Source organism: Botryllus schlosseri, chromosome 2 (assembly GCF_051294905.1).
Source record: "Botryllus schlosseri isolate E-star chromosome 2, Bs_hap1, whole genome shotgun sequence".
NCBI classification, from domain to species: Eukaryota; Metazoa; Chordata; class Ascidiacea; order Stolidobranchia; family Styelidae; genus Botryllus; species Botryllus schlosseri.
The window spans coordinates 37,559,699-37,631,787 of record NC_137237.1 but is presented as its reverse complement, the minus strand read 5'-3'; the positions used below and the strand labels follow the sequence as shown (position 1 = coordinate 37,631,787).

At 39.9% G+C, this 72,089-nt stretch overlaps 1 protein-coding gene and 1 long non-coding RNA gene across 5 annotated transcripts; both read left to right on the top strand.

Annotated features, from left to right (window-relative positions):
- Nucleotides 1-31,780: 31,780 nt before the first annotated feature.
- Nucleotides 31,781-37,169, top strand: LOC145434602 (uncharacterized). 3 transcript variants are annotated; one of them, XR_013913486.1, is made up of 4 exons: nucleotides 31,781-32,353; nucleotides 33,779-33,875; nucleotides 34,116-34,266; nucleotides 35,915-37,169. It is a non-coding gene; the product is annotated as an uncharacterized LOC145434602 (long non-coding RNA). The 3 variants fall into 3 exon arrangements; XR_013913485.1 differs by lacking the exon at nucleotides 31,781-32,353 and having other exon boundaries at nucleotides 33,511-33,875; nucleotides 35,915-36,094; nucleotides 36,987-37,169; XR_013913484.1 differs by lacking the exon at nucleotides 31,781-32,353 and having other exon boundaries at nucleotides 33,516-33,875.
- A 27,813-nt stretch (nucleotides 37,170-64,982) lies between these two features.
- On the top strand, nucleotides 64,983-71,196 carry LOC145434563 (uncharacterized). Of its 2 annotated transcripts, none has more exons than XM_080311909.1 (9): nucleotides 64,983-66,430; nucleotides 67,124-67,219; nucleotides 67,730-68,009; nucleotides 68,266-68,374; nucleotides 68,718-68,915; nucleotides 68,986-69,192; nucleotides 69,250-69,379; nucleotides 69,452-69,522; nucleotides 70,540-71,196. In XM_080311909.1, the coding sequence occupies exons 1-9, from the start codon at nucleotides 66,328-66,330 to the stop codon at nucleotides 70,798-70,800; spliced, it is 1,455 nt and encodes a 484-aa protein (XP_080168035.1). In that variant the 5' UTR covers nucleotides 64,983-66,327; the 3' UTR covers nucleotides 70,801-71,196. The 2 variants fall into 2 exon arrangements, with proteins under 2 accessions (XP_080168035.1, XP_080168036.1); XM_080311910.1 differs by having other exon boundaries at nucleotides 66,270-67,056.
- The last annotated feature ends 893 nt before the right edge of the window (nucleotides 71,197-72,089 follow it).

Sequence of the window (72,089 nt, the reverse complement as noted above, 5' to 3'; positions counted from 1 at the left end):
TTCGGATGTTTCAAGTAATACATTGAATCGGCTGGCTTTCACTCTTTGTCTGGTTGATGCAGAATTGAATACAACGTATTGATGTCACTTTGTGAATTACGAAATATTCATTTTGAGTTGGAAATGGTCTTGAACCATATTTAAAATACAGTTTTTAATTACTGATGCAGCACACTTATGCTGAGCCAGAATTGGACCAGAACAGTAGCCCACTTGTAGTACATCTGAACAAAATATTGTTGCGTATACGCATATATATATTCATTTTCTTATTGTATATCAATTTTCAATAGGTTTGCGCTGATCAATTTTTTTTGCAGGAACATTGCGAGTGATGCTCCAAAAGGTTGAAAACCACGTTTCTTACACAGTTATTCAGCAACATAATAAAGCGCCTTTAATATTTATATACTTTGTTTTTTATAGATGGCATGCAATTGGACATGAAGAGTGGGTTATATCTTCCTCCCACAGGTGTCGACGAAGTTTAATTGCGAAAGTAATAGAACATTGTAAGCATAGACTATACGAGTCTTATTATCCGACAAGATTGCGTTACTATGTTTCTTCTGAGTTCACCATTTCTGATTGCATCTACATTGATTTCCACCAGATCATAGGCATTTGTACAGTACCGGTATCGCAACCGAAACTCCGTCAATATGGTGATTACCAAGGCGAATATTTTTCTGATCTGTAAAACGGAAGATTTTGCACTGAAAAATTAATTTATACATTTTTTGACATTATAAAATAACATTCCACAAAATTTTGAACGCAAGTTTCTATTTGAATAGTATATTCATATTGTATATTGAAGTTCCGTACCTCCAAGAAACTGTTCAAGTATTTAAATTAGCATTGTAACACATAATGTTGGAATTGTAGTACTTTTCAAAATGGTTGGCTGGAACTGTCCGTCCTTACGAAGCAGCTTGGCATGAATAAGAAGAACGTTCCACAGAAGTAGGGGAGATGTGGTACCACCGATGGATAAAAAATTGCAAAATGATATCTGGACCTCAGATCTTCAGCCGAGAATAGCAGATCTTTTGCTGGCTCAACACTTTGATCCAAGCTCTACCTATCGCGGACATTTACATGAATATCAACCTTCTCAAAAAATATTTATGAACGTTTAAAATTATGTTCTCGAACGTATTATCGCCCTCCCCCCTCCGGTGAGTCCAAAGGCACACGGCCGTTGAACCTAAGAGACATACGCTCAAAAACTCGAATTTTTCATATTGTTTTGTTGTGTACTATAATCTAAGCTACAGCAAACCAATGAAGAATGTTTCGTCACCCTCTTCAAGAATAAAATATATTATAGCAACTTAAATGTTGGAGTCAAATCACGTTTCGATTTCCGCCCAAACTTACAAAATTAATGGCACAAACGTATTCCCCGTAAATCGACATTTTGACTTTCAAATACCTCGTTATAGCGATAAAACACCACAGGTAACTTTGATTTGCGGCGTCTCTATATCTGTAGGCGTGTTTCTGTTATTAAGTGATTAGTTGGTCCAACTATTTTGCTTGATTTGGCTATGGTAACATAGGCCCCCACACAATAAATTTTGTATTTGAATTGAAAATAGTCAACTCAAGGATGGTATTGAATTAAGAAATATGTGGCATTGTATACCCTGATACAAGCCCTACACTTCTCATTGAAAACTATGGCTGGTTTGTTAGTGTAAAAGGTGATGTAGAAAAAATGTCTACGTCGATCCAAATTTATTTTACACCCCCAAAACATAAAACATCTGTCACAGACCCCATGACTCACACAGGTCGAAGGTTTTTTGCATGTGAGGAAAGATTCTGCGAGCATGCAATTGTAGACAAATTCGCGTACTGTAATCACGGGATTATCACGGTGAATTTTCGGCGCCACTGTCTCATCGGTACCACATCTCCCCCACTTGTTCGCTGGCAACATTAAGGTTCAGTGTATACTGCTGGAGTGCTAGTAATACACCTGTTGATTCATACTGACAATGTTGTCAACGTCGCACTTTTTAGATTGTAACCCAAGTCTTACTTTTATTAACATCTCGCTATCCACCCATACGTTGAGAAACACTGTGATATAAGAACCAATGTGCACCACGTGCTCAAGTTTCAGATTCAGAAATGAGATATCAGCGCGATCTTGGAAAAACTTACTTTTAACTTAATTCGTTTTCGAGGTGTGTTGATCATCCCGCCATGTAAACTTTTTTTCATTTTATTCCATAGTTAATGTGTTACACTGAGTAGACGAAGGGAAATCTACAAAAGCGAACCCGTAAAGTAGACTGCAAGGTGTATAATGTCAAATGATAAGTTGACCGACACTGCAACCACTACGAAACCAACGAAATGCAGTTCGCAAATTTGTATACAATTTCGACAATTTTTTGACCTAACGATACAAAATTGTCCAAATTTTGACCTTTTCGCAATGTCAAAAAATAATCGCCCTACAGATTACTGATTACACAAATACAGTCGACTCCGCTCACTTTTGGTGGAATCAAGCGGAGAAGCGGCTTTGACCGAGTAAAGCGGAAAACTAATTGGTCGCTTCATGGTCTTGCGTAATTAGAATGATGCACAATTTATTCAAAATACAGTACTGTTGCGTAGTAACATAATTGCACATGCCCTATACTGCACGCATCGCTTTACACGCATACTTTGGGTTAGTTGTATTGTACGGTATTTTCGGTAACTAACATTCAACAAATACTGCACTATGTATTACTCTGTAACATCATCATCATCATCATCATCATCATCATCATCATCATCATCATTGGTTTATCAGCAATTTTTATGAGTTCGATACACCACAAAAATGCAATACAATGAAAAGACAGGAAGATGTCGAAGGGACTTGGAGTAGTCTATGGAATCAGACACCCACCTTGGTCTAGGCCAGGGGTTCCCAACCTTTTTCGACCGATCGCCCCCTTTTCAAGTTCAACACCGATCATCGCCCCCCCAAATTTTGTGATCCGAAAAAACTGTAATCACCGGTGGGTTGACTAAAAAAAAAAGGTCAAATTTTCAGCTCGATGTCAAATTTTACACTTATTCAACCAATTTTTCGTGGGTTGACTAAAAAAAGAAAGGTCATTTCCCCGACTTGACTCCAATATAGCCGTTTTAACGCGTCATCGCCTCCTTCGCTATTTTCGCCCCCTGTCGCCCCCTTTGTCCATTTTCGCCCCCCTATCGCCCCCTTCGTCATTTTCGCCCCCCTAGACCGCCAAATCGCCCACGTTGGGAACCACTGGTCTAGGCGATGTAAAGAGGAAGCATGCACACTGAATAGAAGTAAAGAAGATAGTATAGAAAAAGAAGCGACAAGAAATAGGGCGGCATGTCAGGGGAAGCGAGATCATTAGGTCAGTCGTGGTTCGGTAATCTTGGGGATGGACTGTATTTATTTAGAAGTAATTGCTTGTATTTTGACTTGAATGTGGACATGCTCGTCGACTGTCGGTTAGCCGGCCGGATACTGTTCCACACATCAGGTCCGGCATATTTGATAGAGCGATGATCTTTTCGGTCGATCATATGATACTTGGACGACGCAGACGCGCGTGTGTTGTACTTGTGCGCTTTTCATTCAGAGGTAAAGAAGTCATTGAAATATTCGGGGCAACGAACGCCGTGAAACTGATACCTAAACTTGGGATTTCTTGTTTCCGTATATCTTCTATGTTTACGACGCCGAATCTCTTCAGCAGCGACTTGTTGGATGGTCAGCCAGGCCCCTTTGCGGCCCTAGCTATGATTCGGAGTACTTTATGATGTAGTTTTTGCAGCGGCTTGAGGGCAGTTTTACTGGCAGTAAGACATGCATTCAGGGTGTAAATAGCACTTTTGATATCCGTGCCGACGCACACATATAACTATATAACTTTCAAGGAACGTCTCTACTTTGTTCCTCGTTTAATTTAGTCAGCAATTTCGCTTTTTCTGCTAAACATTTGTGTACCGATATGTTCTACAAGATGCATGCAATTGCATCCAATCAAAAGTGAATATATGAAGTACGAGTTCATTGACGATTTTTACTGCATGGATCGTCATTGTTTGACTGAAATCTCTCACCTTGAGTTAATAGGATAGAAGTATTGTTTATTGTGCCATGAATTGACGATGGAAATTGCAACCATGTATCCGAATAAACCGGAGTTCTTACGCGTAACGTTTAGTTTTTGCCGAATAAAGCGGTATCCGCATTGAGCGGAGTCGACTGTGTATATCACTGGTTCCCAAAAGTTTTCGACTCATTGCCCCTTTATCAAGCTCGACATAAATTTTCGCCCCTCCCCAACATTAACGGATCCGTAAAAGAGGACATATAAACGGGAAATTTATTCACGTAACTCTGATCGCTGGTGAATCGACTAAAAAAGGGTCATTTTTCGGAGACGGTGCTCAGAAAACTGGTTTCCGCGACTAGTCTACTTTCCGTTGGATTGTCCTTTTTGTAGGCACTTTTCGCGTCATAAAAACAATAAGACGTCTTCACGTGCATTTTTTCGGCCGTGCAGCTTCACTATATCTTAGTGGATGTTCTGATATTTTCACATCTCCCCCCATTTCCACCAATTGCCCCTTTTGGTACTTTCGCCCCTTTGTTTCTAAAAATCGCCCCCACTGGGAGTGATATCGCCCACTTTTGGAACCACTGGTATATATGTTGCGAGTTGCAATGATAGTATGTGCGGCTGCATATCAAGTGGAGGTAAAATTAGTGACACATCACTTATTTTGCAAGTAATTCCTAAATTAATGATAGTGAGACGGAGGTCGAGTCGGAAAAGTGCAATAGTGAGGAAATGATAGCCAGAAATTTCGCAATTGCATTATTTCGATTTCGATTACGTGTTATGGCGAGTTACATCGATACCACAGAGATAGCCAAACTTAGGTAGGGTAACTCGTTAAAATCATGCGTTGCAGATCGAACGCGGATCGAATGGATTCCAAGGAATTGACCGCGGCAAATAGTATTTTCACGCCCACATCTTCAATATAGAGCACGTTATATCTAGATAACAGCTCCCCTTTCCTTTAATTATAAAATGCATATATTATGCATACATAATAGTATAATAGATGTTATTTACGGGGTGATTACGAAGTATAATTGTTTGTTTGTCTCAATTTACCAAGTATTGACGTAGATATAAATGTTGCAAAATTGCGGGAAAGTATTTGACAATTGACCTCATCACAATCAACGTATTATAAAGTTTATCGACTCTGCCACGCAGCAGTTGGAAACAATTTACTGATTACTTGCTTTGCAGTTATTATGATGTATAATTATTATGTTCGTAAATTTCAGCCCTCAATTTGGATTGAATTCGGAGGAAGATATCAAAGAAAGATGGATTGTGAAAAACAGTCTGCAACACCTTCTATATGGACCATTTCTGCAGAAATAGGAATGTACCTGTTATTAATTTTACAGATGGTATATTACAACGATGCCAGTTATTTTGATTGACATGGGAATGGGACCTCAGGCCAATTAAACAATAAATTATGTCTCTGATATTTGTAGTGTTCTATTTCACATTGATCAATCATAATTGGTTTGAGGACACTTTCGCTATTGGATGCTAGCGAGTCAAATTATTCACCATTTTCGGTAAATGTCATGTAAAAGCATGGTGGTTTAAGCCTTAATAAACGCTCAACTTAATAAGCTTAAACTTTTTTTCTCGCTATTTGCAAACGTCAAAATCGCTGCTGCGGAAATCTTCATACCATAATATTGAAGATGCTTGCGTACACCGAAAATTTTCTCGCTTACACAGTTTGATCACACCTGACATAGGATATGACATAACTACATATTAACTCTTTTTTTCTGTCTAATGATATTCCGTATAAAACATTTAGCGTTTGGAATTCGACACAGCAGCAATTGAGGGCAGGAAAATAAAAAGAGAAACGGTGGTTCAGATTACATGAATTCTAGTTCATAGACATTGTAATGCACTCATCGAACGGTAATGGCGTCGCGTTTAGATGTACTAATGGCCGGAAATATGTCAACTTCATATCAAATTAGAGAAATGGAATGCGGACTGAGATTACCGAAATGAAGATCAACAAAGCGCTGCGGTGACAAAATACCGCATCTAGGTTTATGAAGGCGATTAGTCGAAAGCATTATCCCTTGTGCGTAAATAATATGGTGGTATAAAGGTCTAAACCAGTGGTTATTACCCATTATTGACCTGCGCTAATCTGCACGCTTTCGCGGAACCCGACATTTTCGATAGTAGTCATAAACACTATATCACCGGCTACAATGTAGGCCTAGCCTACTCATCCAACTACGCATCTATAATACCATACTATAGATCAGTGCTTTTCAACCCGTTACATGGCACGTTCCTGTGCTGATGAAAATAATTGCGGTGCTAATGAAAAACATGTTGCAGATGAGACATGGAATAATTTGAATAAACCTAATAGAAAATTCAAGTACAATGGCTCCTTAACTTTTGTAGTTGCGACGCAATTGTAAACACTTGTTTGATTTACGACGCACCTGTAATTGTAGCTTTTACAATTACTTTGTCTCGCACCAGCCGTAGTGAATTAACATTTGGTCGCTGCAATTATTACGTAATCAACAGTTTGATTCGAAAGCTGGTGTAGTGTGTATGTATGTATAGGCGGAGGGGGCGCTTCTCGGCAAACTGAGGCCTTTTGCACCATGCCTGTTTATTCATGGTGTGGTGACAGGCACACAGCGCATCAGCAAGTCTCATCCTGCCGCACGCGAAAAAAATTTGACTACAACTGAATTTCTCGTCCCTGCCTGGCAATCTGAGTAGGCGGTAGTACAAATGTGACGCGAATAGAGGAATATAATTCAAACCCATTTGAAATCGCGTGCGTCAGACACGTGTCGTGGAGGTGTATTGCGTACAATTGTTGTGTGCACGCTCACGATGTCATTGATGCCCGTAAAATCGCAGCATACTAGTATTACAAACGCAATATTTTTGATGCGTGAGGCTTGGGTCGCGAGATGCCACTAAAATTGGATTTGCAATTTGCTTGGACTGAGTCTTCATCAGAAACCTGAATTTGCTATCCATCTATGAGCGACACCATGAAGTGTTCTGACATAGTCTTACACGACCACTTATTTTATTCACACAACATTGGCGCTTATCGCCTGTAGGGTCATTTGCGCCCAGTACATTAATTCAGTAATGTCAGATGTCTTTAACTGTCATTTCGTCATATCACGGACGACTTTCATGCACGCGCTCTTGCATCATCAGTATCTCTCGATTTTCATGCACCCGCATCTTTTGCTGCCATCTTTCCAGAGTTCAACTCTCTCTTTCTCTTGGATTTTCAAGGCGCTGTATTTACTGCGGGATCGGCTATCAGGAGCTCAGATAAACCTCCGACACATAGACACATGGCAGAGCCGAGACTCGAACCAGCAACTCTTGGTGTCGTGACGACCACGTGCGTCATTGCGGTATTCGCGTGACGAGCCCATACTGTTTACAAGAATTATATCCAGTAAAATAAACATTACTACGTTGCGGGATCAGTTGTTTTTAGACTGCAGTACTTTTCAATGAAGTAAATTTCAATGTGTTCTAAGGTAGATTTGAGAATCCCTGGTATACACGATTTTTGCGCTACGATTTCTTTTGGTTCAATTATACCTACTTTGGAGGCGCTGAATACGAATCTGGCATTATTTTTGTTCTACCACGTTACGTTTCGAAGATAATATCAATTTTGATTTTACTACATTTCGGGGTAGACAAGTAGATTTATCGTACTTGCAGTACTTAGTGAAGATGATATCTTTCCAGAGTACTTCCACTTCTAGCTGAACAGTATTTTGGAATTTGCAATTTGCATTTTGAAAAGTAGAAAGTAGTTCAAGGAAAAGACTGCACCACTCTCATGAGTTGCATGATCACTAGAACTGCGTGACATAGCCCATAAAGCACGGTAACTGAACATTTTTTTCGAAGATTCTAACAACGGGTAGTGTCATTATAGACCTTTTGCGTTAGCCGAGAAGACACATCTTGCGATTTCGTATGTAGCCACCGCCGAGTAAACTGTTGAGAGTACGCGACCACCATCCCCTCAACCGAGTATACTTAGATATCTACTGAATTTTAGTAGTTTAGTAATTTTGACATGTCTTGGAAATTACTACTTCTACTAGTAATTGAGTAGAAATGTGAGGCGTTACTTGTGCTACTTGAGTAGCAACGCCGATCACTTCCACCAACTCTGGTTCATAGTAAGATATCACGGCAAATCAGAAACCGCCAAAAATGTAAAGCTATTTATATTTAGAAGGGGCGTTTAATTATGCAAAACACAAAGCCTCGAAACCATTTAAAAACATCACTTGAAATTAACCAATGGTCATCTCTGGCTCTGTTCCAGCATAGAAAACATGGTATTTGGTGTAGGCCACAGATTGTATTATGTGGAGACGGATCGACCGTCCTAGAACCGATGTATATTTTTTCTATTGTGAAGTAACACGCACTTGAACTGTTAGTAAGCAATCTCCATTCATCTGGTTGTCTATAATAGACAATCCAAAAGAAGCCATTTATATCATAGCAATAAACCAAAAGAAAAACATTTCAGGAACAGCTTTCCTCGATTCTGATAAAATCCGACAGTACATGGTCACTGGAGATGGATTAGTATGATAAGTACATGCGGATATTAATGATGATAAATTCTTTTAAGTTAGCAGGATAAGCACTTTCTTTTTCGGAAAACAGGCAACATGTGTCTTTTAATGCTTCAAAACAAGCTTAAAGAGTCACATATTTGGGTCATGTGCCGGAGTGAGCAATTATCTTCTACATAATGTACGAACAATATAATCGTTACTGTTCGCAAACTTTAACGTTTTACGAAAGAGCAGTGTGGTGTCACAGAATGCATTGACCGATGAAGTCTGCAAGACGGATGTATATAGATAACGTAGGAAACTAAATTAAGCATGGAAATAGGCCTACTAATCACAATCTTCAAACGAAGAGTGGTATATAAAGATTATAACTGCTACCAACTAAAAATGGTTGCGTCCTCATATACTTTGATGGGTTGAAAAGACATCCTGATTGAGAGAAGATAGAGAACGAAGGATTCAAGCTCACCTAAGACTCACTCATTCTGTTCTACAAAAACCCATTTACTGAATCTGGTCTTGATCGAAAACTACTGTCGCACCGGTTCCGAAAATATAAATTTAAATAAGATCAGGCACTGATCCACCCAGAATCCGCCCTCCACTCCCAGTCTGAAATATCGGCATTGTCCGAACAATTTGCGAGCTGCAACGGGTCATTGTAACGGTTATTGTTTCGCGGTTATCCGATTGTTCTTAACAATGCACATTTCAGATGTTGATGGTGATTTTTCGTCAAAGTCTGGAGCCTGACCATATTTCAATTTATATTTTTGGAATCAGTGCGGCAGCAGCTTTCGATCAAGACCAAATTAAGTAAATTATGCGCTATGGAAGATATCTTTTGGATTGCCAGAAATCTTACAGTCGCTTACGCAAAACAATTATGGATCCAGCCCTAGCGAAGCAGAACGAAGCTGCAAAATCGGTCGTTGCCATTCCATGTTTACATTCGATAATGCGACACTTTGGCATGTAACAATTGGGCTAGCGACAAATGTGCATGTTGGATAAATTACGGGCTAGGGGAGGATTACGGATAGATTTATGGTTGGGTTTGGTTCGGGGTTAGAATAAATATAAGGATTAATTTCAGGGCTATGTTTCGGGTTAAGGTCATTTTTGGGGTTATAAAGTCACATGCTGAAGTGACGCATATTGAAGTGTCCCATGCCGAACAGTCGATTTACATTGTGTTTTTCATACGTCGGGCAACCGTCAATACGACTATACACTGAAATGCGGCCGTAGACTAGACATACTGAAGTAATCAAAATGCGGCCGTGAATTGCAAAAAGGTTGGCAACCCCATAGTTGCTGAAGAGCAGGGGCGGCCAACCCTTGGCCCGCGGGCCAGATGTGACCTGTGAGAAGGTTTCGAGTGGCCTGCGAGGAAATTCTCAAAATTAGTTATATTGTAAAACAATAAATTACCCAGGTAATTTATTGTGAACATCCAAGTCCAACTGAAAATTTGATTAGCCTGAACGCGAACTTTGGGATGTTGTTTACTAAAATATCTGTTCCGATGTATTGGTGTAGACACGAGCAACCCGCATTTTTCTTTGATCTTCGTATATGACCACAAAGTTAAATATGTCGTGTCAGATTTATTTGACTTGATTTTTTAGCACTTCGTGTGATTTATTGTCACACTCGATTTCTTGCTTTTAGTATTGGTGCCTCCTCCTGAAAATTAAAAATACGACTAATTTCCGGAATTGAGTCTAACTATATTCGAAAATATGAGAAAATGTGTCATCCAACATGCGACTTCGCATCAGCACTCGCTGAAAGATCGACGGAGATGAAACTTTTGCACAAATGGATTGGCGCATGTTCACTGAAATCTTTGATATCGATATGTGCAAGCGCCGATTAATCATGTCCTGGCCAAATGAGCCTAGAAGTATACGAAGTCGAACCACAACATTATTCTTGACCGAATTCATTCATTTTCTCAGATAAATAAATAAATTAAATTAATTTCGCGTGTTGCGCGGCTAGGACATGTACACATAGTTTTCATGACATAATCGCTATCGATTTTGATGCGTAGTGATATAAGTCCTCTTTTCACCGTTACTCGCTCCTATCGGACGATAAAAAGTGGCCATCGACATTCAAGTGGCCCGTGCAATGGTTCGTAAATCTCATGTGGCCCTTTCGACGAAAAGGTTGGCCACCCCTGCTCTAGTAACTATGGCACATAGACACTTGTCTGACCAACCGTCGAGCTATTTCAAAATACCTTTAGATGAGCGAAAACACCAATGTAACCTCACTGCCATAGCTGTGTTTCAAAAAGCCAAGGTCGATGTTGAGACGATAGTTATACTCCTACTTCGCCGTAGAACGTCCTCCATTGCCCAGTCTACTAGCAGTGCATGAAATGGAGGTAAAAAACGTCAACATACCATTGACTAGCACAGTGGTTCTCAACCTTTTCGTCTTCGCGGACCCCTTTCGGATAGTCACGTACCCCGCGGACCCCCACGAAGTTTTAGTTCAGATTTAGCCAATTATCGTACAATCGTCATCCGTCTGGTGCAAATGACAACTGTTGGATTAGTGGTAAACAGCAACAAAATGGCTTTTCTTGAAGATAAGATCATACTATTCAAAGCATGGGTTGACTTCTATTATTTCAAAGCGAATTCTGCAACTGCATTTCTTGGAATACGTGGTCGTGTCTTGAAAATCCGCTCCTTAGATTTGATATAAACGAGTGCCGAAAATCCATTTCCACAATCATAGGTGGTGGCGAATAACGCGTAACGCTTCCGACGACACGTTTGGGTATATGATCGCAACAAATATGCCACCAAAATTGACAAACAAATTTTTAATGAACATAAGACGTCAAGCCTGGTCATTTCTATCTAGCAGCATATCTTGAAGTTATTAGGGAAAAATGGTTATATATATCACAGGAGAAAATGGATTTTTGTAAACATTTCAAAGTCACCGTGATCAACCTTACTCATCCATTTTTTCCACAATCCCCAACAATACATGTCTAAACAGCAAAATTTATGTATCAGTAGACTATTGACAATTAGCAACCGAAATGAGTCTGCACAGTAAGATATTTCGTCTCAGATGGCCATTCTGTTGATGTGAGCTTTGGAGTTTTACTAGTAATGAAGCGAAACTGTATCGTTATTTTCCGAATTTGAAAAATACAAATTAGGTTATCAAAATGTTTGTATCAGTAGGCTATTGACAATTTAGCATAAAAAATAAGTCTTGACAGTAGGATATTTCCTCTCAGATGGCCATTCCGTTAATGTGAGCTCTAAGTTTTACTATTAATGAAGCAAAGCTGCCTCGCGATTTTCCGAATTAAAAAAAAATACAATTTAGGTTATCAACTAATTTGAGGCTTCGCGGACCCCCGGTTGAGAACCACTGGACTAGCACATTCATATTGAAATAAACCTGAATATTAGGAGTGTTCAAAAAAAAATTCAAATTTCATAGGCTTAATTGTCAATTCGTCAGGTTACCTAAAAAAACGTTGCACACCAAATTTGACTCAATTCCAACCAGAAGAAGCCGAGGTCAGTCAAATTGAAATTTCGGTCATTTTTGAAATATTAGTATTTACGGTGACCAATTTCGTCACACCGATATGACCAAAAATCGTGTTCCAGGTATGCCTGAAGAGGTAGGGATGTATTTTCCACTTGTTTTGTTCTTCTCAAGGGCCTATGGTGGGGTTTGGATGAAGACATCGCCGATAAACGAAAAAAATATATGACACGGATTAGCTGGAAATTCGTTCACTTTATTGAAATAGCCACGTTACAAGGATAGTGAGACGTCAGACGCACACGACTCACAGTGGCATTTCTTCACGGCTAGCATAAATTTCCTCTACAGTTGGCATTTACAATGAGGGGCTCGTATTACCAGGACGGGGATATTAGGCGCCATTCGTATAGGCGCCTATGGACAAGGGAAAATTCGACATATATATATATTATATATATGTCCAACAAGATTTCGCATGTCAACGTGGGTTATGGTAAAATGAAATAGAAAATCTGGCTCGAATCGAATCCATTCCCCACGTTTTAATGTTATTTTATTGAATAAAAGTAAAAGCGGGACATTAGTCGATCGAGACGAAATTCAAAGTCATTTGCACAATGAAAAGCATCTTGCGTAACGAAAAAGATTAGTAACTACGAATTCTATAAATGACGTGGCACCGCCACAGTAAAATTGCTTCCAGTAGCGCAAATAGAGTAGGTAGCTGGAGCAATGGCATATTCATTCGCCGGATAGAGAAGCCAAGAACACCTGTTCAATCCAAGGGATTGATAAACTTTCATGCTTGAATAGTAAAATTCACGAGCCTAATTTCTGTCATATGGTCGAAATCAAAAGACTGGTCATCTGTAAAATCGACTCATGAACCTTCATCACGTGGCCGATAATTCTAGTAGGACGGACCACTTTTGTCTTAGACTGGACTACCCTGAGCACCCTATGATTAAGTGCTCTGCCTTTATACGCCAAGCAAAGTGATAGATCCTTTCGTCTTGCATCAAGTCCTGCAATAATCGGACTACAGTTACTACTTTTCAACCTCGTCTCGTATGCAAAATGTGACAGACCGAAATACATTGCCATGAGTGTATTCATGTAAAATGAAATAATTCAGTATAATGTACAGTTGGAGTTGAATTTAAAACAAATCGTGTTTTAAAATGCAGCTGTTTAAACATGTTTTAAACAATGATTTAAACCAGACACACCGACACGCTTTTACTCTGCGGCCACCTTCGAAAGTTTTGAAAAATAAGTTGCGCTCAATTTTTTCAAATAAGAAACGTTGATTTCAAACGTTTACATGGTAACCAGCAGTCTGAATGATAAAATGATATAAATACAACACATAATGAAAAGAATAGTACGTTACTTATACCTATAACATATTTAGTTAATGTGATGGTTGAACTTGTTTTTTCTCTGTATATGTCTTAATTGCTGGTTCGGTGATGGAAAGAGCCAGTAGCGTGTCATATTGAATATACGATGAACTGCGCTGCTTTGTCTCAGAAGTAACAAGGCTAAACACCCACATTCAAAACGATATGTTGATGACATGACAATTTTAACAAGCTTAGGGTGCAATTAGCTTAATATTGTAAAATAATAAAAGTAAGTTCAATATCAAGACATCGCTTATTGCTGTTTTATAGTATTATTATATTATTTAATAGCTAAATTAATATTTAATTATTAAATATAGTTCTTTTGTTATAGTGGAATAGACGTAAAGATCATAAATATTTTCATAGCCCACAAGAAAAAGGCTCATGGGTCAAAGGTTGAGAACCCCTGCTTTAAACAAATAAATTTACAAAAATGATGAGTGATTTTTTTCGACCATATAACATGATCATGACATATTAATGCACTAAAATTAGCAGTGGTTCGAGATAAGGAACCCCTATTCAAGCGGTATATGAAATGTTCTGTCACCCAGGTTAGCAGTAAAGCCAAAATCACTCGGGCAAAATTTTCGAAACACTTGCGTGATGTCATGGACTCATTTGAACGTAGTCATCATCCTGACACAGTTTACGAAGTACTATGTTTGATTTTGCAAACGCGACCGTGATCCAAGATGACGTGTGTAATGCACGACTACAAACCAATTGCTACTTTCGAAGCGCGGTCTGTCGTTCATGTACGCTAACATTTCTTAAAACCATGTTTTGAACAATACCCGCGTGCCATACACCAGTATTTTATAGCCCTTTATCAATTAAACGAACCCATCTGTATAGTTAGGGACGGAGACAAGGTCGTTACCGCGAATCAAATTAATTATTTTTGAATTGCTGCATTTGCCACCTTCCCAGTAGCAGTGCCAGTAGTGGTAGCTGTCTCTGTTGCAGCACAAATGAATCGTTTTCTGACGAATTTCGCCACGCCACCTCTGCAGCGTTGCACCTCCTTCTTGATGTCGGTCGATGCGTAGTAGTACAGAAACGGATTGAGACATTCGGTCACGCGAAGCACTGCGTGCGGCACGACGACCAATGCCAAGAACATGTTCGGCCCATGATTAAATTTGATGAGTAGGAAAATTTGGGCGCCATAATTGATACCGTAACCTAGCAGAAAAGTAATGATTATGGCTTTTAGTTGAAAAAGCGCTTTGTTTTCTTTTTTCTTTGACGAGTTGCTGATAGCCTGGGCAATGGAGGACGTTCTACGGCGAAGTAGGAATATAACTATCGCTACACAGATGCAAACAACTAAAACTATTGGTATTAATATCCCTATTGTCATCGATATTGCAGTAGCTACATTCAACCATGCCAACTTCTTGCTCCCGAAAGTACACGTGTTACTATCTTCATTACTAATGTGTTGCAATTGCAATAAAACTGGACAAATTAGGACAGAAAATGAAATAAGCCATGATCCCAGAATCAGTTTGCGGCACGACTGCACAGACAAACCATCACCACGAGAATCGAACGCATACACTAAACTGCGAAACCGAATTACGCTCAACAGTAGTATATACTGTTCCGTAACCATTGAGGTTGCTATGTCACAGGGAATTATCGTGTAACAAAATATCCATGGTAATTCGTAGTTATACCAGTGCAGAGATGAATATATATATAAAGGACTATTTAATGACGACACAAGATCAGAAAAACAAAGTCCTGTCACGATCAACGAAAAGTTACTAGCTTTGATTCTCCGTAGGATAATGATCATTGCGATATTCGAAATCAATCCAACGACTGTCAGCATTCCAAATATACTCCATACTACAGCAAGCGCAGACGGGCTGATATCGAATGATGGTGTCTGTAGGCTCGACATTGTCGTGATGTTTTGAGGAAACGATGTTGAGCTCGTCATCATTCATCCACAAAGCCGAAGCAGGAATCTAATCTATAATAGGAATATGACGTTGTAGGCTATATTTTGGTCCTTGATGTTTTGCGTCGTATGCATCGACTCTAACAAATACATACATACACACGAACTGTGCATATGCATACCGCAGATTTGTGCAAAATACCCATTTAGTTAGTTGTCGGACAACATTAACTAACGGTTTATCGAGTCGCTCTAGTTTTAGTTCTAGTTGCTGATTTTGAAAAGTGAGTAGTTCCGGTTCTAGTTGCGGATATTGAAAAGTGAGTAGTTCTAGTTCTAGTTGTAGTTGCAGCTTTTGAAATTCAGTAGTTTTCTAGTTCCACATTTAAATAAAATTTTGGTTCACGAACAACTAAATGCACGTGTCATCGTTTTACGTGAATCTAGATACCGCGTGTTCTGTTGAATGATGTCTGTGCAGCCATTGCTAGCTCCGAGCCATCGTTAGTAACAGTGGCGTAGCCACTAGCCTATGGGTGGGTTTTTGGGGTCAAAATATCACTCCTTTCAAAGTTGAAACCTCATCCACTTGAAATGTCGATTCTATGTCTGATATTTCCGATAAAATAAAAATTAATGTGTTGCCCAGAAGAATGGATTTCGGTTCGGCACGGCTCTAAACATTTAATGACTTTAAGGCCACTACGCCAGAGGTAGGCAATTATTTTTCTGAGAATGAGAAGCAGGAAATACGTTGGTGAGATAAGTCAAAAGTGGGCACTTCTGCAGGGTATTGATTTCTAATCATTTTTAAATTGAACGCACCATAGGGCAATTAGGAAGTTAGAGGTAATGTATGAAAATGATATCAATCCCACGTAATTATTCAACACAATGGTAAACAACTAATATTGTTAACTCTTTTTAATCACAACAAACCCCAGACACGTCTTTCTATTATGACACATAAATGCATGGGATATTACAAGGGCCGTAACTGCCGCATCCAAAACCCCCAAATAGGGAGGCCCGAACTGGATGAGGTCCAAAATTAATTTGTAAATTAACATAAATTAATATTACCATATATTTTTAGATATTTACAGAACTTTTAAAAAATCTTTTTCGCGCTTCACGCGATTCACTGTTACTAAATGTCACGATATTGATATGGGTACCTCTCATCCAAGGAAAAACCGCACCATCTAGAGCAGTGGTTCGCAACCGGTCAGTAATTCCCCACTGATGGGGAATTCAATGGTTTGTGATGGGGAATTGACACATTTGTTAAAAATTATATACAGCACATTATACAAATTTACGAAGACACATGCGCGATTACCGTTACCAGTTAACTGTTCTGGAATGTATGTATCGGAAATTACATCGCGTGTTGTTCACAAAAACACATTTTCAAATCCAGATAACAGTGTTGGGATTAAGTCACTACCTTTGAGTCACGAGTCATCTCGAGTCATTTCACATTTTGACTCGAGTCATGTCAAATAGATGGATTTTCGACGGTGACTCGAGTCAAGTCAAGTCACTCATTTTTTGGAGGTGACTCGAGAAAAGTCAAGTCAAGCCACGAGTCAAGTCACAATTCAAGTGAAATTGAATTTTAGAGGTGTGAGGGATGATTCGAAGTCATTCCATTTTGCCAGCTGTGTGAAAGACAGATTAATTGGCCATTTATCTTGAATCAAATAATGAATGTATAGTTAGAAATCCATATACATGCAAAAAGGCATTGCATCGCTCACGCACACATAGAACTGCTAATAAAATAGATGAGTAACTGTATAGCTACCTGCTACAGTCTGTTATTATCAGTCAAAATAGATGATCGCATACGTAGGCTACTCTCGAGAAGTTGATACAAATTTAGATGGTACAATACACTACCCATTAGGGTTGTCAAAAATTTGAAAAATTTCGAAAATGCTGCGTTGTAATGTCTTATTCTATAGATTATTGATTAAAAACATCAACAAGCCTGAAAGAAGCTCTCAGGAACGTCGTTAAGATTTCTTACAAAGCGTTTGAAAGTAGCTGCCAAAGAGTGGGCGGGCCACCGACGGCGAAATTGCAACTAGGCGGGCAATGACGAAACCACGATTCTTGATTGGGTAATCGGTTATGCTTCAATGATGACGGCGGCTGTCAGCTCTGATTTGGGTGCTTCACCGTGTTTGACAGAAGGAGTAGGTTTTGCTGCTGCTGAGTCTGTTGGTGACGGCTGTAATACTGTAAAAGCGTGTTGTGGTTTGATGAGTCAATAGTAGTAATGTAACAGTGGTTCTTCGAATGTATCAGTTGTAGCAGTAGTTTCTGTTTTGCGGAGGTCGAGTCTGTTAGTAGAGACGGGAATTTGTAAAGCGCATTGTGGGTTGATGCATCAATAGTTGTAATGCAACACTTGTTCCTTGCTCAATGTTTTAGTTGCAGCAGCATTTTCTGTTCTGATGAGGTCGATTTTGTTAGTAGTGGTTGTGGTTATGTACAAGGGCATTGTGGGTTGGTGAGTTAAAAGTCGTAATGTAACACTTGTTACTTAAATGTTTTAGGCGTAGCTGTAATTTATGATAGAAGGCAAAAATATTACTGTCATGGCAGAGGCAAAACGGCGGAAGACTGTGCACTTGCCACAGAGAAGAACAAGATCTCGATCTGAGCATTACTTGGTCGGATATGCTTGCGATTACATCTGTGGCTCGAGATTACCAACCTTGCGAGAAGTAATGAGTTACTTTCTGCATCTGAAAGACCATTGCCCTCAGTCAACCCCTACTCGTGAGCTATGTAATGTGGTGGTTCATGATGTCATGACAGTGTGGCAAATGGCGAGAATTGCCACAATACTTAAAGGAAATGGGGTGAAATTACTTGAAAAACTGAACAAAAAATATATTTTTCTGAAGGCGACCATGAAACGGGAAAGTGATCCCAAGGGTAAGAGGAAAAAATTCACGGAAGATTTGGACAAGTTGTGGGATATTGGAAGTACAGATGCGATAGCAATAATACAAAATGACATTTATCTATCACATGATAGAAAGCTCGAAGACATTGCATTCTATGAAGATCAACAGCAATCTCGCAAATGCATAATGTTGGGAAGAGACAAGATTCTCGCTAAAGACATCGAAAAGAAAACAGCAACCATGGCGGATAGAACTGTTAAAAACATTCAACATGACTCAAGTGATGACTATGTTGTTTTAGCATCTTCTTCATCTTCAAAAGAGGGTGATAGTTTGAGTTCAAGTTCTGATTATGATGCTGATGTTGGTCTTGGCACCTCGACAGCCATTAAGCTGATGGCACCAAAAAATATTATGAATAATACCCATGTGTCCCAAGCTCTGGATCGATTGCAACTAACAGACAACAAGGCAACAATGCTGATCGGAGCATTTATTACGGCTTGTGGCGGTGACATAGCAATGTTCTCTCTGTCAAGATCTTCGACAAAGAGAGCCAGGGAAACAAATCGTCTTGAAATTTCCAAGGATATTTCAGAAAAATTTGCAGAAAATAAACCTCAACATGTTGCTATTCATTGGGATGGAAAGCTCACAGAGGATAGATTAGGAAATCGGTATGAGGCTCTGTCAATTGTCCTATCTTGTCATCCTCAATACTCAGAAGGAAAACTACTTGGCATTCAAAAGATGCAAAATGCTGCAGGTCAGACGCAAGCAGAAACCACTTTCAACATAATTGAAAGTTGGAATATAAAAGATGCTGTAACAGCTTTGGTTTTTGACACTACAGCAAGCAACAGCGGCTGGAAGAAGGGTGCAGCAAAGATTCTTGAAGACCTTCTAGGAAGGAAGGTGTTCTACCATGCATGTCGGCACCATGTGTATGAGCTGGTAGTGAAAGACGTTTGGAAATCTTTATTTGGAAAGGCCACAACTGGACCAGAGAATGCATGGTTTGCCCACCTTAAAAGGAACTGGAGCAGTCTTGACAGGGAACAGCAATTCAAGACTCTGACTATTCCTCTATGTTTTGCTGAACGAGCTGCAATGATAGTTGATAAGTTCAAGCTACTGTTGAACAGAAAAGATTTTTTCACACGGGATGACTACAAGCAATGTGTGACTAATGCTCTTGCTCTTCTCGGTGCAGATGAAGATATACGTCATCACAAACCTGGTGCAGCACACCATGCGAGATGGATGGGTACAATTCTGTATGCTCAAAAGATGTTCATGTGGGCCGACCAATTAGATTACAAATCTGAAGAAGTTGAACTGCTGCGCCGCTTCAATTTATTTTTGGTTCTCTTTTATATCCCTGCGTGGGTGGATTCAAGCATTGGTCGTGATGCAGCTGGTAATGACTTGAGATTCGTTCAGCACATGTTGAGTTATAAGGAATATGATGAGCAAGTTTCCACAGCTGCTTCACGAAAGCTTTTGAAGCACGACTGGTATATTGTTGAGGAAACCGCTGTATACGCCTTGTTTTCACCGACGGAAAGCAAGGAAACCCGGGAAAATATGGCAAAGGCGCTCCTGCAAGTAGAGCGAACTTCCAGTTTCAGAAGGGGCCCACCCTCATTGAATGCAACTATACAGATCAACAAGGACAGTACGTTGTCTGACCTTATTGGGCCCCAGTCGTGGTACATATTTGAAGTTTTTGAATGCTCTGGGGATTGGCTGCGTCAACCGGTTGATGATTGGCACTTTTCAGATTCATTCAATAAAATGAATTGCTACGTTAGATCTGTCAAAGTCGTTAATGATGCCGCAGAAAGAGGTGTCAAGCTAAGCACAGACTATGCTGCAATCTTGACTGACAATGAACAGCAAAGAGACAGTTTGCTTCAAGCTGTGGAACAGCATAGGAAGATTTTTGGAGACAGCAGGAAGTCTACTCTTATCAAAGGCCAGTGATCTGCAACACTGACCCTGCGATATACTTTTTAATGATGCCTTTTGTAAATAGCATTTTGCCTTTGTTAAATCTTGAATAAAATGTGTAATATGCGTTCGTTTTAGAGAGAGACGTCGACTTACCATAACAAGCCATAAGGAGAAATTGACTACTGGTTTGCAATTTATGAGTTACAGTCGTTGTCAACTGGTATGTTTTAGAAGGCTCGAAGGTAGCACGATGCATGCATCTAGTTCATTCTTATCTTAATTGGCCAAGCTCCTGTGCAAGAAGTAACAAAACTGTTATACACAGTGTTCAGGTAGAAAATATATTACTGGATCGTTATGCTGTTGTCGATGGCAGCATTAACAACGTCAATTTACCATATCGCCAATGCCACGAACAGAAATGGCTGCAAACCAACACAACAGAGTAGAACGAAATCGTGACCAGCAATGATCACAAAATCAGTATTTCAGCCAATCAGTAGCTTATTATTACAGGTTCCAACCAATCAAAATTCTAGGTTCGTGATTGCCCGCCCACGTCATCGATTCCCCGCCCACATGCAGACGGCTACTTTCAAACGCTTTGTAAGAAATCTTAACGACGTTCCTGAGAGCTTCTTTCAGGCTTGTTGATGTTTTTAATCAATAATCTATAGAATAAGACATTACAACGCAGCATTTTCGAAATTTTTCAAATTTTGGACAACCCTACTACCCATCCTTACATCCATGAGAAAACGCAAGAACTATATTCGTTCGATTAAAATTATACAAGTGGGTTGGTAAAGGGGAGCACTGCGCAATGTAAGCACTGAGCACTCCAGGAAACAGAGATCCGTTGCTATTAGATTAATCTACCTACCACTACTAAGACAACGTAAGCTGTGATCATTTCGTTTGCGGCTAATTTATTTGAGATGTCATAATGGAGGACCAGTGAAACGTACAATCAGTGAATGACTGGTTATTCTCACAAGTGACACAGGCGTATCGCGAACAATCCGAACATACACAAGATAAGGCTATTTAATCGTCACTGTTTATTTGATGACTTGAAATTGACTAGTATATTTTGCTCCGAGTCACGAGTCAATCTACATTGCTGAAGCGCCGAGTCAATTTAACTCAAGTCTTTTTTGCAAAGTGACTCGAGCCAAGTCAAGTCATACGAAAAAGTTGACTCGAGTCTGACTGGAGTCAAGTCATGACTCGAGTCATCCTAACACTGCAATGATGGCGTCACAAACGCATCCAGTACGACCAGTATGACGTGAAATAACGCTTTGGCTAAATTTGGAGGGTACCGGTATCGGTTCACAATACGTTTCATGTTGAAGCTATAGGCGACTGTCTTGCGTACATTGTGCTATTTGTCTTGCGTACTCATACAAGCAAATAGCCACTCCGTAATGAAAAAAGTTTTGGGTAGTGGGGAATGAAGCCTCGGAATAAATCTGAAGTGGGGAATGAAGACAAAAAGGTCGGGAACCACGGATTTAGAGAGATAAGACTCTGTGAAGTGTGCTGTCAAAAAGCTCGGCGGTGAGCATACCTTGACCCAAAAGAACTGCCTTATGTTGGCCGGAACCGATATATATATGTCGAATTTTCTCTTGTCCATAGGCGTCTAAACGAATGGAGCCTAATGTCCCCGTCCTGGTAATCTGAGCCCCCGAATTGCAAATGCACCTGTAGAGAAAAATTATGCGTGCCGTGAAGAAATGACACTTTTAGTCGTTTGCGTCTGACGGAAGTAGTTCTCTGGGTTTGGTGCGTTTTAGGATTCTTTTGACTATATAGCAGAGGGGAGGTCACTAAGAAACAACACACAACAAAGAAATTGATAACAACGGGCCCTCCCGCAGATGTATATGTATTAAATACGGGCCTTAAATATAGGTAGACTTCGATTCCGTCAGTACTAACGGTAAATCTGAGCACGTGAGCTAGTAGTTAAAAATTAGACAATCATATATGCAATTCCAATTTCATTGACCGAACTCAATCATGAATTTTTTTCGCGGTGAATGGGACTAGACAACAAAGGCTCAGTAACCATCCATAATAAGAACAGTATGGCGTTGTTAACGTACAACCCAAATGGGGGTCTGGGGGTTTGGTTTATCACTTAATATGGGGGCACAATACCAGCGTTTTGAGGGGGCCTGACGAAGTGCTGTAACGATCCTGAATATTACAGCTTGGTCACTGCTTCCCGAGCGGTGCGTAGCGTGGTGAAATACCCTTGTTGTTTCGGTAGTTTCGCCGGCAGATTTTCCAAGATTCGCCTTCTCGCAGCCTCAGCGGAGTGACTGCGTGTTTATGTTATAATCTCGACTTAAATTTACATGTTATATCGATTTTTATTTTGAAGGTATATAGTTCTAGTTTTAGTTCTAGTTGCGGATTTAGAAAAGTTAGTAGTTCTAGTTCTAGTTGTAGTTGCGGATTTCGAAAAGTAAGTAGTTATAGTTATAGTTGCGAGTTTTAAGAATGGAGTCGTTTTAGTTCTAGTTGCCGATTTCGAAAAGTATAGTTATAGTTATAGTTATAGTTGCGAGTTTTAAGAATTGAGTAGTTCTAGTTCTAGTTGCGCTTTTTGAAAATCCAGTAGTTTGTACAAGTCTGATTCCATGAGTGCATGATGTGCAACTGTCGCTAGACAGGGCAGGTCCAGAAATAGCCTTGTAAGGCTTTGTAAGTCATTCACCACCCCGTCTTGCTAACCTGGTAATGCGCAACGCCACGATGCTAAGTCATGACTACTAGTCTTACTAATCAGGTCTTTGGTCGAAATACTTACTCTATATTCCAATTCAGTGCTAAGTAGTCGCGGAGCTCCATCCGCCAAGTATGGTATCTTCAACATGGATGCGGGCTTCATTTAAACCCAGGCAGCATTGCACTTAGATATAACAGGCAGAAGTGATATGCTGTCAATATCAGCATTTGCAAGATCATTAGATACATTTATAGCTCAATAAATTTGATGAAGTATAATGGCTTAAAAATCGTATCTACTCCAAATGCAATTAAGATGATTCAGCAGATATGGGCGGATCAATCTTTTCGAAGATTTTAATGAAGTAAAACATAGCAATCTTGATGCTATTTGTACACAACCGAACCTTTAAACGCTCTGAAGTAAAATCTAATGGCGTGTATTACGCTATATCCAATATCCATTAGATTGGAATTACATAGAAGTAAGACTAGGCAGGTGGTGGCAAGTGGTGTTTGTAAATAAGACGTCTAATCAGACTTTGAGCCAAGGGCTTCTTAAACTTGGGTCCATGAGAGGCCAATGGAAATCGCAGGGGATAGTCTAAACAGCCAAGTGATTAAATCTTGGATACGCCGAATCCATTGAATAATCAATCCATCGATTGGGAAGTAAGATCTCGATTGTAATCAACAGATGTTTGAATCCGTGAATGAGATCCCTAATCAGTGGATTTCGCATGCATTTCCCTGTTGTCACCAGGGCTGTGGAGTCTGAGTAGGTGGAGTCCAAGTCGAAATTTCGTCAATTCTCACCTTAATGGAGTCGAAGTCTGAAAAAAATTTTAGCACTGATTGGTGGAGTCGTGAATAAATACTGGCTGGAGTCGGGGTCGGAGTTTGTGAAAATGCTTCTGACTCCAACTCCGACTTCTTTAATATGAAAGCAAGTGTTTCAAAGGCCTCTTAAATTTACTCATAATAAATAATATAGGATTTGTATGTACCAACAATCACTGATTATAAGTAAAGATATTGATAACAGTGGGCATTATTTGCAAATGATGCCCATTCGTAATACGAGAGCTTCTCGCAATTGGGTTGACAATTGGCGTAGATGAGATCCGGCGAAATCTGATAATTTGCTCTATAGGTCGGCGGGTTGTAAAGCCTCATGCCAAAGTGACGCATGCTGATCGGTCGTTTTTCATTGTGTCGCATGCTCATGTGTCGGACAACCTGTCCCAACGTATAGTTACGGCACACAGTGCCGGCCGAATAACCTATAAGGAATGATTCGTACGGTAGCGGACGAATAGCCACTTCCTTCCAGCAAATACCGTGTCGCTGAAAAGTGTTGTTAGGTATAGTGCACACTGCACAGCTCATACTTCAAAATGTAATGAACGTGATGTCCATTACAATTTTTGTGGTATCTGTACTTCGTCAATAAAATATGACTTTAGTTGTGGTAACTATGCCCGTCGCCCAAATTAGAGAGCACAGCGTTGTACTGATGTAAAGTTTCAAAACGTGGTTCTTGACATTATCATAATTAGGATTGACTTTTCACTCGGGTCTCCGTGACTTGGTTGCCTTACAACCCTGTGAATAGCACTCGCCAATCTGCGTCAATTAGTATCGCATTGCCAAATCAATACTATCATTTGCATCCCATGAAGCGGATGAATGCTTATTCTGTCGAAAGGTGTTACCTCCTGGGATGCATCAATATGAATCTAGCTCTCTACACTCAACGCAAAGCTCAATTTTCAGCTTTTCACAGTCCATGCGAACGACTTACGACTATTTTCACAACTACTTACTTGAGTAGATAGAAAGTCAGTAAATTCTACGTCTACTTCAAGTAGATTTAGGTTGCTTTCAAAATACTACTTCTACTCGTAATTGAGTAGATTAATGCCTCGCTTCTTCCACTTCTACTTGAGTAGCTTACTTGACTACTTTGACCACCTCTTAAACACGAACTCCTTTCGTTGACACAGCCTCGGTTGGTGTATTTTGATAAAAGTCAATGGAAAGCATCTGTTGGATAATCACGTTTGTGCGACAAATTATAGAGACGACAGATTTCGCGTCGTCGACAGGAGCCGTTCACACTTTCATTTGTGTGCCTTGGAATCGACTTTTATCAAAATACAGCAGCCATAAAGCAGTGGATCGAAAACTATTTAAACCGCTACCAAAATCTAAGTTTTACTCACATCTCCCGACTCAAGTCTCACACATCAAAACGAATGCATTTTTAATATTATTATATGCTACGATTTAACAGGCATTCATGACATATAGACAACGTGCAGACAACAATTGTACGCAACACAGCTTTAAGAATTATTTTTCTCTGAGACTCGCATTTGTGCCACTCAAACTGTGGTAAGCGCACCACTAGTGGTACGTGATACCTTTTTAAGTGGTACGCGAGCGGATTGGCGATTTCTAATTGTATTCTGTCTACAATTTGCTGTTCTGTGAGTTAAGCCATTATAAATACACACGGTCCACAATTACTATAGTCGTGCAGCAATTTCACGGTTGAAACATTGAGCTACACCAGATTCACATTGAAGAGAACCAATCATCCGTTGATATTGGAAATCTTGGCTACTGGGGCTAACATACTAATGCATTAGTGTAGCAAGGACCAATAGCCTGGTAAATTGCAGTTACGAGTAACAGTCAGTAATTTTGTGAAGAAATTCTGGTAAGTTGACTTCACAGCTAAACTAAGGTATTATTACGTATCAAAATGCAGAGGTGGTCAGTAACGAAGTACTTCTACTTTTTCGAAGTACTCAAGTAGTTTTACTCTACTTCGGGTACTTACTCAAGTAGATAGAATCTTCGTTACTTCTACTTCTACTTCATAATATTTAGTGATCTACTTACTTACTTTTCGCTATTCTCAGTTTGTCAAGTAGAAGTAGTGTAACTCTCCAATTAGAAAGAGGAACTGGGGAATTCTCGGGCTGTTTTCACGGAGTTCTGCCTTGCAATTTTAACAAAATTTAGGTCAAACCCAGAATTTCCGTCGCACTTAACATTTAGTAGATATTGAGTTGCAAATATGTTTTCACGAAAGTGAATCTTATTTAGGTTGCAGATTGCATTGCACCACATTGTCGCCCATATGTCCTATTTCTTCACAGTAAATATGGCCCATCATAACGTTTGAAACTACCATTTCGCAATCTAGCATTTACCCATAATATCGTAATCTAGCAGCCCATGGCGTGTCCTAATCTGGAAAAGTGGGTTCTGACTTTTTGAGCGTTAGCTGTTTTAGCAGATCACCGTTAAAACTGTCTCGACAAAAGGCATAAAATATATTTCTGCTTTTCTGATGTAGTATTGGAAGTTCTCGTCCAATTTGCAGTATCATTACTTGGAGCTCTAATTAGTTTCAGTTCTTTTGTCTGGAGAACATACATGTTCAAGTTTAAAAGCAGGTGGAGCATCGCCGTATATTTTCCTACAATACAATTACACTATATGACATTTAACGTTACGCCATATTTTCTTATCATCGTATACGAATCGCGCAAAGTGTTGACATCGTATCCATACAACTTCTCTGTATTGCTCTACGACTAAACTAAAGGCCGTAATATGCGTGAGGGAACATGTCATGACATTTTCTAAAACGGGGTGTTTTAGTAAACAAAAGATTACTATATCATTTCCATAACAAAACAATTATTTGCATCTCATGATTCAGTCGAATGCTCCTGCTGTCGGGAATTTATACCTTCTGGGATGCATCAATATGCATTGTACATGAAGCTCTCTGCACCTTCCGCATAGTTCAATTTGCAGCTTTTGAAAGTCAATGCGAACGTACACTGTAAATCCGCAAGGTCGTATTGAACACTTCAGAACACTTTTTTCTGCGTACAGACGCACTTTTTAGGCATAAACGCATTGGGCCATTATCGTCGCAACGCTTCTGCGTATTTCTACGTTTACATGTAACACTTCGCCAATGCGGCTTATTTTCAAGAAAATTTATACTTAGTAATTTATCATCAATTTTGCATTCATAATCACATTAAATCATGGTGTATGTAAAATAATATTACTCACTTGACTCAACACTAAGTTTAAGGGTAATATTTCAATGAAATATACATATTTCCCTGTGTAGCAGAGGGGTCACCACCTTCGTTACGGTAGAGCGCGCTCGATTTCAGTTTGGATTTGAATTGGTGGTTTGTCAGGCTTCAGGCAGAGAGTAGGGTACACGAAAAAACTTGGCGAAATGGATATATTGAAGCAGTTTCTGCTACCTGATGGCGTAAAGGATCATAACATCCATGTACTGTAAGGTATGGAAATGCGGTAAATGTTATTGAATGTATGTAATGTGAGAATAGTCATAAAATGAACTCGTTTTGACATTGCAGTAACGTCGTTTGTTTTAGATGTTTTAGTAGGCTACTGATATCCCTTATTCATATGAATGTTCTTTAGATGTTTTGTAGTATATGATTCGTCTGATATTATTGCTGGATGATCGAGCTTCGAATCTGATAATATACCAGGCTGCGACCAGGTCCAGTACTACGGTACTGATGGGAAGCTGCTATAGAAGTAACTTTTTTGACATATGGATAAAGGGATGTTCTCTCTATCCACACTGAAATATCACTATGTAGGCGATATTGTGGTCCATTGTGGACAAGTACTGCAATGTCAGCAATTGAATGCCGGTATGACAGTCATGCAACGGTTTTGATTGTTTTTCAACTGCAACACATTTTACACTGCACTGTTTATTCCAAGTGGTAAGGTGTTAACTAAAGCGATTTTTTTTTGACATGTCAAAATAGGTTAAAATTTTGTCAAAATTGTACCGTTAGGTCAAATATTGCCAAAATTCTTTACAAAATCAAAATTTTGTTGGCAACTTGCATTTCGTTTGTATCATAGACGATTGCACTGTCGGCGAACTTATCATTTTACAATTTACATCTTGTAGCCTACTTTATAGTCCTACCGTTGTAGACGGACCATCGTCTGCTCATTGTGAATCATAAACTGTCAAATGAAACAAATACTCAACGTAGCCTATTGCGCTATCCTAACTGAAGCAAGACTGCGTGGGCATTGATTCTTCTATTAGAAACCGTGTGATGAAAAATTGCGATGTAGACAACTTTGTCATAATGAGAGAGAGAGAGTGCAGTGTACGCACAACTTCAGTGTTGCCGGCCAACAACTGCAGCTGGTGAACGTTCTTTCTTCATTCTTGCCAAGCTACTAAGTTAGGACAGACACTTTCTACCCGAAAATGTAGGAAAGTATCTTTCGTTGTACTACAACAAATTTTTAATTATTTCTACCATAATACGAGATGTAACTAATACTAGAATTATTCATGGGTCCAGATTTCGATAAAATAAGTTCTTTTTCATGTAAAAATTTGTCAATTTTCATGCTAAAAGATTTTTTCAGGTCAAATTACTTCAGAAGAACAGACAGCTCCAGCCAGAAATAAAGATAAGTTCCGGTAATACAATTCTAACACTATGTGGGAAACACCTAATTTAAGTACATGGGGTCAAAATTAAGTTTTTCATCATCAAAATATGTGTGAATTTGAATTTTTTAGTCAAAATCTTACCTTTTTAGGTCCAAAAAATCGCCCCAATAATAGCACAGCCAAACAAACAATCTTTTCAACAAACCATGGATCACAAGGAGTAGTATTTGTTTTGCCCAATCCCCAAATTTGACTTTTCTGAGTTTATTGTGATACGGTAACTGAACTAAACTCTATTTTGCAGGTAGTATGTATTGAACTTGGTACCTTTTTGAAATGCATTTGCTGTATGGAATACTGATAAGCATCACGGTGTTTTGTAAGTGAACTGGTACATCCTTGGAGAATGAATTTGATTCTGTTGCAATCGGTTATCTTTGTGATAAAGATTTTTATGAATGTTTGCTGATAAAATTTCACAAAAATTGTTAACAATCCAGGAAGTATACTAACTGTGCCAGAGTAAAATTGGTGGTAACGTCACGTGCAACTTTCCATTCCATTACTTAATTATTCTATGAAAGACACCCTTCTGTCACGCACAACTTATTGCAGAAAAAAAAAACTGTATCCAGTATGATATCTGCGTGATTACTGAGCAGTTCATTTGTATTGCGAATTTTGGCAACAAATATTTCTTTTCAATAGTCTTGGATTGATCCTCAAATTCGTTCAACTGATGTCCACTCTTTGAAAAGAGCCCCCTGGGTCTACCGAGCCTGCGCTATCAGACAATGTTGACAGTGACGTGAGGAGTCGTTCGTAACGGGTTTTGTGCCGGCACAGTCATCTTATGGGATACAGACCTTTGTCTCAAGAGCCCATGGATACATGTGATTATGTAAGCCTATTTAGTCATTTTATATATCACCATTGATTATGTAATTTGCTGGTTTTTGCGGTCCTACTTTTCTCACGAACTATCTCGCAGAGTAGCTTACGGGCTATTCGATATGAGCTGAAAAAAGCTTCATCTGTGTACACTGTACAGTGTACCCTGAACTGTGTACACTGAACACTGAACAGAGATGTAGTTTAGGGTTACCATATTTTTGTGAAGCAAATTCCGGACACTCTTTAGCGCCCACTAGCGGATTTAAAAATGAGGTGACACATTGTCTGTCAATATGACGTCACACTAGCAAAGCATTGCCCATCGACTGTATACAGAAGTGGTAATGGTACGCGAAGGTGTTCCAGGTGGTACGCGAGAAGATTCTGAAGGGAGTTATTAGTTCGAGGGTTGATTCTGAGTTTTTCAAGCCGCCGTCGTCGTGGTAAGGTCGTCGTTGTTGGTAGTGGCTATTCCACCAGTGACGGCCTACGCCAGACATCTAGTCGTAAATTGGGATTCTTACCTAACCAAATTCCGTTTTAATATATTTGACCACAAGAATTTCAAATGGATCCTCTACAGAAATCATATACTGCGCCCTAAAATGCACTTCAACACGGTGGAAACATTTTGACCGCCTTCAGCGTGCTTATCTTATGTAGATGGTACGCGAGCACTGCATAAAACCTCGAAATGGAACTTGGGAGAAAAAAGGTTGGGAACCACGAACCACTGGTATACGGGAATGCATTGGAACATAGGGCATTAATTAGGCCATCTGTAATGTGGGCTACTGTGATTGCTACTTGCTAGGGTCTGCAATAGATTTCTCCACAGTCCGGATGAAATTGTCTGACGGGCCGTGTCTGGCCTGTCGGGATTGTGTTTGACAGCCCTGCTATTCCGTTAGGTCGGTGCGGCTATCTGGTTATGTGTTTTAATCAGGTCCGAAACAACATTTTTCTACCCCCTTCCGCCGAATAGAAAAACACTGATCTTGGGCCCACCATAGGGTAGTCGATGTAACTTCTCGGGCACTTAGAATATACATCTGGTTGTTATATTTTTTGAACGACTTCTGTCAATATTATTGATTTTTCCATATATTAGGCTACTATAAAATGCACCAGCAGGTAGGGGAGACCGGGGACAATTGTAACACTTTTTGGATTTTCCAATATTACGTGTTGTTCTCATGGAAATTTCATTTCCAAAGTTTCATACAAGGAAGCCAACAACTCGATAGTTTATATAGAAACTAAAATGGAACTCAATCAGGACTCAATCATGGAAATTTTGGGTCGCGAAAATCGCCGCTCAAATGTTACAATCGCCCCGTACCCACCCAGCAAACACAAAACCGTAAAAGGATCATCCGGGATCATCTCGATTAGGTTCTGATTTTCTAAGTCTCGAGGGAATGTCTAAAATACGTAGTAGGATGGTCTTGTGGTTATATTCAATCAGAATAAATTCATACTCGGTGTTGTTCCATCTCATGCATTAGGCTTCGTTATATCCGGTAGTTAACCTAATAATGCAAATTTTCTATCTCTCGCTGGTATGACTAAAATACGTAGAAAGGATGACTTTGTCGGCACATTCAATCACGATGAATTCCTATCCGGTTTTGTTCGATCTGATGCGGTAGCTTCGTTCTATCCATTAGAAAACAATGTCCTACCTTCGTTTTATTGCGTGAGGATGTCACCGGTGTTGTATATTCGTGTTGTTGCTCTAAGGTCGAACAGTTTTGTTTTCTTCTGATATATATGATCTTCATTATATATAAATTCGCTCTTTCGGTAATCTCGCATGTTCAACGAGTATGGCTAATAGTTTTATTCAGAGAATAACTAAATAAGTGAGATGTTGTACGTTTAGGAATATGATTATCGATGCGTGACTTCTAGAATATTTCGGCGATTCAAATTTTATGTCATCGCGCCGGACAAAGATTTGACGCGCAACAGGTCGCAGCCAGGCATAGTTCGCTCTTTCTGTATGGTAAATGCCGTAAATATATAGAAATTGTGACTGACTGAGGTAGCGGGTTAAAGGTATATACGCAGTAGCATATAGCTTATGGGGTATTTCGAATTGCCTGTAGTAAATGACGCCTAGAGCTGTTTGACTTTCTGCAAACCGGTGTAGACAACTATAGAAAAGTTTCAGCTTTTCCAGGCTGGAATTAGAGCTAAACCGTTTTTTCCGAATTAGATTACAATTATATTGCTGGCATTTCGCTCTAATTTAGTGAAATTAGACCACTATAATTATCTAGTTGTCCAAGTCGCTTCAAACATCTGAATTACCGGTACCTATACCTACGGTATATCATAATATTTATGCTTGAATTTTCTAGGTATATAAGTCATATAGATACATACCTGTAGAACACTGATTCGTGATTTTATAAAAGTTGGTGCAAGAATGGACATTTTCAACTTGATGTTGATTAATGGAGCAAAATTTGATATTTGAGTGCAATTATACCTCGAATCCAGTGACAAGATTATTAATCGTTGAAACCAAACGCAGCTTGTTTATGTTGGCCCAGAGAATTTGGCTAGCCAGACCATATTGATAGAATATGATCACAGTAAGATAATATTTTGGGCTAATTTACATGAACTTTCCAACATTTGATTTGATATGTCCGCTAAAACAGCTGTTATTCTGCTTTCGAATAAGACCTAAATTGCTGATTTCAATGGTAACTGTGTTTGTCAAAGGCTGTAAAGGTAATTTCTTTTCCATGTTAGATGTTTGTTTGTTTGTTTGTGGTGTTCATGGTGGTGGTTCGACTACACTGGTCATTTTACACCAGGCCGGTTCTTATTATTATCATTCCGTATCTGCCCGATTACCAGTGAACTCGGCACTTAGTGAATTCGGCCGCACAAACTCGGCACTTGGTGAATTCGACCATGGTAGATCTCGTAGCGGTACCGGTCACCATGATTGGTTACTGGAATGTTTGCCGGTGAACTTGGCACTTTGAGTGGTTGTCAATGTTGTACGGGGGTCAGGGCATGCGTAGATCACACAGCCACGGCGTGATTAGATCACAGATTGCGTAATCGCGTAATGCGATGCTCTTCACTTGGTGAACTCGGCCCTTGGAGGAATTGGCACTAGAACACCTTCGCATTAGAAATGCATTTAATATGAATGAACAGTATCAAAAAGGAAATTTAAACGTGTCGTGGCTCGCGGTAGATCTCGAAATCTTGGGATCCTTCAACCCTGTTATCGAGACACCCTAACCCCAGAGTGGAATCGTCTCTCCAAAGGCAAAAAATAATTTATTTTGACGTGATCATGCAAAACATTTGTTGATGAGAAACACTGGCTTGTCGTGATCGATAAACGAAGAAGCGCCGCTTGATCTTCCACAGTTTCGATCTCACATACAACGCCAAGATCCATCTTCTCAAAACTTACACGACACAGGCCCGTCACTCACGCCATCGATTTCAAGCAGACCGCGCGTGGTCGGTATATGAGCGCTGCATTATTTCCCGCGGCTACGCAATCCGTGATCTAATCACGCCGTGACTGCGTGATCTACGGATGCCCTGACCTCCTTACAAGATTGACGAATCACTTGATAATACTATTATTAGTTTAATAATTCATATTAATAGCTGTTAATACACTTCATTACAAAATTTCCCGAGGGCCGAATTCACCAAGTGCCGAGTTCATCGGCAACCATCTGCCCACTTATAGCACGGCCCACTCCTAGGCTTTTTAAGACATGGCTATGCGGATCAGATGGCGAGGAGGAGCCTAGATAAACGGCCAACACTTCGGTAGGAATTATGGAGTCGACGTGTCAGGCTCGAACTCGCAATTCATTGGTGTTTAGCTATAATGGAGGGTACCACTACGTTACCTCGCCATAAAGACATGGCTATGCGGATCAGATGGCGAGGAGGAGCCTAGATAAACGGCCAACACTTCGGTAGGAATTATGGAGTCGACGTGTCAGGCTCGAACCCGCAATTCATTGGTGTTTAGCTATAATGGAGGGTACCACTACGTTACCTAGCCATACCTTGTAAAATGGGACCGTAGCATTTGGCATTTCGTGTGGCAATTGACTTTTGTGTGGAAAATTGTGTTCGTTTTAGAACTTATCCGAAACTTTTATTCCGCCATAGATTGTATATGATAAAACGAAGCCACTCACCACAAAGGAGGATTTAAAGAAGTTTGATGACATATTGAATGAAAGCAAAAGCCTTTGCAAGAGATGTGGTATGTTGAATCTGTTTTGTTATTTTCAAATGCTTGCCGATAGCAGACGGTATATATAAACGTAAGATGTGGAAGCTATCAAGGTGTTATGTTTATTATTTTTAGAAATTCAGTCAGTCAAAGTGGACGATCGTATTGCTTGGATTATATTAAGGCTTATTTTAGCATCTTTGAGATGCAACTCTGAACGTGGACGGTCATGAACAGTCAACTAATTCTGTTCCTATATTGACATATCAGACATTTGCACTCGTACCGTTGGCGGCGACAATATTGGTCAGTCAGCAAAAAGCATCATGAAGAAGGTTGCCAGTCTGGTGAAATTATAGCAGAGTCGGAAAGAATGGGAAATACGCTTTCATCAACCTCCATTTGAACAAGATCACATATAGTAAGAGACATTCATGATATGCTGCAAATGTCACTGTGTTCTTTGTCTAGTCACCCCACTCATGTAACTATTGAGGCTTCATGCCAGGGTTGTCACCAAGTCACAAGGCTCCGAGTCGCAAGTCAATCTCACTTTTATAGTTTTGACTCGGGTCATTTTCAATTCACCACCGAGTCAAGTCCGAGTCCAAGTCAGCGAGCAGAGGGCCGAGTCCGAGTTATGGTATTATGACTCGAGCCAGAGTCATTGTGTTAGCTGCTCAGTTTCCAATTTAAGTCTTGTTAAACCAACTTTTTATATATTTTTTGTGATATCGAGTGGGTCGCATTTATAATATACGAATTTTCCTTACTTTTAGCAGTTTCTGGCCGCATTTTCAAATACCAGTATCAATTGACGAAATCCCAATAGCGATTTGCTGTACTATTCTTTGAAATAATCATGAAATGTCGGTCTTGGCTGTCTGAGTCTCAAGTCATGCGCAATGAGTCGAGTCATTTCAGTACTTTGAGAAGATGACCTGAGTCAAGTCGAGTCAACAGAAAATCCTGACTCGAGTCTTACAACCCTGCTTCATGCAATGAGCATTTACTTTGAAGATAAATAGTAATTAAATAACTGGTTGGTGGTACAAAATTTTAATACTGCTTTCAAAAGTACCTTCATGATAAACGTTATTGAAACCCGAAGAACTTTTCGCATGCCTATTAAAGAGCTACCGGCACGATAAAGGAAGCAAAACAGAGTTGAATTCAAAACCAGATGGAGAATTATGACGCATTAATGTCGAATTTAGAAATAACATCAATTGAGCCAGAACACAGCAACAATGCAGTGCATAACAACGGTTGCGTAAAACAGTATGACAGCGTGACACAATTCTTTAATTATTTATTATAGTGGTGCCCCCCGTAAATACTATTTTATTAAAATCCGAATTTTTCGATGGCAATAACTCCGCTTCCACTTGTTTGAATCGAACCAAATTTGATGAACATCGTTTCTATACATAACCTAACACTTTCATGGGGTGAACAGAAAATTTTCAAATTTTTTCTATTTATTTTTATATAATAAATAGAAACTTTCTTTTCCTGTAGCAATGCGGCTACTGGTTGGAATTGAACCAAATTTGGTGTGTAGGCTTGAATTAGGTAACCTAACAATTTTATCAAGTAGCCAGAACGATTTGAGAAAAAAAGTCATTTTTTAAGAGCCCTAATGTCCATGTCAGAAACGTTTTAGGGTAGGCCTACTCACATGTATCGCAGCGTTCTCTACATAATTGTCAATTGCGATACAAACTGTTCGCTTGTATTGGTTAAGCCATCCAACTTCGAATTGTAAAATGTTGGGAGTCTTGATATCAAATTTTTGAAAGGTGCACTTTGAGAAGATTTCGGAATCTGTCAAATTATACAAAAAAAATTAGCAAATTCTTTGACATATTTCATCCATTTGGGACTCGATCAACGTAAAAGAATTAGTAATTATTTTATACAATATATTGTATTTGTAGTTGAAGTATAGTAATAATTCTTATGGTTACCGCACTTGTAACGATTCACGGCCATAACTGGAATAATTAGAATGATGTAACTTTCAAATTGTCATGCATTTTGCAACAACATTGTTCTCAATTTTCAAGGTGCTGACCATTGGAGGAAGAATCACCCTTAAGCCGGGAATTCACGATCCGTAAACGCGACCGACTGTTTCTCTCCTCAAGAGGAAGGAAGAGAAAAAGGGAGCACAAATAGCAAGAGTGTGACAAGTCGCGTCCATTCGCTTTAATGCGTATTTCCATCCGCGAAGCGCGATGTAGTAGGTGAGAAGACTAATGGGCGCTTGGTTAGCACTTTATAAGGTTGACTCCAGCGCTGTATTTGCTAAATGTTGCGGTGAAATAGGGGTGGTGTCATTTGGTATCAATATTGACTATTAAAAGACCATTTGTTAGTGGTCATGGATTTGTTCGGCCAGTATGCAGTAATTTCTGATGGTCACTTCCCGGGCTTCTGTTCTCTAACCCCTCATGATTGTTATTCTGCTTCTAGTAAGACTGTCGATTCTAATGTTTTATCGTATCATTTGTCGGAGGTTTCGCTCGCTTTTTTTACAACGTTTTGCTCTCTGCTAGGTCAATTACAGGCTGAGTATCACTACAGCCTAAGAAACTGCACTAATTCTCATTTTAATGTCTTGCTGGTTATCTTGCTGTCAATTCTAATAATTTGTTAATGTCTATACCAGTGCCGCCACTCAAATGTTTTGTTCTCTGTACACAATATTGTTAGGTCTTCAGCTTTCCAGGCAGAGTATCATTCCACTTTCTAGACTTGAGTATGTATCTCTCCAACTAGCTGCCAAATAACTGATTCATTTGGATTGTTGAATTGATCATTTTTGACAGAATGTGAAGAGATTTTAGTCAAGAATTCTTTTTGCGTTAGTGGCTGTTTTCAAAGATTGCTGAAGTAGTCATCGTTGATCTTGATAATCAAGTAGAAGTGGCGATTGAAGTCAGTTTTCTAGTCATATAATAATAAAAAATATAATAATAAAAACTTGAAAACTTGAGTGGAAATAGTCCAGAATCAAATCCATTTTAGTAAGTATGGGTGAAAAAATCTAGGAGTCATTCGTTACTCGCTACCTCTGCCATTTTCGCAGTACGAATGTCTTAGCTAATAATCGTCATTTTCATTTTATTTCTACAGGGTGTTGAAAAGAAAACGCCAGAGGGATTATCATCATCAGACGTTGAAACCTTCTGATTACTGACTGTTCTCATAGTTTCATTCATTGCTACTTGGCCCTACAAGTAATTTCGTTCGTTTCATTTTTTACACCGGCATTATTCACTTGCCAATTCGTTTTGAATTAAATTACCGCAAATGTGATTATTATGTAGTAGATAATGTGGTGTGTGTGTGTGTACGCAGCCGTGATCAGGTTATGCCCAGTGCTAGAAAACAGGTTATTATATCAGAATGTTCTTTTAATGTAGGATCTACATTCTACTCACCATGTTTAAAGGCTGTAGCATCTGCATAATATTTACATTATTGAAGGACATAGAAAAGACATTGAATTGAGTCGACACAAAATCCCCCTTTCTACGACCTGCCGAGATCTAATATCTACTATATCGGGCTCGGCTTTCTACATCTTTGGTCTGTACTGTGTTTACTGGGCAGGGGCAATTGTACCACCCATGCGGGGCAACTATAACAGTGTTATTTATAAGTGAAAACAAACAAAATGAACAACGAAAACGGGTCTACAACTTGTATTATTGTATTAAATTAGAAAAATAGAAGTTTGAACGCTTCCAGGCTACGCCCCATAGGATTTTGGCATTTAAATACAATATCACCCTTCGTGCCTTCTTCATGAGCTCAAAGTGTACAAGAACCACATTCGTTCCATCATCTCCCTACACATATTTGGCATCTTCAAACAAGGTGCTGTTGTTCAGCGTGCACAATGGGTTGGGGATTGGGTCACCTGCGAAGGTGCGAAACCGATCCGGCTAAAATATTTTGGTTGAATGCGCCAATGATAGTGTAGCAAAACGAGGACACAACATTTTGTGGGGTCATAGCTTATGGCATTCTCCTGTTCTGTACGATATTAAAATAAATTGTTCACACCTATGACAAAATGTAAAAGTCAGAGGATGAGGATACAGTCATGGGCAAGTTCTTAAGTGACCATTGAAGGTCGACACACCAAAAGTCGATCAACATGAGAAAGGGTGGTAGAATCACGGAAATAACCGATCCGTAAGATTCACATCACCACTGCTGAATGGCCATTCCGACAGATGATCATGTTAGAATTGGTATGGCAAGGTATTATCTGTTCTGGTATTGAACCTCTGGCTGTTTCAAGATTCATCTGCAGTAGATAAATGGTTATACCAACATATGAACAAACATATTCAGCATTGAAAAGATGTTGTACCGGGGCAAAAGTAACAGAGTGTTGCGTTTGCCCCTGACACGCTCGACCATGATTAGTGTCTCAGTATGGTACCTTTCCGGCGATGCATGTCCTAGTTTTTCTATCATCAAGGTAGACTGTGGTAACATTGTTCCAGCTACATATATTACGTTGTAACCACTTGAGGTATTATTCGTCTGAACAAATTATTCCAGATCAGAAAATATTTACTCAAGTGTCCAAAATTTCGTTTTTTTCAAATTATTTCGGAGTGTCGCGTCGTATCTCAACGTAACTTCAGATATGTTAGGAGAGATAACTACCACATGCGCACACAAAATATCAAGGCGATTTATACACCCCACTAGCGGTGAGGTCGATTGTTACATTTGCCCCTAGTTACATTTGTCCCCGGTCTCCCCTATAGCATATCCGGTGATTTCCAACTTTTTTATGGTCGCGTCCGCATTTCCAACTTCAGAATGTTCCGTGGACTAGCTCCAAACTTGATAAGCTGATTACTAAAAAATCAGCTTGCCCAAACTTTCGGCATATGAAGCTGATTATACGTTCAACATCATCGCGATCCCCAGATAAAGGAAAACGACCTCAAGATTCGGAACCACTGTCTGTGGCCTTAACCAACTCTAGTAATATACCGTTTGCGATTACAATCAGACTTATTTCAGTAAACGATGGTTATTTATATTTATTTTGATTGCAAATTTGGCGAGGGTGTTGCCTGGTGCCCATACTAATATCAATATACGTTGCATTAACTCGCGCGCGGCGCGAAGAAACAATCTTAAATAGCATAAATCTGCTTGAAAATAATATTGTTTATGTTGATTTACGAAAAATGTTTAAGCCTACCTCAAACCTTCAAAATTCCGGACATTTAGGCATATTTTAGAAATTCCTCCCGGACGCAGATTTTTCAGTGAAATTCCGGACATGTCCGGGAAATTCCGGACGTATGGCAACCCTAATGTAGTTGAACGTAATGAGCTCGTGTAACTTGTACTTTACCTATTGCTTCCTGAACTATAATGGGCTACGTCAGTGGATCTCAACCTGGGGGGCTGAGCACCTCTCCTGCGCTTCTGTAACCTACCTGTGTGAAATATTTATATCTACTTCTGCATCAAATTTACAATTTTCCTTTGGTATGTTTCGTATTTTCTAGGAGCAGCATTTGGATTTGACCAGTAAAAAAAAGAGCCGCCATGGCACGCCACGAATCAGGGACTCATCAAGCCTGGGTTGCGGCTGATGGAAAGAATATGAAAAACGCCCTAATGTGCAGGCAGTGGCGGCTCGTCCTATAGGGCAACTGGGGCATTGCCCCACCTAAAATTCTGTTAAATAACAATTCTTTACCATGTATAGACGCACACCTATCTATATAAACCGAAATCACTGCGAAAATCGTATACTTCTTGTCCTTTCGCTTGTAAACGCCCATATATAGCGAAGTCTCTGCGAAAATCGAATTCTCTTCTGTGTTTTCGCTTTGCGAATGCCTAGCCGGGGCTTGCCCCGGTAGCGCTCATAACAAGCTTTCACTATCTATTCTCTCAAAGCCGCGCCCAATAAAGAAACGGTGATTTACTCTCTCCTATTCATAAAATTACCGAGCAACCGGGGCACGATAGCTCTGTGCCCTTAAGGTGTGATGTAACAATCGTAACTATAGCTAAACTCTATTACCGTCATATGCGTTTAGTCGACCTTTGCTGGTATAGGTCGATTTTAATGGGGTTTCACACCATGAAAACTCTTGAAACTTGTTATGTCATGTCGTGATGGTGGTATTTAACACTGCCCCAAGTTTCAGGGTTTCTACTTAAAGTTTAGGGTAGTAATTCCGTTTCCGAAGTTGAGTGTGTGCTGATCCGTCATGTATCGCAAACAGATTTTACTCAAAAGCCGGTAATGGTATCCATTGGTTTTGACGATGTTCAATACTGAGATCGGTTATGACATTTGGCACGGTAAGTCTTAATGTTAGTATCGAACGCTGTACCAAGTTTTAAGTTTGTCACTGAACTGTGTTAGTGGTAATTTCGTTTCCTAATTCGAGTGAGATCTGACTCGTCATTTATCGCTAACAGATTATACGCAAAGCCGGTATTGGTCTCTATTGATTTTAATGATGCTCCTTACCTAGATCCGTCATAAGCTTTTGCACGGTATGTCTTGATTTTAGTATCGAACGCTGTGCCAAGTCTCAAGGTTGACACTCAATGATTAGGGCAGTAATTTCGTTATCAAGGTCGAGTATGGTAAAGATGTGCTCCGATCTGACACTTTAGCCTACAACACATTGCGGATTTCACCCAAAAGCCGGTGTATCTGCGGTAACGTTAACTGAGATGATGATATCATTCTCAGTTTGCATTCAAATATTTACTTTGATATTATATTCTCCAATGTCAATTTCACCGTGAAATTGTGGTCTTCAAGCCCTTTGCTTACAACCCCCTGTCAAGCGCGATAGTTATTAGGTTTTCGATGGCGGCTAACAGCTGATCACTTGATCAGCCTATTCCTCCGTAAATTTCACGCAGAATTCGGTGTTGGTCTGTTCGCATTAATTTTGACAGTGTACCATACCGAAAAGGGCCATGAGGCCACTTCTCGATAATGTCATGTAACAGTGTACCAAGTTTAAGGTTTTCATCCACGTATTTATTCGGTAATATATTTTCCAAAGGCGATTTCGCAGCAGACCTATAAGACCGTAATAAAAACGTATGTGTCGTGTTACAGTCTGCAGTTTCAAGGCCAAAATCTCTTATGCTGTACCGACTACCGAGACCAAATTTCCGAGGCTGCTATTCTTAGTTCTTTAGAATGATGTTTTGGATTCAATAGGACAGGCCCAATCTATGAGATAACAATTGCGTATCTGTCCGAATTCGTTGACCTTTCCAATTAGGCTTACGCTATCTCTCGAGTTATAGTCATTTCCATTTCTGCAGATAATTAGTCAGCTCAGGTCTAATGCGAACATGAACCGTGTTGAATCTTTGTTCCGTACGCCGTTTACGCAGTTACCACACTTCAAGTCACAGCTCACCAGCGGACCTCTCGTGGCACATACGTTAAAATCACTGTTGCCGGGAAATTCATGTTACCGTACCATCATTAAGTAACTTGTTTACGTTGGAAAACGCCATTGTGACGTCATCTTGATAAAAAGTCGCTTGCAGCCCTTGCCCCACCACCCGATATTGTCACGAGCCGCCACTGTGTGCAGGTAGTATGTATTGGAATTGGCACCTTCTTGAAATGCATTTGTTGTTTAAAATACTGGTAAGCATCGCGGTGTTTCGTAAGTAAACTGTTATATCCTTAGATAATGAATTTGATTCTGCTGCATTCGGTTATTTTCATGAATGTTTGCTGGTAAAATTCCACTAAAATGATTAACAATCCAGGAAAGTATGCTACTCGTGCTGGAGTAAAATTGGTGGTACGGTCACATGCAACTTTCCATTACAATAATTATTTGTTCTATGAAAGACACCCTTTTGTCACATACAATTGTATCCAGTCTGATATCTGCGTAATACTGAATGCTGGTGACGTCATATTTTGTGATACGATTTTTGATGTACAAAGTTCTTTCGAGTTCTCTACTACTTGCTGACGAGTCTCAGCCGAAAATATTCGGGCTCATTTCAATATGCATATACTATTCAATTTTATATTGAAGTTTTGCACCTCGAAGAAGCTGTTCGAATATTGAATAGTTCCCTTGTATTGCAAATTTTTGAAAGAAGTATTTTCTTTTCAACAGTCTTGGATTGATCTTCAAATTCATCCAACTGGTGTCGACTCTTCGAAAAGACCCCCTGGTTCTACCGTGCCTGTGCTAACAGACAATGTTGATAGTGACGTGAGGACGGATTTTGAACCATTTTCAGTCATCCACCTAGCAATGCGGAAAGAAAAACGGTATTTTGAGCTCTGGGCGGAAAAGATGACCTTTTTTTTTTTTAGTCAACCGATCACAAAATGGGAAAAATTCACCGGTTTTTGAGAATTCTTCTCCGGTTTTGCAAGTCTCAAATTTCTGAAAAAGTGTCCTCTTTTTAGATTTCCAAAATATGGTAAACCTACATATAGTAGTATATTGATATCAGAGCAGGGGCTACCAACTCAAAAAGAGTAAAGGGCCACTGTTTCAACTTGGTGATCGCCGCGGGCAGCACCATGTCAATATCAAGTAATACGTCAGCTAAGGTTCTACGATACAGACTCACTCGGGTACCAAATCGTTCCTCCACACCCTTCCTAGGGGTGAAAATGAGTCAAACACACCAACAATGATGCAGCAGTACGGTGTTAGTGGGTTCTGCATCACCCTAAGAACTCAAAAAGTTAGTACACAGAAGCAGAATCAACTTGTCAAGAAAATACATGCCGCACCTTTATTGTGTATCACAATACGCATCAGGATTGATTGTGAATGCTGTATGGAATTTGTGTAGGAGTATATTTACCAATAGTTCGGTTCACTATAACAATATTAACGTCAATCTCTATCCTAGCGACGCAAGCCTATATAATATTGATTCCATTATAGATAATTACCTAACCTACGGTAGGTTAGTTATCTATAATTCCATATGCTCGTGTTTTTCCATGACTGCGTGTATTGACTTCACCTCTCGATTCAAGACTTTCTATTGATATGTCGAATATATTCAATATTGAAATACGCCGTGGAAATAAGTTTGGGTAATACATCGCTAAAAGCCTCGAAGGCCATCCCGACAGTCGTCAAGAACGACCACATTCAAATCTCAATTTGTTAAATCGACCCATCATTCCGAAACATGCCACTTCATTAGGCTATCATCCCTTCACTTCTGTTATTTTTTATTCAGTGTCCAACTGTCCATCCTACAATGTTCAAGTTCATATTGCAAAGCGCTATATTACGACGTAAGTGCCTCTTTACACTGTCTTATGGCTATAGGAAGGGGGGTGTCTAATAATACTAATAATACTAATAATTGTTGGGTTATATTTTTCATCTGAACAAGTCACACACAATGTACAATCCGATAAGACAAAATGCGATGTAATGAACAGATAGGAGGATGTCGAACGACACGCATGCAGTTGAGCTCCTTTTAATCTAACATCCACCTCGGTCTAGAGTGCCTGATGTCGCATTTCTTTTCGATGTTGATCTTGTTGAAGCCGCGGCCCTTTCTACTAGCTCTTTCCATTCCTTGTGAGTGCTTTCTTTCGTCTGGTCTTTTCTGGGCTTTTTTGTCGCCGTAAGAGCGGCAACTGCGGGGGAAGAGGAGCCCGCATAAACCACCGACGGGAATCGAACCGAGTCCACTACGCTATCTCCCCCTCCCCCAACCCTAATATCCCAATCCACCAATCCTAACACTAATATTCCCTCCTCCAACCCTAATGTTCCCCACCACCACCCTAATATCGCTCTACCCAACCCTAATATCTCCCTTTTCCCCAACCCTAATACCCCCACCCCAACGCTAATATCCGTCTCTCCAAAGGCACAAAAAAACATATTTTTACGTTTATAAAATTTTGTTCGTGTTCATGGAAAGCATTCATTGGTGATCATGGTGAACACTTTTCGATCTCTGACTGCCATCGAAGAAGTGCCGATATTTTTCATTCAAGGAAAACAACAAGCTGCTGTTTCTTTGGTGTTTATTGTTTTTCGACAGCTATATTCATTTAAAACAGGCCAATATATTTTATTATTCTTCCTGATCCGACGACTTGTAGCAGGGCCCACTTTCGTCCTCGGCCTTTACTAAGAACCCACCAATGCGGCTGGCTGTGTGACACTGGTTTCACAACAATTCTATAAATGAAGAACAAGCCCAGCCTTGACGAGAGAAACTGATTAAGACGCACTTCAGTCTTGGTGCGAAATAGCCTCGCAGTCGGTGCACCATTTCCCCCATATCCAATGAACCAACAAGCCCAGGAATAAACTGATGGAGTCAGAACGAAGCCCTGCTCCGGCGACCACCACATATAGACACGATTTTTGCCATATGGTCCACTGGTTGAAAACACTTGGTATTGACAGTGCTAATGATTAAATGACGGGATACAAATGAGAATGCTAGCATTCGAGAAATTTATCCTCGGTATAGTAATCGATAATGATGCCGAGAACTTAGTGCATTCCTTGATCAGCTTTCTACACAACATCACACCGATTATAATCAAAATTAGTATGACTAATGTTGTACCTGCTCATTACTGATCAACATAGGATATGATTTGAGTAAGTAACGAACAACTATCCATTTTTGTGTAATGGTCTTCCGCATAAAACGTGTGGCGTTTGTAATCCCGTCACGACAGTGATTGTAATAGGCAAAAATAGTAAGAGGAACTAGTATTGATAGTACATGATATGTAATTTATCTGGATCGTAATACACTTACCGAGCCGTAATGACTGTGCTTTTAAATGTAGCCTACTAATGACCAACACATGATCGTATCATATTACGAGATATGAAATGAAGGGTATCGAAGTGGACATGAGCAAAGCGGCGTAATGCAACGATACTACATCGTGATTTTGAATGGGATTAGACGAAGCGTTATTTTGTCACCGTTGTGTTATGACCATTGCGATATAAAGTTTGAAACATCATAATTCATTGGTAGCGTCTGGTTTCGGTCGGAATAAGTGATCTCGATATCGTTTCACCTATCATCCAGTCATGCGAATATAGCATAAAAGCGTCCGTTTCCTCGTAATTCCGCAAGCTTATCATAATGACGCCATTTCATTTTTCATTTTAAAGTGGAACTATTGTATAAGTTCACCTATGCAACGGGGTTGAAATTTGTTGAACAATCATACCTATAGAAATAATATGTATATGACAATATTTGCGGTTACTTAGATATTCTCAGATTCATTCCGCAATTTTGTTGTCAGACAGAACGCTGCTTATGTAGAAGTCGATGCCAATAGTTTTTCCATCGACATTATCACTATTCATCTCAGAGAATTCGTTAAACCGAACAATTTTATGAGGCGATCATAACCATGAAAGTATAGGTCAGCAGTGGAGTAAATTGATACTCACATTAATGAACTAAAAACTCTATGATCCGCATGATCTCCTTTATTCCCAAATTACTCTTGATGATCAATTTTCTGAAATCATTATTCCAAATAGCATTCCCAGTCACGAACGCCGAATTGTTTGAGAATGAGATTTCACAACTTCCTCTGGTAGTAATTTATTGGTAGGCCTATATATATGGCTGGCTGCAGCTGCCCATCATGTTCGGAGTTACATTAGCAAGTGAAGTAATTTTTTCCGAGTCGGTTAATACTTGTTCAGAATTGAATCGAAGTTTCCATCAGATATTGCTAGAATATTATGCCATATATGAAATGAAACGGAGTGTGGATCATAACCATTAGCTGGATTCATTGTGATATCATATAGTATCATTACGCAACGATTTCGCTTCTGAGTGCCTTCTGAGTGCTAACCTACGAAATGTTAAGATTTCAGGGAGCTCGCCCTTGGATAACAGATTTGACAAGCCTGACTCTACAAATTCAAAATTCCTGGTGTATAGAGCTCTTGAATAGTCTCAATTACCTACCGGCTGCGTAACATGAGTTCATAATTCACTGGACCTGGTATGACTTTTCAGAAAAAAAAAACGATCGAGATATACAGTACAGCAACATACTGTATATAGGCTGCAGCTAAATAACTTGCGCTGTCCAACTTGGAGTGTTTTCAATGTCTTTTGTTGAGTAATGTGATGCCCAAGTAGCAAATAGATATAGTGGAGTATCTGGGGCAGAATAAGTATTGCATTGGCTTAAGATACATTTCCAACATCAATGTTACTGATCTTTCTGTTCACATTTGGAAGTTACTAAAGTTGACGGTTTTTCTTTCTTTTTAAAAAAATATCAATATATCAAAAAATAGATCCAATTCAAAGAAACGAATGTCATTTTCTGACTTGGCTGCCCCACAATACCCAGAAAGCATTAATATATCTTTGGCACTGAAAAAATAATATTTCTTGTCGGCCAGTGTTATTCTTTATACTATTCCACTTCCACTTTACAGTCATTTGGCTATCAACTATCGCATTACACCTGATGCCATCCAAGGTACAAAATATTTTTACGATATGTTGGTGTGGCCATTATCAGTAAGACTGTCAAAACAAGTGGGCAGCATATCCCCGGTATCGCGCTAATTTGATATTTATTGTCGCGTTATTCGCGAAGATATGGCATGCCATTTCAGAAGTAGCCACATCCGACTACTTAGGAGAGATACGCGATCCCTCGACTGAATAATCATTTTGAAATTAATTACTTGAATACATTTTGGACCCGGGGTGTCAAACTCAACTTGCACATGGCGGGCCGGTTTGAAATCTTCAGATCGATCGTGGGCCGATCGAGTAAAATGTTTTTAAAATAATACCTCAAAATTCATGCCCCTGTTTTTCATTTGAATACTTTTTTAACAAGCCTATATACACAATAGTATATTATATTATATTATGTTCCATTCTATCTGCACCAGGTGTGTCAAACATGCGACCAGTCAGACGATTTCATCCGTCCCGCGAAGCAATTGGGACTAGATTGACAAAATGCTTATATAATCCAGCGCATTTTTTACAAATGTTGAGATTTTTTTGCAGGAAATATTTCCATTAAATAATCCCAAAAGACAGCAAATTTCGTGCATGTTCATGGGTCACATTATATCCCCCTACTAACAAGTCGGTAACATGGACATCGAATAGTTATACATAGTAGCGATAACGCCAATGCGGGACCTTTACATGCCTTTTGCAGGGAGAATACATTAGTTACACAAATATATGATCTAAATATATATGGTCGGACTGCTGCGTCATTTCTAACCCAATAGACCGCAGGACGGGAAACCCGACTCGCGATTTAAAAATAATAAACCAAATTCCAACGCCAGCGGTTACAGTCAAATATCTTGTATTCATGACATCGACTGCTCCATGCTAACGCCAAATTACGACTAAAGCAAAGGAAGCATATAAATATGTCAACTTACAGCGTCGTTATCGTCACTGTTTTGCCGACAATCATAGGATTTTGTCAATTCCGTGTTTCGGGGATAATGGCGTTGCGACCCGCTAGAATAAACCTCTATAATCAATGTATTATTATCAATATGGGCAATGGCACGAGGTAATATTTTAGAATCAGTGCACTGGTCTGGACCGCGAACGATTTGAACGCTTGAAAACGGCCTCCGGCGCCATTTGAGTTTGACCAGCGTGTAAACAAGCCAGTCTCTTACAAGCCGTGAAAGATCTGCGGCAAATATTTCAAGATTTCGAAAAATGAACCCATTCATCCACCTGATTGGTATTGGATTTCTGTCAAATTAATCAATTTCTTTGTTATGTTTTTTCGTTTCGTTATCCATTTCCCAGTTAGGTTCTTACGTTTGACTAGTAAATTCTGCACAGAGTCACGAGTCAATACACTTTCTAAAGCGCCGAGTCAAGTCATTTTTGCCAAATGACTCGAGTCAAGTCAAATCATACGAAAAAGTCAAGTCGAGTCCAGTCGTGACTCGATTCATCCCAACACTGACTCTCAATGCGCGGGATTGCTGTAAAGAAGGGTCTAATTGCAAGGAAACGGTCCAACTCTTACACTCTTGTATGATGCAGTGACGTTTAAGTGACTTTTGACCTAACACAAAGCAGTTCTGTGGTGTACAGTATTGTATTTTAACGTACTTCATTATTGCGGTAACGATGCGTTTGATGATGTTTGAAGTTGTACTCTGCTTCATGGTGTTGAGCGTATTTGTCAATGCTATCAGATATCACGGAATCCACAGAAGCAAAAGCACGCCAGTAAAGGGCCAGGATAGGTACGTAGTTCGAAGTTGATTGCGATGATATATAGATAAGATGTGACTAGTGTAGATGAATGTTGTGGATGATTACTCAGTCATACTTCGAACTATATAACATCTGCACTACATGATGTTTGATGGATGGAAAAGGGAATACGACTTATTTTCGTCATGTCTCCTTGTGAATTGTGAAATGCTCTAAATATCTGGTAAATGACAGCAGAAAATTTCACTGTCATCCAATGAGAAAGTGTTTAGTCTTTAAATTCACTTTATCGGTCACAGAAAGTATAATATGAATTTTCAAATTCGTATGCAACCCACTGAATTAAAGACATTTCGAAATTGTTCGGTAAATTCGTGAACAACAATTATCATTGGCTGGAGCTATGACCCGCAATTGAGAAAAAACTAGCATGTTTCTTTCAAGCCAAATTCAACGTACGGAGGACTCGAAAATTGGCTTGCAAAAAGTCGTAAAAGAAGTTAAACTGTTACTAGTCAGTGAACCACTAAATCTTCATGCGGCAGAAAATACATAGAATTATTCGCCAACACAACATCAACATGTGTCATTTCAATTATATAATATTTATTACATGGTGTTTTTTCAACAGCTTTCACACACGCATTGTTCCTGAGTGGGATACGTTTTCTTTCATCAGATATCGACGAAGTTTGAAATCTAAGGAAATACCTGAAGAAATATGAATTTGTGAACAAACACTTTGTTCGCCATATCATCCCAGAAGATTGCTCGAATTTCATTCATAGTGAATATTCTGTTTGTTTTCGTTCATATTCAGCTATTTCTGATTTCTTTCGATTATTCCTGAATTAGATCTCAAAACGACAGAATGATATACTGGTACAATACACAATGGTTGTGTTCAGATATTCACGATTTCCGGCGTATAATGATAGTAATGTTCAAAATCAACGAACCGGGGTAGACGGTAATTACCGGATTATTCCTAATCGTTTGTCTGTCTGATCAATAATTTACCAATTTATGCTGTATTGCATAATTGCGAGGATTACTTGACATAGTATATTTCCAATGAATTTACATTTCCCTTCGCCCTATGAAAAATTTGCAGTAACAATAACATCAGAAAACATGATATATTTTTTGCTGTGGGAAACATTTTTCTGTCTTCTCGTTTTGCAGTTAATATGTTTCGCAACTGAATTGGTAAAAACATCCTGCAAGACGTTTTACCTAATTCATGTGTAAAGAAAATGTATTTTACAAAAGAAGATGGTGATGTGATATCTAGGGCGAATTTTTTTGACATGTAAAAATTTGTCAAAATATTGTCAAAATTGGAGCGTTAGGTCAAAATGTGTTAAATTTGTTCACAAAAAAAAATAAAAATTTAAACTCTGCATTTCGTTTGTATTGTAGATTTGCACTGTCGGTGAACTTACCATTTGATATTTTACGGCTTGTAGCCTACTTTACAGGCTTACCATTGTAGAGGGCCGATTGTCTGCTCATTGTGAAGCATATAAGGTTGAATTAAACAAATAGGTTACATGGTGTTATGGTTAATGTGCCGCAATATCCTAGCTGAAGCAAGACTGCCTTGGCATTGCATGGTTCTTATATCATGAAACGCATGATGAGAAATTGTGAAGTGGACAACATTGTCAGAATGAAGCAACACGGTGTGTCACCAGCGGTGTACGCACAACTTCCGTGCTGTCAGCCAACAGCTGCTGCTGTTGAACGTTCTTTTTCCATTCTTGGCAAGCTACCTAGTAAGGACAGACAGCTTTTACCCGAGAATGTAGGAAGGTATCTTTCGTTGTAATGCAACACATTTTAATTATACGTGATGTAACTACTGGAATTCTTCATAGGGCCAGATTTTGGTAAAATACTAGTTTTTTTCATGGGAAAATTTGTCAGTTTTTAGGCCAAAAACGTTTTTTCAGGACAAACTACTTCGTAAGGACAGACAGTTCCAACCAGAAATGAAGATAAGTAGTACAATTTTAACATTATGTTCGAAAACACCTGATTTGCATATACGTGAGGTGAAAATTTGGTCAAAATTCAGTGTTTTCCAGGTGAATATCTTCCGTTTTTCAGGTAAAAATATCGCCCTAGTTATATCACACGACTCCTATAACTCCGGAATATGGCTTAAAACTTCTGCTAATTTTAATGTAATTTTTGTTGTCCTGTTACTTGTTCAGGCAGTCGTGGGTTAAGGGTCCTTGTCGATGACAGCCCTGGATTGACAGTGTGAACTGGGTTTGGACGGTGTGGTTCATTCCGAAATTAGTCGCGCTCATATTAATCGATGGTGATGCGGAGAGCATTGTACATTAAGTGACCAGCATTCTACAGTATATAGCACAATAAAGATTATATTTAAAATTAGAATTATTGTTATTGCAACCTCTCGTTATCAGACATGGGGTGATTACTTTATGAATGAAATCGATTGCGATTACGATTACTTCGGAATCACGCGATTACGATTACGATTACAGCAAAATCAAGAAGTAGTCGATTACGATTACGATTACATTGGGAAAGTAATCACAATTACTCACGATTACATTTGTTTTGCTTCTTAGGGCTGTAATCCTAAATGATATAATGGAAGACAATACAAGGATTGCGATGAAAAGGCTTAATGAGATATCAACTCTCTTCATACATCATGCACCATTTGTTTATTACGTCATAATATACCAATTGCCCAACTTTGTAGTGGATGATTTATCGCATCCAATTTGCATTATTGCCAGGTCTTTACCTGCCGCACCCCAAGTCCCTTAATAGGGTGGGGAGCGTGCTCGAAGGGTACTCAAAAGTACTTTCGAGAGTTTAAATAATTCTTGAAAATGTTCTTCGAGCTTTGCGATTCAAATGTCTCTAGTACAGGGGTCACCAACGCTGACCAAATGAGTTGCCCGCGGTCGCTGTAGCAGTGGCGGCTTTTGGGTTGGGCGAAGTGGGCAGTCGCCCCCCCCCCCCCCCCCCCCGGTCGAAGGGTCCCCCTATTTGGATTATGCGCTTTTTTCAAGGATGATAACGAATGAACATGGAAATCCGTGTAAAGCAAGAAAAAGATTCCGTACAGATGTGTCAATCATCATCAAATCTCTGCATTTGTTAGAAAATTTCCATTTCCCGATAATCATCACGTCTCTGCATGTGGTAGAATTACTTAGTTTTGATGTAGTATATCATTGCACACATGAAAAAATAGGCATTGCCGAATCCAACACCTGGCCAAACCTTGCCGTGGTGAAAGATAGAAAGTTGCGTAAGGGGTGTCTGGGGGGCGAAGCCCCCCATAAGTTACGGATAGATACTTATTCGTGGCCCCTCGGTAAGTCTCGCCCGCCCGCCCCCCTCGTTCGTAAGGCCACCTCTGCGCTGTAGCAAATATCAAAATGAGAGATTTGAAAGTTGAATCTGGTTTCATATGAGCAACAGTTGAACATGGGTCGGTCGACCCCAAGGAACATACGAACGCAGTCGCTCGGGGCATGGCTTGTCTTTGCCCACGCAGTGGCTCAGCGGGAATATATAGGTAATATTCCCGAGTCTCGACGCGGAGATTGGCGCTTCGGCGCGCACAGCAGCAACGCAACTGAGCCCGGAGGAGCTGGTGTGAGTCCCGGCGAGTGAGCGTTTTTTGTTCTTTGTAAGGGGCGGAAACCCGGCCCAGTGCTCTGATTGTCTTACTCTAAGTGAAGAAATCCAACTGAACACGGATAAACGGCAGGAGTAAGTGGTAACCCGTCGGTCGTCGCAATAATCAGTACACACTACACAAGAAGTAGCTTCTTGTTTCAAAACGGTTGGTGACCCCTGCTCCAGTAGATAGCTGGGTTTGAAATGCATACATCTTCCCCTCAAGAAAAAACATTCATAGGCTATTTTATGGGAACAGGCATTTCGGAGCCGGTCATTACCGCGCCACGATCCCACAACACACCAAAAGACTTATGCAGTTTCGGCCAACACGCAACTCCATGGGATGAGATACCAAAAAAACTTAGGGTATTTGTCCATTGTCAATAGCCGCGCTCGGTGGGCGTGACTAATAACTCCTGTCCTTCCAATCTGGGCCCACAATGCAAATGTCACCCGGCGCATCCACAAAGGAATAAAGCCATGACAATTTTTGTGTGCGTCTCACAAAAGATATTCTTTTAGTCTGCTACGTTTGGGCGAGTAAAATATCTATTGATTATACAACAGACTGGAGGTCGCGAATTAACAACATACAATAAAGTAATTATAACAACATGCCAGATGCTGTGATTATGAATCACGTGCCCCAGCTCTATAGATAAATCCGACTCTCGGGGCTGAGAGAGGTTATAAATCAGGGGTCGCCAACTCAAAATGGGTCGCGGGCCCCTTTCCGAACTTGATCGACGCCGCGGGCCGCACAATTGTAACGTCGGCAACTTAATACTTGGCACCTGATTAGCTATTAGCAAACGTGAAAAGATACCATATTGACTACATCAATGTAACCTGCTGTTGTCTACCATGTGGGGTACATATTGTTGAAAGGAATCACTGCTTTGCATTAATACAACTCTATCAAATATATGTATTGATTATAGCTTGATGTATATTCTGTAGTATGCGCCGCATCCGATATCTGGTCGCGCTTTCTTGCAACCGGATGCACTCGGATTGACCATACTATTCCAACTCTTCGACGAACTTCAACAAAACGCCTCTAAACATCAATATGTGTGTATCAGTAGGTTATTGGCAATTTGGTAATTAAAATGAGTTTGCGCAGTATGCTATTTAATCTACGACGGTCATTCTGTTGATGTGAGTCATGAGGTTTTAGCAGTAGGCTAATGAAGCGAAACTGCCTCATAGTTTTCCTAATTTGAAAATAAAATAATAATTAGGTTATTAACTAATTTCCAAATTTAGAGGTTTTGCGGACCCCCTGAAAGTGCTTCGCGGAACCCCGGTTGAAAACCATTGCATTGTGTTGCACATGACTTGCTAATTGCTAGTGTAAGGGAGAGGTGGAATCAGTCTCATTGTCCTGTCGTCTTTAGTGAGCTCGGTATAAGAAATGTCAAAACCATTTTTTAGCGCAGAATGGTGATATTGAATGCGAGGGAATAAATCTTTGAGTAAACGATGACGATTTATAATTAAATTATTTAGATCAATCAATCAAATCATTTAGAAATACAATAATGATATATATTTTCGGAAATCTGAAATCATGTCGCGGGCCGCAAAAACACCCTTGGCGGGCCGCGTGTTGGTGACCCCTGTTATAAATGAATAGTAATATAATGCAATTACCAATATTATTGACGAAATTCAATTTTGAAAATTGACCAACGGTTGTACAGGGGGACGAATTGCTGTTTTGGTTGAATTGCTGATTCTAGCTACAACCCATAACATAACATGGTTGGGTTATATTTTTATCTGAACAAGTCACACACAATGTACAATGCGATAAGACACAATGCGATGTCATGAACAGATAGGAGGATGTAGAACGACACGCATCAGTAGCGATCCTTTACTCTAACATCCACCTCGGCCTAGAGTGCCCGATGTCACAGTTCTTTTTCGATGTTGATCTATTTGAAGCCCCGGCCCTTTCTACTAGTTCTTTTCCATTCATTGTGAGTGCTTTCGTTCGTCGGGTCTTTTTCTGGGCTTTTTTGTCGCAGTAAGAACGGCAACGGCAGGGGAAGAGGAGCCCAGATAAACCTCCGGCGGGAATCGAACGAGGTTCGCCTGCGTGCTGGGCGCTTATCGTAACCACTACACTATCTCCCTATCTCCCCTGCAACCCACGCTCACATGTCAGGCTATATAAGCGGATGGTTATGGCGGCAGGTCCAAATGCTAAGTAACGAACTGTGAAATAACGATTGACGCCCGTTTCAAGTAGTTATATGAGAATAAGATATAGTGAACATAAAAATTCTGACTTCAACTTAATACATATACTGTGAGCTGCTTTTACGAGAAACGGCTAATCACGGCTCGGTTATGATAAATATCAGCAGCTGTTTATTTGTAATGCTTCGTTGTGGAAACTGCAATGTTTTATTCGACGAGTACAAAATTCCGAATCTTCGTCAGGTGCACGTGCGTACGTAGGCCTGCTGCTCGCCAAGCAGCAACGGTAAACTGCGTTTAACCAAGCAAAACCAAACATCAATACATAAGTTACTATTTGAAACTATATAAGCAGAGTGGTGATCAATATCCTGCTGCGAGGTAGGGGCTTCTGTAGTGTATTCAGTGGTGGCCTTACGATTGGGGGGGCCCTAGGCGAAACTTCCGGGGGGGGGGCCTTCTTATCTATATTATCGCAACTTCTGGGGGGCTACGCCCCCCAGACCCCCCTCACTAGCCCTTAACAATACTTTTATTTTTCTACACCACGTATACACTGTTCCGGTAGTGCTTTGTCTGTACATCATGTTGAAACTTTCAGCATATAAAAGAATTATAATGTCATGCCACAGTACAATAAACGACTTGGCATATTCGAAAACAAGTGACTCAAGTGAACTACAGCGCGTGCCCAGACCCACCTATGTAGAAGAATTATGGGATGTAGCATGACATAATAGTATAACAATAAGGCAACTGCACGCCAAATATACCACATAAATCCAGAAAGCTGTCGGCTGACATTAGTAATAAGCCAGCACACCACGTCAAGGTTTCAGCCAGGTGCTGGATTGGGCCTATCTTTTTGCTACAAAGAAAATTTTGTTGCATGATAAGGCATAAAAGCAAAATGTGCGGCAATGTGGTACAACACCAGTAATACCACAGGAACACATCAGTACTGGTATCACCTGTGAAGAGCTAGTTCCATGATCTGTAAGTATATAGCTTTCAATACAACATTCATTGTAATATAATATTTATTGAACTCGGATAATTTTTGGGTGCCTCTCTTCAAGAGTTAACTGCACACCTAAGGGATTTAAATAGATTTAAAAGCAAAATCAAATCGGCAAAGTATGACGCAACAATCAAAATCACAAACCATGATATTAGCATTGTAACAATGACAACAACAACAAACCTTGAAGTATACGGACGTACGGTACTATAGTAGCAGCGCAATTTGTAAATAAACAGTTACACACACGAAACAACACGCACTAATGAAAAAATTGTAAGTTATAGAAAAAAATTTTTGTCTGTAAGAACTTGCCTGGTTGGATTAAATCTAAAACGCCACAACTAGCATAGACAAACGACCACTACAATCAAATACAATATACGTATTTGAAAGCACTATTACATCATTCAAGTCTACAAGGCAATATAGTTGGTGGAAAAACAGCATCATTGTAACAGCTGTCCCAGCAGGGTGCCAGTAATCGTCTCACGCACCCTTTCACCTAACCTCTTTTCCCACGACCTTAATCTCGTATCGATAAAGTAGTCTGCGAAGCACAAGCCACGTGCTTTGAGAGAATGCCAGTGTAGCGCCGTAGAGCGTGTGTTCGCGAGTCAGTCGCAGAGTCGTACACATACAATTAGATACATCTAACTTTGTTCTTTCTATATTCGTTATTATATTGCAGTATGATTTGAACCTGATATATCAACAAGTTTCTGACCACTATTACTACTATTTGGCTGTTCTGTGCTATAAAGAAAGCTCCTTGGATCTGCGTGTGTGATCAGGATTGCAAGAGTATACTCAGAGCTGTCATTAGTCAGTGACTAGTGCGTACAACAGGAACTGTAAGCTGTAGCGTCGACTCCAATCAAGCACTATACCAGCGCGTCTTGCAACAAGCCGTTGCAGCGACCGCTACAATCATCCTCAATTTGTGCAGAACATTCCTGAGCTGAAATAGATGGTTAAATATTTGTGTCGCAGTTCAAAATTTGCATTGTCACTTTCTTTCCAAATCTGAACCACTTCCTTTTCTGAGATCCTGACTTACATTTAGCATGTACTCGCGGCATTGTAACAGATACTTGACTGCAGTAATTAGGAGATACTGATGCTACCAATTACAACATAACATATAACTGAGTGATACCAAACTCATCGTAGCTAATGAAAGGTACGGTTGTCAACTGACGAGTGCGCCTTACTAAATATGCTGTTTACCGAGTCACATTTATATTGAACTGGTAGCCCATTTCAAGAGTGTAATGGTCAAAATTGTCTTATGCAACACCTGATCTTAGGGCAAATTTTGGTTGCAGTCAAATCCGTGGAAAGTTGCACATATTTTTCATAAAAGTTGAAGTAAAAAGTTGCATTCATTTTTCATTTATTTTTCACTAAAGTTACACTAAAAAAGTACATTTATGGATAAGTGTCTTGACATTATTAAGGTATGAGATACTCGAATCGATGCGTATCCAAGGCACTGTCGCGAAACTCAGTGTTGGCGCCTTCAACAAAATCAATAGCCTGAAAAAATTGACCCAGTAGTAGGCTAATATAATTTACGGCGGTCTAGCCTGAATGTATGTCAACTCAGAAATGACCTCAAATTTAAACGACAGTGATGATAATCAAGCGATCTATTTACATAAAGTACCAAATATTTCCAGTAAAAAGTGAGTTGCATGAAAAATCGAAAAGCTGCAAAAAGTTGCTTGAAAAAATGAAGAAAAGTCGCAATATAAGATTCCTCGTAACAGCTTAAAACACCATACTACATAACTTCCGAGTATTTAGGAAGCTGCCAGAAGCTGTAAAAAAAGTTGCAAAAACTTGACTTGTGATCATTTAATTCTTTCCTCTGCCCTGCTGAAATTGATTCCATTGCTAATTGTTTGGTCACATTTTGGTCTTTTTCTGTGACATCACATTAAATTATCAACCTCACAACAAATTGAATATATGTAGCCTTTCGTACACCTTTCTCAATGATAGCCATTCAAACCTTTCAAGTATCGACATAGATTTTTGAGGCATAAAATATCAGGCAGCAGGCCGCTAGAAACTGTCCTGCATGCAAGATGCAAGATGTATTGCATATCTATCTATAGTACACCACCAATTAAAAGACATCCACCTGTGATAAAAAAAAACACTTTCTGACAAAACCATAAACACTTTCTAACTGACTGTACCGGGTGCACATTGAGCATGGTAAAGCTTTGAAAATACGCTGCTAATCCGCAGACAAGAAATGAACAAATTTACCATCATGACAACCCTGAGAATGAATTTCCATTCAGAAAAGGCCCAATTCACAACAAGAGAATGGCTCAGTAAACAACAATATATAGGCTATAATAGCCTATGCTTTCATTGGCTTTCAAATGACTATTTCCTTTGATATTTTGGATATTCAGGCTCAGTGTGGACACGGTTCATTATCAATTAACATACGGTATCATATGAAAGCTGGCATCAAGAGCTAGCAAGTAGAATCTCACAAACTTATACTGGAAAATTTTGATGCACTGAAATATACACTGCTGCCACTAGGAAATATATACTCAATAATAATTCATTCCATGTTACAATATGACCTCATTAACATAAAATCGAAGTAGGCTCTTTTAACAAGCACAGAAATTCAATTATCAAACACCGTTTACAAGACAATATTCTACATGGGTAGGCCTACATGTATTTTCACGGTTTTTCGCAAAATGATAAACTAAAATTGGCATAAATGGAGGGGGGGCTCATAAAATCAAAGTAAGCTCTATTAGCAGGTGCAGAAATTTAATGATCGACTACTGTTTACTGTACCATATTCTGCATGGGTACATATATTTTCACGGTTACTCGTAAAATGACAACTAAAATTCGCATAAATGTAAGGGGGGGGGGGGGCTCATAAAATCAAATTAAGCTCTTTTACCAGATGCAGAAATTTAATGATCGACGGTTTACGGTATCATATTCTACATCGGTACATACATTTTCACGGTTATTCGCAAAATGATAACTAAAATTCGCATAAATTTAGGGGGGCAGGCTCATAAAATCGAAGTAAGCTCTTTAAGCGGATGCAGAAATTCAATGATCGACTACTGTTTACGGTACCATATGCTACATGGGTACATGTATTTTTACGGTTATTCGTAAAATGATAACCAAAAATCGCGTAAATGAAGAAGGGGCCCCCCTCATAAAATAAAAATAAGCTTTTAGCAGGTGCAGTAATTTAATGATTGACTTCTGTGTGCGGTATTACATTCTACATGGGTACATGCATTTTCAGTTATTTGCAAAATGATAACATTTGCGTAAATGTAGGAGGGGGGGCCCTTTAGCTAATGGCAAAATAGATAGAGATCATCAAATCAAAGTGAGCTCTTGCAACTAGCGCAAAAATTTAATGATCGACTACTGCTTACGGTACCATATTCTAAATTGGCGCATGGATTTTTGTGGGTATTCGTAAAATGATTACTAAAGAATGAGATTTGATGATTGACCTGTCTTTACGGTACAATACCATATTCTTTATGGATACAAGGATTCAGCGGTTATTCAGAAAATGGTAATACTTGAAAAAAAGCGCGTAAACCGGAGAAATAGTTGGAAAAAGCGCGTAAACCGAGGAGGGGGGGCCCTCGAAAGCGCGTAAATCAACCAGGGGGGGGCCCTAGGCGACCGCCTACCTCGCCTACCCCAAAAGCCACCACTGAGTGTATTGATAACCTGATATACACCACGGGAGGTGTTCTTACAATCACACTACAAAGTTTACTATGTGTGGATACTTCTTAAGCCTGGAATAGACGATCCGTAAACGCGTCCGTATCTTTCTCTCCTTATTTCTCTTCTCAAACGGATGCGTGCGAGAGAGAAGAGGGACGAGGAAAAAATGAGGAGCAGAAAGAGCAAAAGTGTGAGGACCCGCACGCGTTCGCTTCCACGCGTATTTTCCATCCGTTCAGCAAGCAGATCTGTCTCAGTAGTGATCGTACATCGCACTTCCTGAAGTTGCAGTGATTAACCATGCGATTTTATGCTATTTTCAGTTGTAAAACAAAATGAATAATATAGAAGACGAGAATCTGATTGCTGCTGTGTATAGAGCTGTACAATCACACCAATCCAGACTACTATAACAAGGTAGCCAGGAACACAATTTGGCGTGATATTGTTCTGTGATATGGACTTGAAGATATGTGAAGTCTTTGCATGCTCGGCATAGTACACATCGACATTCGGAATCCAACGGGGGAAGACATAAAAGCAGCCAGAACACCTAAAAGTTTAACATTTTTCTTCCTAAGGCTTCATATTTTAACCACTTTTTTGAAACGGGGCATACTTCGAAACCAATGAACCCTCAAGCTCAAACACCAAAGCGACAATAATCTCATGCTCGATAAACATTTGTGAATATTACCAACAGTCCCAACTGTGCAGTGTGCAGGTGATGATCACGTGAAAGTCACGGCTGAGCGCATGTTGTTTACTGCCCTTGCGATGACGCAATCCCACTATCTCACCAATTCCACTGAACGCATGCGCTCCGTACGGATCGTCTATTCCAGGCTTTACGCAATGATGAGCGGAGTTCATACTTATGACGTAATAATGAGTCAGTGGCGTTTGAAAACAGATGTTTGTGCTTTCGCTAACGTGGTACATTATCTCATTCTTGTTCACGAATATTCAGTTTATGTCATAGTCCTTGTACAAACAAAAAGTAATCGTTCTTTCATCATCATCATCATTGGTTTATTAGCAATTTTATCACTTCAATACACCACAAAAAATGCGATACACTGAATAGACAGGAAGATGTCGAAGCGACTTGGATTTGTCAATGGAATCGGACACCCACCTTGGCCTAGGCGTAGTAAAGAGGAGGCATGCACACTGAATGAAAGTAAAGAATACAGTATAGAAAAAGAAAGCGACAAGAAATAGGGCGGCATGTCATGGGAAGCGAGATCGATAGGTCAGTCGTGGTCCGGTAATCTTGAGGATGGACTGTATTTATTTAGTAGTAATTGCTTGTATTTCGACTTGAATGTGGACATGCTCGTCGACTGTCGGATGGCCGGCGGGATACTGTTCCACACATCAGGTCCGGCATATTTGATGGAGCGATGATCTTTTCGGTCGATCATATGATATTTGGACGACGTGGACGCGCGTGTGTTGTACTTGTGCGCTTTTGATTCAGAGGTAAAGAAGTCATTGAAATATTCGGGGCAACGACCGCAGTGAAACTGATACATAAACTTGGCGATTTCTTTCATAAAAAAAATCGATTAGATATGGAAAGTAGTCGATTACGATTACGATTACTTCAGATTTTTTTCGAATGTAATCGATTGCGATTACATTACTTCAAAATGCTGTAATCGTCGTAATCGATTACGATTACTAATCGCGATTACCCCATGTCTGCAGTCGTTATTATGGATAGGCATATATAGTATATGTTAGGGATGGTGTGAACGTGAGGTTCACGTTCGCGTACTGTGTTTGAACCTCGCAAATTCAGAGGTTCACGTTCACGAACGAACCTTGGCTAGGTTCTGCACTGTTAACATTTTTCATATATTACACTTCATTATAACATCTTTGGTTGAAACTTATTGCATTTCAAATGCGGGTCACTCTATGCATGGCGCTGGCAGCATAAAAAAATCAACACTAAACGAGCATGCACCTTGAGAATCTCAAAAATTTTACTTGCTTTGTTACAAAAAATTGCTCGAAATATCCAGCTTTCCGTTTGTGAATATTTAGTGACTCTCTGCTGTGACCTTGACCGCATTAACACGACATCAAGAGCCAAATACACTGCATGCTTATTCAACAAATCAATAAAATTGATATCGTGGTCTGATGTAAATCAGTGCTCTTCAACCTTTTTCGTCGTGGTACACCCTTTTAACGTTTACTCGATACTCGTGCACCCCTGACCACATAACTCACTGATTCCGCATATAAGCCTAATCTAGGGGTGTTCACTGTTCAAACTACTTGCTACTCACGGACGTGCTTGGATTTGATATATAGCATGAGGCCTCATTCCGGCGGAAAGTCGTCATGGCCCATCTGGACGTCATATGCTAATGTTAAATTGGTTTCTGGGAACTTCACACCGCGGAGAGCCCTTGTGGTGTTCTGTGTCATCACTGTTTTTTGAGGTATACATTGCGTATAAAAGTTTTAAATTGTAGCAGGAGAACACCCCTGCATGCTTGCCATCTATACACCAAATACTGGATTCTCCGACTAGTCGTGCGAAGCGCAAAAACATTTACCATCTCGGGGGTAAATTTCGTCGATAATATTGTCAGTTTCATATATTAATGTCCAATGTTTGTCCATTATTATCAGTCAGCGTGATCAGATTAACCAACATAGCTGATGAAGGGTGTCTTTGAAAATGCTGGGCACAAAATTATCGATGATGCATCTTCGGGTTTTTATTAATCACTTTGTTGCCTGTTTTTATTTTTTGACCTCCCATCAGGTTTCTAGGCATATAGTCGAAATATATATTGGAATCGGCCAAACGTACTTGAAAAATCTCTATTTGCGGGACTCACATGAGGCGCGCACTCGGTATTTCTTCATGGGGTACATCATTTTCCTCTGCGGTTCGCATTTGTACGGTGGACTCAGATTACACTATTATATTAAAAACAAAAAATCCACGTCGCCCTCAATCGAGAAAAGCGTGAATGAAATTTTCAAGTTGAAAATCTCTTGAAGATTCAAATTCAAATTGCATATTGACGGACGCCAACACACGCAAAGTTAATTACCTGCAGAGAGCCGAATAATTATTGTTTAGCCGCTGCATGCGAACGTACGTCTGCAGGTTGGCCGCCTCCAGCCTGTTGAAATAAGGATGAACGAGGTTGTAACTAGGGCTGGGCATAATGATTCGAGTACTCGAATCTGAATCGAGTAGTAATTTTAATGATTCGAGTCGAGTAGTAAAATACGATTTTTTCGAGTACTGAAATTATACGCTCCTCGCCGCTGAAAGTTAATTTATCAACCAGAATTATAGTTTCGATACTAATTTTCAGAGAGGAAGCCTTGAAACCTTGACTGGTCGCACCGTAGCATACAATACATATAGTACAAAGCTACAAACGTTACTGGGAATAACGCATTTCTGAAGTCATGATCATTCCACAACTTTGCCACCCGGTGAAATGAAATCAGTGTGGTTCAAAATATACCTAGCTATCTTTAATATGATGGATAATGGACATTACATTCTTTGTGGTGGCATAAAAGGTACTATATTTGTACTTTGAAATACTATTTTCGGTTATGACGTCATAATAAGTGATACTCGATTACTCGACTCGACTCGAAGCAAAATGCGTGATTCAGAATCGAATCACCCGGGAACTCGATTTTGCCCAGCCCTAGTTGTAACGTACTTGAAATGCTTAATACTAATCAGGGCTCGAAGTTACCGGACCAACATTCTCAACCTCGACCCACCGAGACCGGCTGGCTACTGCCGGCCCTGCAATTATGTACAATACGCTATTTAGACAAGAATCATTATAGACAGATTTCGCAAGCGAAACACATCAGCACGTCAACACGTCAACTCCATCCTGTTCTACTCCAAAAGGAATCGATAAATCCATTACCAACGTTTAAATAAGGAGAAGCATTTGCTTATGACATCAGAAAAGGAATGTAATTGTGCGAAATACATGTTCTGAGGTATAAACTGCCTATTTATTGTGATAGCTAGTCATTGGTCAATTTTAATGCGAATCTGGTACACCCCATCTGACTGGTACACCCTTTTAATATTTTGGTACACCCTAGGGCAGGGGTGGGCAAACTTTTGAGCTCGCGGCCGCATTCAACATCTGAATCCATTCGCGGGCCGCACTATATACAATTGGGATTATAAACCAAAACGCAATATTGGAATTTAATTATATAGTGAGGACATGGAGATAATATGCTTATTTAAAACAATCCAAACATTGCTTTGATGCTATCGAACACGCGTCAGAAATAGTGGCGAGATTTTTGGGGCTGGTCGACCTCATTAACCAATTTGTCAAAACTGTAGAGATGGAAGTTGGTTGTCCCTATTCTTAGAACAGGATTGAATTTTAAATCTGTGAGCAGCGATATGTTTATAGATTTACTAATTCCACTTTTGGTTCAGTTCCATGACATGTATGCTTCAAACACGCTTCTACTATGTGTGGATAAAATATAAATACACTGATTCTACGCATACAGAGAACGAGTCTACCTAAGACACGTTCGAATCGTTTTTTTTTTCTAAGCACATCACTGAAATAATTAAAACTGGAGTGGCCAATCTGAAATCATACTCGTGATCCGAATTAATTATGTCAGTCTCGTTTAGGATTTCTGTGATGTTAAGCAGGTAAAACCTTTCAAACTGCGTGGGCCGTGAGATCGGGCTGTCGCGCTAGAAATTAAACGTAAAAATGACATAGGAAGTAATTACCCTATAACAGTGGTTCTCACAATTTTTAAGACACGCCCCCCTTATAATGGTAAAAGATTTCGCGTCCACGTATTACCGTCATATCACAAAACGCAACTAGGATGCTAGCAAACCTTACGGGTAGTTTGATGGCATGGAAGGTTACGATTGCGGATGAGAGAATATTAAATATGAAATTCAGGCTAAATACAGAGCAATAACTATGAATAGGAAGTAAATCGCACCCAGCGCGAAATTTTTTTTCAGTCGAGTTCAGCTTAAGGCCCCCTTGCGAATGCTTTCATGCTAAGGGGGGTGCGCCCTCCAGTTTTGAGAGCCACTGCCTTCGATTTATCATGGAGAAATATCCTAAAAACAAGTTCAATCAAGTCCCTGCATTAATTGGACTTTTAATAACCAATATCTTTATCAAGTTTCTTTAGACTCTCGTGGGCCGCACAGAACGGTTCGGAGGGCCGCATGCGGCCCGCGGTTTGTCCACCCCTGCCCTAGGGTGTACGAAACACCCGGTTGAAGAGCACTGATGTAATTAATCCAGCAGGGCTCAATCTTGATTTTATATTTTTATTGTATCATAAAAACCAAGTCCTTGCGATTGGCTTGGCTACTGCTGTATTACTTGTTAATGGGGTGATTCGTAACATCGGTAGCAGGTACAGAAACCCATTTCACTATAGATAACTAACCTACGGATAGATACGCAACACCCGTCGTCACGCTTGCTTGCTCGGTGGAAAATACTGCTCAGCAATCTGAACGCAACGTAATTGCTACTCCCATAGCTGACGACCCGAGCGCTTAAATTACATAAAGTTGATCTTATTTGAAAGCTACTTTTGTACTGATTCCGAAAATATACATTAAACTTTCATCAAAGCAAAGTAACCAGCCCGAAATAGCCTTCAAAGTCTGAAAATCGGCATTGTTTCAAACAATCGCAGCGACGCACCACGATGACCATAACAATGACCCCTGCGTGGCTGCGATTGTTCGGAACAATACCGATTTTCAGACTTTGAGGTGTATTTCGAGACGGTTCCATCGCCCTTAACAGATTTTAATGTATATTTTCGGTATCAGTGCGACAGAAGCTTTCAAATAAGGTCAAATTTATTTAATTTGAGCGCTCAGGTCGGCACCTACACTGTAAAAAGAATTCTTGTAAAATAGCTTGTAACGAGCTAATAAATGCTTGATACAAGCTCGATGGAGCTTGTAAATGCCAAATGCAAGCATATAACAAGCTGTCATAGGTCGGTGCTTGTAATTGTGCTTGTAAATTGTTTATTTTCTGCAAGAAGAATGAACAAAAATAGCAGTCTGTATACTCACTCAAGATTCGTCACAGACACGACAACACACCCCAGACACCATAACACACCACAGACATGCCCAGACACGATGTCTGAGTGTCAACACAGTTCGCACACGCCCCCGACATGCCCCAGACATGTCACAGACATGATGTGCGATCGAAAACGCAGTTCGAACTTACTCCAGACATGCCTCAGACATGATTTCTTACTGTCAACGCATTTCGAACACACCCCAGACATGTCCCAGACATGATGTTCGAGTGTCAACAACAGTTCGAACACACCCCTGACATGATGTTCGATTGACAACGCAGTCCGAACCTATCTCCAGACATGCCTCAGACATGATGTCCGAGTGTCAATACAGGCCCAACACACCCCAGACATGCCCTAGACATGACCCAGACAAGATGCTCAAATGTAAAAACGCAGTCCAAACACATCCCAAACATGATGTTCGATAGACAACGCAGTCAGAACCTGTTTCAGACATGCATCAGTCATGATGTCCGAGTGTCAACGAAGCTCGAACACCCCCCCCCCCCCGTCGACATGCGCTGACATGTCCCAGACATGATGTTCGAGTGTCCACCGCGCTACAAATACCCCCTGACATGATGGGTGATTAACAACGTGGTCCGAACCTATCTCCAGACAAGCCTCAGACATGATATCCGAGTGTCAATACAGGCCGAACACACCCCAGACATGCCCTAAATGTGTTCCAGACATGATGCTCGAGTGTCATAACGCAGTCCGAACACATCCCTACCATGATGTTCGATAGACAACGCAGTCCGAACTTACTCCAGTCACGCCTCAGACATGATGTCCGAGTGTTAACGCAGTTCGAACACACCCCTGACAAGCCCCTAAGATATGTGAATTGAAACGTTGTTCAAAAACACCCAGACATCATATCCGACAATAGGAAAATGCACAAGACACAAAATACGATGCGATTCCAATGTTACTATTTTTCATTATCTTCCTTTTGGTCATTATATTTCAATATAAACTCCCAATTCACCCTGTTTGCACAAAATAAATCCGCCGGTTTTGGTTGAGCGGTTTATCAAAAAGGCGCGAGAACAAAACGAGGAAGGATTTGGATTTCGATTTCAAATAATCGCAATTAATAATTTTTATCTGATTCAAGAACAATGGATATCGATTTTAGATTAATTTTACGATCAATATATGTAGAAATGAACTTGAAATGTCACATAACTTTACACTTCAACGTGTTATTCGGATCAGAAGCCTACCTTTTATTGATTTGGACTTGGATTTTAATCTCGAATTCGTAACAGGATTTGGATTTTACAATATTATATCAGACCATTTCGGCGCGAACGCGAATGGCGAAACCAGCCAGTTTTTTGGTGGTGCAGGTTTTTTACGTTTTGGTTTCTCCGTTTATTGCAACTTAGGATGAGTCTGTGGCTGTGTCCTACCGAATGTTGCGATGGTGTAGAGTCGTTTCCCAATAGGAGGTCCTTATTATCTCACCTGAGGCGGTTCCACCGAGACGAAAGTAGCTTCCTGTGCAAAATTGACTGCTGCAACCGGACGTTTGGTACGTACAAGAGTTATGAGGTACATGTTTATCGAATGCACAAAGAAGTACTAGAAAATTCAACAAAAACGACAGACAGCAATAGTCAATATATTGTTTGTCAATGCCGAGTGCTTCTTTTGTACTAAATTGATAAAGTCTATTCAGTTTATCAATCATTTTCATAGTTACTCTGTTAAAGAAGATGGCGTTCGTGTTTTTCGTCCTACAGACTTGATGTATCATGAACCACAGCAGATATATGTAATCAATGACATTAACCTGATGAGGTTACGTCGCGGCGTATATCACTGATCAATATTTGTGATTTGATGTATTTCAGGTTATTGAAATAGTCTTGATTGCTATGGCCAACGCTGAAGCACAGTTAAAGTTGAAGGTGACCTATGGTGACCGTTAAAAAGTGTTTAGAGTAACCTCTGTATTAGAAGTGAAAACTGCTGTATTACATAAATTTCCTGAAGTTCCCGCTGACAATGCCAACATTGAGTACCATGACAAAGATTTTGGCTGGGCTGAATTTGATTCTGATGTGGAACTATGCAGTGGCGATATTTTGAAATTGAGTGAAAAAAAATCATCAGGTAATTTAGTCTCATATACAATTGCCATAATATACATGCTTCGTTACTTGATATTTTTGTCTTGCAGAGCCTTCGAAAGTGACAGATTTGCTTGGTGCTGGTGTTCGTAATTCAAATTGCACCAGTAATGTGGATGTATCATTGACTGAAGAGCAGACGAATAGTAAGTTTTATGCCACCTACTGCAGGACCGGCCAACCCGTGGCCCGCGGGCTACATGTGAATAGTGTGGATAGTGGCCCGCGCAACGGTTCGTCGCTTGCATGTGGCCCTTCTGCCGAAAAGGTTGGCCACGCCTGACCCACTGTTTGACGGTGTATAGCAGTGTTCCCAAATACATTCTTACACAATGTGTAAGTGACATTCACAATTACAAATTCAAATTACAAACCACGCCATAGTTTAATCAAGAATATGAACACTGACAGCTAAGTATAGCTTTCTAGTTCCGGCGTTAAAATGTAGTCGTGTTGCGCAACGTTATCTTACAGCCGAATACTTTGAGAATGGAGAAGTCGATCAATATTTAGATTTTTCGGGATCAGTGTGACAGTAACGTTCGATTAATATCAATTATTTTAAAATTTATCTCCCCCTCCCAGTCGCCTTGTTTGTAGCTAGCGCTTCCTTTGGGAACCAGAATTTTGTCTCATAAGTGATATTTCAATTGCAGGAGATATGTGCAGTGGTCTGCGAAATTCAGAACAAGGCGTTGATGCTTCATCATTCATGAATGATCTGGAGCCCTCTACATCTATAACTGATACGCCATTGATGGATGCTGAAGAATGTACTAAAAAGCCTCAAAGATGTTCTGACCACAAGTATGAGGTGTGCCTTCCTGCTTATCTGCACAACGAGGTGGAAAAACTGGAGTCAAAAAGCGACTCGAGGCCAAGGTTAAGAAGAGCAATTGTGGACCATCTGTTCTACGATCTAACGAAACACTTTGGGTATTGGCTGTTAAAGTGATCTATATTCTAGTGCAGCGTTTTTCAACGTGTGGGGTTGGTCGCAAAGGGTATAATTTTGGGCTCTGCACACAATCTGGTCGGTTCTATTACTTCCTTATTCACAGACTAACGCTTTGTGACAACCATAGTCCTCTGTACTCACGATATACTGAATGAAAATACTGGAGATGACCCGATACCAATTTTGGTGCATTCAGCTTCTTGACTATGTAACTTTCGTCCACTTTTCATTCAGACTTGACGTGCCACCGTATACAAAAACTCTGGCATGTACAGCTCTAGTGCAAGAATATAAAGTCCTGAGATCAAGCTTGGCAGATGAAGATCATTATCTTCCTGCATGGGTGAGTTTTGAAGCTTGAAGTATGGTAGTGCTACATCGGGCCGACCGACTTTCATCTCTATAGTTTTGACAAATTGGTTATTGAGGTCCGCCAGCCTATGAAATCTCGCCACTATATGTTTCTGACACGTGAGCGTCAAAGCAATGTTTGGCTTGTTTTAAATAAGCACATATGTTATCTCCATGTCCTCACTATATAATCAAATATCAATATTGCGTTTTGGTTTATAATCCCAATTTTATATAGTGCGGCCCGCGAATGAATTCAGATGTTGAATGTGGCCCGCGAGCTCAAAAGTTTGCCCACCCCTGTGCTACACTCTTTAAAATCCGTAACATTTTAGCACGATTGGAAAAAGAAACTCGATAACAAAATTTTTAACGAACGTCGGAAAGTAGAAAATCCAGACGATCCGGTTCTCATCGCAAATAGAATAAAGTATGGAAGACCTGGTCCACGGAGACGGCTCCATACTGAAGAATCCGACACGAGCAGCCCTCGATGCAAGAAACCCCGAAGTTCTGGTCTTCCTGCTAACGAAGTAGGAAATTACTATTTTCGTGACTTGTCGGTCGGGAACCGCTGATTCATATATTAATTAAAAATTTCAGGTCGGAGAATCTTCGAACAATGAGGAAAGCTTCGCCGAACATAAGTCAATCATATTATCGGAATCAAATTCATCTAACCCAGCCAAGGCAAGGCTTATGAAAGCAATGAAAGCCACTTTCAAAAGGCGTCGGTTCGATATAGAAGACGGGAACATGCCAACTGCTGACATTCTTGTGGAGTATCCCCTTCTCAGAAATTCATATTGGGTAAGAAGCAATATCATCGGTTTGATTTCTGTTTAACGGTCACTGATAATGTTTCAGCTATTGGAAGAAATGAAGCTGATTAACAATGGTCTAGATATTCTGGACAAGATCAAAGAAAATAAATTCTCCAAGCATGCAAGAAGAATCAAGTGGGATCGCTTGTCAGCCGACATTGTAGATGTGATAGGTACAATGCTTTGAATATACAAATTATTGGACAACTCAAAATATGAATTTGTGTTTTTTTCATATTCCGCAGAACTCAATTGGATGCTCGGTATACCTTCAATGTTCAACGAATCCTATGACAAATTCTTGGTTATAAACAAGGTTTGTACCAAGTACATGTCGACATTGCATTGCTATAAAATATACTTTACTGCGCTGATAATAGGCTCACAGCTAGATATGTCAGTATAAGTCGGTGGCGGCTAACCCGTGGCTTGCGAGATGGTTGTGTATGGCCCTCGAGGTAATTCTCGAAACATCGGGTAAAATAGCAAGGCCTGCCAAAATTTGATTGGTCTGACCGCGAAATTTGATGATGACTAAAAAATCAGTTCCGACGCATTGGCGTATTTAGGGGCCAGCCACATTTATCGCAGATTTTCGTATATGACCATTAAGTAGAATATCTCGCAGCAGATTTATTCGACTTGATATTTTTCTTGGCACTTCGCATGATTTCTTGTCACTCGATTTTTTGCATTTAGTATTGGGGCCCTCCTGAAAATTAAAATACGCATCACTTACAGAATTGAGTCCAACTATATATTCGCAATTAGGAGATACGTTGTGTCGTCCAACATGCGACTTCGCTTGTGTGCTCGCAGCGAGATCGTCGACGATGAAACTTTGCACAATAGGACGGAGGGATGTTCACCGAAACCTTCGATATTGCTATATCTAAACGCCGAATAATCATGTCCTTGCAAAATGAACCCAGTGGTATACAAAGGCAACCCTCAATATTTGCAAGTAACACATTTATTTATCGAATTCATTTGTTGTTTTTGAAAATATATCCCACCTAGCGCGATCACGACATGAATGCCCACAGAGTTCTCATGACATAATGTAAAATGTAAGTCTTATTTTTATGTTACCTAATTCGGTTGGCTCCTATCGGACGACTTAAGAAAGGTCATTAACATTCAAGTGGCCCACTCAATGGTTCCCAAATCTCTTGTGTCCCTTTGGCTGAAAAGGTACCCCTGGTATAAGTGCTGTCATAGTCATAATTTTGACCTAATACATCAGCCATTATTACTCTGATAGTATTATTGGCTATATAAGTTCATACTCTCTTTGCCTTTCAGTATACAGTTGTGTGCCCTCTTTTTTCAGGATAATCCAGAATCACCGCACCCAGTCATACATCTTGACACTCGACAAACCAAGTGGACGGTGCACTTCGACGGGCTAGTGATAAATGACGTAGTAGATTTCACACATGCTTTAGCTCTCATCCTGTCAATACATTGGGTATTCAATATCCAGTTCGCACGTGGTGTGGATAAGACTCTACATTTCTTGTCCATCTGCATTGCAAAAATCAAAGGGCTGCATATGCCGTCTGCGGTCGCTTCAATGTGTGAAACAAATTGATTTGCAGTTTTTAAATTCATTTGATCATTGATATACAATGGTAAGTGTAAATAGTTTTGCTTTTTTGGGAGTGCTGAAGTAGATTTGGCCTCAAGTGATTATATTTTCAGCATACTTCATTACTTGACAATTCTGACGTTGTGAAGTAGAAAATAGGTTTGTACTGGACCTAATGATACTTTAGGAACTACATGAGTGCTTGTCAAGCCATTAGCTGCACTCCTGTGGAGCATGCTTGGTCTGCTGCAGGCTAAGTCATGCAAATATTTTTTGCACAATTTCTTTTTATACATGCTGCTGTTGATTTTCATATACTGTGCTTGAGCCTATTATGCTGTATATTTCCTGCTGATCTGCTGCTGTTAATCGGCTTTAAATAAATGAGCCTTTTCGCTATAGTTTTGTGAACAATCATGGCCGCCGAATGCATTGGGTCTTTCTGCCAGTACAGGTGTAAGATTTGGGTATAATAAGAGAGAGAAAAAGAGTGTTACAAGATATAGCTTGTACTGAGATTGCTATAGCTTGTACTGAGATTACTAGATTTAGCTTGTAGAGCTTGTAACGAATTACAAGAAAAATACTGTAAACTAGTAATCGATTACAAGAAAAATACTGTTAACTAATAATCGAATATACCATATTTTTTCCTGTAAATTTACAAGAATAATTTTTACAGTGTATGGGATTAGCAATTACATTGCGTTCCGATTGCTGAGCAGTATTTGCCTCCGAGCAAGCAAGCGTGACGACGGGTGTTGCGTAGCTATCCGTAGGTTAGTTATCTATAATTTCACACTCTGCTCGATATCAACGTAACAATTGTCAGACGCCGAATACATTGTCAGGTTTGTTTGTTTTGTGGTATTCATGGTGTTTGTCGACTACTATGGTCATTTACACCAGACCAATATTCTTCATTTTTATTCCATAACTGCCGACTTATAGCACGGTCGACTTCTAGGCTGGTTGTAAGACACCGCTTACGCCTAGAAAAACCTCCTACACCTGGGTATAAACATTCTGAAGTCGACCTCGGTCGGACTCGAACCCGCAACCAATTGGTGTTGCAGCCGCGGATTATACCACTGCGCTATCTCTTCACACACATTTTCCGTTCTGGCCTGGACCGTCAATGCGTAAGCTTATATTCCCTTGCAAGTCCTCGTCGAAATTGTATGCATAGCGACGCAACATATTGATTTTACGGTATTATTATATCATTTGATTGCCCCAGTTAATACATTTGACGACGTTTAAAACGTTAATATGTACTTCAGCATTGTGGC

What these genes read in the sequence shown, in the direction of transcription:
- LOC145434563 (XM_080311909.1), top strand. Translation starts at nt 66,328, where the DNA reads ATGAGTCTGTGGCTGTGTCCTACCGAATGTTGCGATGGTGTAGAGTCG. An exon ending in GACTGAAGAGCAGACGAATA is followed by an intron (nt 67,220 to 67,729) that starts GTAAGTTTTATG and finishes TTTCAATTGCAG; the next exon opens with GAGATATGTGCAGTGGTCTG. An exon ending in GATCTAACGAAACACTTTGG is followed by an intron (nt 68,010 to 68,265) that starts GTATTGGCTGTT and finishes CTTTTCATTCAG; the next exon opens with ACTTGACGTGCCACCGTATA.